This window comes from Semicossyphus pulcher, unplaced genomic scaffold (genome assembly GCF_022749685.1).
Source record: "Semicossyphus pulcher isolate SPU_LCO1_2020_fin unplaced genomic scaffold, fSemPul1.0.p SCAF_11, whole genome shotgun sequence".
In the NCBI taxonomy this organism is placed as follows: Eukaryota; Metazoa; Chordata; class Actinopteri; order Labriformes; family Labridae; genus Semicossyphus; species Semicossyphus pulcher.
This window is the reverse complement of record NW_027211615.1, coordinates 1,229,959-1,290,745: the sequence shown is the minus strand read 5'-3', so window position 1 is coordinate 1,290,745 and position 60,787 is coordinate 1,229,959. Positions and strand designations below refer to the sequence as shown.

The 60,787-nt window shown below is 40.8% G+C and overlaps 2 protein-coding genes across 2 annotated transcripts; both read right to left on the bottom strand.

Annotated features, from left to right (window-relative positions):
• Positions 1 to 28,067: 28,067 nt before the first annotated feature.
• On the bottom strand, positions 28,068 to 42,698 carry LOC138611413 (gastrula zinc finger protein XlCGF57.1-like). The gene is made up of 2 exons (XM_069684507.1): positions 42,493 to 42,698; positions 28,068 to 32,686 (listed from the first exon to the last, which is right to left on the bottom strand). Exons 1-2 carry the CDS (start codon positions 42,659 to 42,661, stop codon positions 30,882 to 30,884), a joined length of 1,974 nt encoding a protein of 657 aa, XP_069540608.1. The 5' UTR covers positions 42,662 to 42,698; the 3' UTR covers positions 28,068 to 30,881.
• Positions 42,699 to 47,205: 4,507 nt separating this feature from the next.
• Positions 47,206 to 56,489, bottom strand: LOC138611421 (zinc finger protein 665-like). The gene is given in 3 exon segments (XM_069684521.1): positions 47,206 to 49,260; positions 49,421 to 50,482; positions 56,222 to 56,489. Coding segments are annotated over 3 exon segments (1,557 nt in total). The 3' UTR covers positions 47,206 to 49,033.
• Between the last annotated feature and the right edge of the window lie 4,298 nt (positions 56,490 to 60,787).

Below are 60,787 nucleotides of genomic sequence, written 5' to 3'. Positions count from 1 at the left end.
ACTCCGGTTGACTTTTCCAACAAAAATGAAACATAATCAAACACAGGATTTTCTTATCAGCGATGTGGTCAGAAAACTGTTGCTCTCCGCCATCTAACCTCCAATAGACAGAACACACACATAATTTAAAGCCACCTGTCAGCGCTCTCAGGATGCAGGATCCAGGAGGAGCGAATAAGTCACACACACACACACACACAAACACCCAGAGATCAGGTAAGTATCAGGTAAATTTCTATCTCCTAAATTATCACACAAAGGTAAGTAACCAGAGTTAAACCAATAATAATAATAATATTCAATCATTTAAATTATAATCATTTAACCCAAATATTATTCTTATAATTGTTCCTTTCTTAATTCAAAACTATCAATCGCATAGAGCCGTTTGCAGCATTTCTGATCAATCTTTCCCACACTCCTCCAAAGTGGGCTCCAGCCGGGGGATTGAACAACCACTTGACTTGACTGGACTTGACAGCAGGGCATCCAGAATCTTTTGGTGGTCAAGCTGTATCAAAGCGGAATCTAGTTCCTTTTGAGCAGCCACAAAATTGGTTCCATGATCTGTTCGGATAGTAAGTACTGGCCCTCTCTGACATAAAAACCTCCGTATGGCGTTGATGCAGGAGTCTGAATCTAGAGAACAGCCTAGCATCTCGACATGCTAGGCTGGTAAATATCACCCCCCAACGTTTCACTTGTGATCAACCTCTTTTAACTTTAATTGGTCCAAAGTAATCAATGCCCACATGAGAGAAGGGTGGAAGATCAGGAGCCACACGATCTTCTGGTAAGTCGGACATTTTCTGCTCACCAACTCTTGCTTGCATACGTCTGCAAAAAACACAAGATTTTATAATTTTCCTGGCAGAAGACAGCCAGTATTTCTGGCCTAGTCTTGAGAGCATGTGGTTCCTTCATGAATGCTCTACCTGCTGATGGATATCACGCAAGACGAACTTGGATACATGTGAATCCCTGGGAAGAATTATTGGATTTTTCAAGCTCACTGGCATAGCTGCTTTGCTTATCTGTCCTCCATCTCTTAGGATGTCTTCAACAACAATCGGATCCAGTTTGCAGATGGAGCTGTCCGTTTGAACTGATTTACCTTTTTTTAAGCTGAAGTTCAGAATCAAAATGGCGCTTTTGTTCATAGAAAATGAATTATTTTTCAGCTTCTTTCAGATCCTCCAGAGTAAATCATGGCTGTCCATCCATCATTTTGCCGTTGGTAATAACCTTGACCTTCTGACTTCGAAGAAGCAGGAGTTTTTTCAGTTTCAACATCCAAGCAATAGCTCTCTGTAATTTTTTCCACGAGGAGTAGTATTCAATCAGGTTGCTAGTTGCATCATGCTCTATTTTCAAGCTATTTACAGTGACGTCCTTTTTTACTTCTGGATCACTAGAAGGGATGTGACCAAGATCTTCTGGCACTAGTGGCCATTCGGGTTCCTCTTTTGACAGGAAGTTAGGGCCATTCAACCATCTTGTGGAATCCCAGAAGGGTTCTATGTGCAGTCCACGTGAGGCATCATCCACTGGAGTGTCCCTGGAACTTTCATGCCTCCATTGCTTTTCCTGAGAGAGGTTATGAATCACTGCAATTCTATTTGCAACATAAGTGTGGATTCGTTTTGTCTGGTTGTGAATGTATTTTAACACTGATGTGCTATCCGTCCAGAAAGTAGAGTTCTCCAGCTGTATATGTAGTTCCCTTTTTAACATCCGATGTATTTTAACTGCAAGCGTTGCAGCTGCAAGCTCAAGCCTAGGAATGGTGAGCTGTTTTAAAGGAGTTACTCTGGATTTCCCAAGTATAAAGGCGATGTGAACATTTTCCTTTCCACATGTCAGCCTGAGGTAGGTTACAGCCCCATATCCAGACTCACTCGCATCACAGAAGTGATGCAGCTCAGCAGTCCTTACAAGTCCAAAGTTCTTAGGCTTAATGCACTTGTGCACCTCGAATCTGCTTAGCTGGTGCAATTCTGCAATCCATCTTTGCCATGGTCTAGACAGTTCATCTGGAATTATGTCATCTCACCCACACTTCTTGATGCAGAGTCTTTGTAGGATTTGCTTGGCTTTAAGGATAAAGGGTGAAAGGAAACCCAGTGGGTCATAAATCGAACTTACTATGGAAAGGATGGCTCGCCGTGTTGGAACTCACTTTCATGGAGACTCTGAAGGTGAAGGTATCTCTTAGGATATTCCATTGAACACCCAGTACTCTTTCAAGGGGTGGTTTCTCCTTGTCTAAGTCAAGCTGTTTGACAAGTTTGGCTCTGTGACTTTCTGAGATAGTTCTAAGAACATCTTGGCTGTTGCTCACCCATTTGGTCAAGGTAAAGCCTCCTTGGGTGCATGCTTCCCTGAGGTCCTTTGTGAGCTCTATAGCCTGTTGTGTAGAGGCCACAGACTTGAGACAGTCATCAACATAAAAGCTGTGCTTAATTGTATCAACAACCTCCCTGCTGAATTTGTCCGAGTTGTCTGTTCTTGTTTGCTGTTGACCCTTTTGACACATTTGAAATACTGTCCAGAGGTCCAATTTTTAATTGTGTTCTTTGTTCCTTTTTCCATGTTTCAACTTCTTGCATGAAATAACTGAAATTCATCATCCTGGGCTCATACCAGTCAACATGGTCATTTTCCTTCTCATCCTCTGACAAAATCACTTGCACCGACTGATGCACCTTTTTAAATTCACCCACAGCATGTTTAAACATTTCCATACATTCATTGACGTGATCAACAGTTCCACCTTCCACAAGCAAGACTGTTATTTCATTAAGTTTCCGTGTGCATGCTCCCATTTTACCTCTGCGTTTTGCAATTAGAGATTTTAGGAGATCCTCGGCCTCAGCTGCTGTCTGAGGTTGGTGCGTCATTTTTTATCCATGTTTTATTTGTTTATTTATTTCCTTTTAATTAGATGATAATTTCGTTCCATAATGCGTTTCTCCGCTAATTTTCTTTGTATTTATTTACACAGAAGTCTTTTAAACACCTTTGGATTCATCATTTAATTTGCTTCCATTCAACACATTTTAATCCATGATCTTGGACTTCGCGCGTAACGTCGCTTGTTTTGCCATATTTCTAGGTGGTGTTTGATCATTTTATTTAGAAGCAGTTTGTCATAAGGGCTAGTATTTGATTTTATAGGGGACGTACATATTTTTTTGTAGTTCATTAAAATACATAAGCCTAATTACACCCTTACACTCAAGGGAAGCTAAGATATTTAATGCTTAATTTCAGTCTTAATATTTAAGTTACTAAAACAACTCAGGGCCCCGCCCATTCTACGATATAGAGGGTAGGGGCACTACATTTATAACAAAGGGGAACCCTCTCGGTCCGGTATTAGCTGTTGAGTATTCTTTGGGTAAGAGTCCCATGGTGGCATTGTTGGTCATCTTCCTAATAATCAGTCAGGCAGAGCTCCTCCTCTAGACCTAACTCGGTTACATTCGGTTAACCAAGTTTCAGTCAAAAACATAAAATCTACGCACCTGTTGATAATAAACACACACTCACGGTCAACAATGACCCTCAATTCTGCCTTTTTAGGGATTTGCTCAGGCTTTTTCCAACCTAAAAGCACAGCTATTTCAACCAAAGCAGTCTTTGCAAATTGAGACAACGTGCAAAAACTCTGCAACAAAAGGATGTCTGTGTTGGGTCGACATACTGGACACGGAAATAGACACCTTATAAGCTAAACTATGTGTCTAAAACATAACCGGAGACAAAAATCTGGTGCAACTCACACAGTGAACCATAGACAGAATAGGCAAATAAAAGGAGCCTCCCCTCCTAAACTGCCTACACAAAATCTAAATAAGTCAACCTTAATCTTCATATGTGTACTGGTGGTGGGTACTGATGCACCTACAGCCTGCTCGCAATGGGGAAGGCTAACTGCCATCAGCCAATGCTAAAGATGGTGCCCCCAAGACAACTGCTTTAAGCCACACGGACAACTTACAAAAATAACAAAAGAGCCCTGAAAAAAACAAACTCAACAATCCCTCTTTATGATGAACTGCTGCTACAGCCTACCTGGAGGACCAAACAAATGCTCCAACCAGAAAGACTGCATTAGGGCCAGATCAGACAGAATGCGTTTTAGCAGCTGGGGGCTTTTTTTATATTTTTCAATGAGAGGGAAGCTTTTTGTGCGCTGCTTTTGCTTTGCTTTGCTTTTGCTTTGCGTTTTTTCAGTGAATGATTCAGGTGGTTGCCTTAACAACAGAAGAAAAAAAAAGCCGCCCCCCAGCTGCTAATACGTGCTCTGTCTGATCGGGTGTTTACCTCCACAAAAAAGGCAGTGCTGTGCGCCTCACCTTTGTCATCGGTGTGTGAATATGTGTGAGAATGGGTGAATGTGACATGTAGTGTAAAAGCAGCTTTGAGTGGTCAGAAGACCAGAAAAGCGTATATAAGTACAGTCCATTTACAATTCCTGTAAGATTGACCATGGGAGCGGTCTAGACCATATAAAGGAGGCAGAGGCAGGAGACGCAGCAAACCTCGACAGTGGGTGCTACCATCCCCCCCCTCTACCAGTGACATATTATATTACTATATTAAAACCCGAGACCAGATAAATACACAGTTGAAAAATACATACATCCCATCTTATAATTAATTTTATCCTAAATTAATCAAAGAAATACTTACTACAGCTAATCAAAAATAAATTAAATATGCTTCCCACCATTTACCATTTCCACTTAGCCTGAGGGACGACCTGCAGGGACTGCTCAGAGGACCTGAGAGACCATGTAGCATTGTAGACAATATAGCATCAACAAAAACTTTTACTTTACTTTACTTACTTTTTTTTGGTCTCGCCACAGCTCGTTTGTAACTTTGCAATAAATAAAGCGATTAGTGGAGAGAGTGAGAAAGTATATCATCTACTTGAGTAACTGTTACGACTAACTACAGAACCCAAGTGCAGAAGCAGAGACTGGAGGCAGAGAGCAGGGTAAGGATGTTTCTTTATTAGGCAAAGTTGAGTCTGAGCTGTAGGGGTCCAGTGCAGAGAGAGCCAGGGGAAGGAATAGAAGACAAGGGAAGCAGGATGTCTGGAGAAGGATGCAGGAGTCAGGCTGGAGGAACTGATGGAAAACGGGAAACAGGAGTTAGGTAAAAAAAAAAAGAGGCTTGAAGGTGACTAACCGCATGAACAGAGTCTACAATCTGCCTAACTGGAGGAGTCAGGAATGCTTGTGATACCTAAAGTCTCTAAGAGTAGTGTGGGAGGTAGAGCCTTCAATTATCAGGCCCCCCTCCTCTGCAACAATCTACCAGTCAAGGTCCGGGAGGCAGACACCCTCTGTTCGTTTAAGAGTAGACTTAAAACTTTCCTCTTTGATAAAGCTTATAGTTAGGGCTGGCTCAGGCTTGGACCAGACCACAGTTATGCTGCTATCGGTTCAGACTGCCGGGGGGATCTGACACACCGAGCTCCTCTCTCTCTCTCTGTCTCTGCGTGTGTGTGTCTCTCTCTCTCTGTCTGTCTTGTCTCCCTCTCTCTCTCTCTCTCTCTCTCTGTGTTTATCTCTCTCTCTCCCTCTCTCTCTCTCTCTCTCTCTCTCTCTCTCTCTCATATTAATGCAGCTCATTAACTCTGTATCTTCTGGTCCCATTAACATTACTAACCACATATCTTCCCGGGAGTTCTTGTGCTCCCTTGTCTTGAAGGTTCCTGAGGATCGTTGCTGCAGACCACCTGCTGCTGTGGACCTGCTCGACTGCAACAACTACTAACATCAGCCTTCCCCATAGTATCATTATTGTTGCTGCTAATGCTCATAGTAGACCTGTTGACTTCAACTGTTACAATTATGATTACCTCAGCCTTTATCATTACTCTGCTTCTCTCGCTAATTTATTTATTTATTTATTTATTTAGCCAATCTTCACCCTAGTCTACCACTATTATTGGCATTGTAACCATAAGTATGTGTCTGTTGTTGTTCATGTAACAAGGACATATGTTGTTGTTGTAACAAGAACATATGTTGTTGCTGCTCTCTTTGCCTGTCTCTATCCTGCATCTCCTTCTATCCCATTTTCAGCCCATCCAGTCGAGGCAGATGGCTGTTCAACATGAGTCTGGTTCTGCTCGAGGTTTCTGCCTGTTAAAAGGAAGTTTTTCTGCCAATGTGCCGAATATTGCTAAGTGCTACTCATGGTGATTCATGTTGGGCCTCTCTTTAAATAACATAACAAAGAGAGTCGGTCTAGACCTGCTCTTTCTGTAAAGTGTCCCAAGATGATTTGGTGCTATACAAATAAAATTTGGTTGATCAGGGCTCTGTGGGGGCCACACCATCACTTCCAGGACTTCTTGTTCTTCTTCACGCTGAATATAGTTCTTAATGACATTGGCTGAATGTTCAGGGTCGTTGTCCTGCTGCAGAATAAATCTGGGGCCAATCATGCGCCTCCCTGATGGTATTGCATGACGGATAAGTATCTGCCTGTATTTCTCAGCATTGAGGTGACATTAATCCTGACCAAATCTCCAAACTTGCAAGGAACCTCCACCATGCTTCGCTGTTGCCTGCACAATCATTACTATACCGCTCTCCAGCCCTTCAGCGAACAAACTGCCTTCTGCTACAGCCAAATATTTCACATTTTGACTCATCAGTCCAGAGCGCCTGCTGCCATTTTTCTGCACCCCAGTTCCTATTTTTTCGTGCATAGTTGAGTCGCTTGGCTTTGTTTCCATGTCGGAAGCTTTTTGGCGGCAACTCTTCCATGAAGACCACCTCTGGCCAGACTTCTCCGGACAGTAGATGGGTGTACCTGGGTCCCACTGGTTTCTGCCAGTTCTGTGCTGATGGCACTGCTGGACATCTTCTGATTTCAAAGGGAAATAAGCTCAATGTGTTTTTCATCTGCTGCACTAAGTTACCTTGACCGACCACTGCGTCTACGATCCTCAACGTCGCCCGTTTCTTTGTGCTTCTTCAAAAGAGCTTGAACAGCACATCTTGAAACCCCAGTGTGCTTTGAAATCTTTGTCTGGGAGAGACCTTGCTGATGCAGTATAACTACCTTGTGTCTTGTTGCTGTGCTCAGTCTTGCCATGGTGTCTGACCTGTGACATGAAACTGTCTTCCACAACCTCACCTTGGTAGCAGAGTTTGGCTGTTCCTCACCCAGTTTTAAGCTGTTCCTGTTTCACTTAATGACTGTGTTTCAACCTACATGTGACACTGATGATCATGAGCTCCTGTTTGGTATAACTGGTTGATCATACACCTGACTATAATCCCACAAAATCCCTGACTGTGTGCTCCTGTAAGTGTTCCTGTAACAATTGATGCTGGTTTGAAAGCAAAGCGTGGTAACACCAAATATTGATTTGATTTAGATTTTTCTTTTGTTCGCTCACTGATCATTTTGTAAATTGATAAAAATAAACAATTATTATTTATATCTTTGAAAGCATTCTTAGTTTACAGCATTTTTTCACACCTGCCTAAAACTTTTGCACAGTACTGTATTGCACTTAGATGTGTGTTTATTTATGTACATTTAGTACATTAGGTGGCATATACACAAAGCAAGCCAATTCACTTTTGTGTACAAAAGGCAGTGGTGAGTAAGAGATCCACAGTTTGTAATGAACCTCAGTGCACCATGATACATGCTATCCAGCATATGAAGACATTGAGCAGAGGCATTCATGTACAATACATCACCATAATCAATGATAGATAAAAAGGTACACTCCACCAGTTTCCGTTTCACATGGAAAGAAAAACAAGACATGTTTTGAAAGTAAAATCCAAAGTTTAGTTTTTTCAGCATTTAGAACAAGTTGCAGCTGGCAAAGCTGGTGTACTCTCTCAAATGCATGCTGAAGATACTTAAAAGCTTTAGCAGGAGTTGGTGCAAAGCAATAAATGACTGTATCATCAGCATAGAAATGAAAGGCTGCATTTGGTGTATTAACTCCAAGAGAATTAATGTAAATGGTGAATAATAGAGGGCCCAAAACCGAACCTTGCGGTACCCCCTTGAGGACTTGCAGCACCCCCGAGGAGGTCAGGTGAGCGTATTGCGTCATTTCCTGTTTTCTCGCTGCTACTGTGTTGTTCTGTGCTGTTTGTAGCTGTTGCTAGAGCTCGAGCTAAATCGATTAATCTGCTGTAATTATCATCACTGCGGTTATTCAGCTGCTGTGTACTTAAACAGACACTAGTTTTCATCAAGCACTCTCGTTGTTGCATTAGCGTCATATCTGCTAAACCCTTAACTTTATACTCGCTCAGCCGTTAGCTTAGCAGCTAGCTTAATCAATTGAAATGGCTTCTCCTTCTCCCTCCTGCTCTCCTGATCTGCCCTGTTTGGTGTGTCAGATGTTTAGCTCTACCTCGACCTCCTTTACGGATAAGGGTACTTGTATGAAATGTAGTATCTTTTGAGCTATGGAGGCGAGGATCACGGAATTAGAGACGCGGCTCTGCACCTTGGAAAACCAAGCATCGCTAGCTGCTGTAGTCAGCAGCAAGCCCCCAGGGCCAGTAGCCGGTGCGGGCCTACCTAGCGTAGTTTCTCCCCCGGCAACTCCCGAGCAGCCGGGATGCAGTGGCTGGGTTACTCTCAGAGGGAAGCATAGCCGCAAGACGAAGCACACGGTTCACCACCAACCACTTCACGTTTCAAACAAGTTTTCCCCACTCAGCGACACACCCGCTGAGAAACCAACTCTGGTTATTGGCAGCTCCATAGTCAGAAACGTGAAGTTAGCGAAGCCAGCGGCCATAGTGAAATGTATTCCTGGGGCCAGAGCGGGCGACATCGAGTCAAATTTAAAACTGCTGACAAAGGATAATCGTAAATTTGATAAGATTGTAATTCATGTCGGCGTTAATGACTCCCGGTTACGCCAATCGGAAGTCACTAAAATTAATGTTGAGTCGGTGTGTGCATTTGCAAAGACGATGTCGGACTCCGTAGTTTTCTCTGGACCCCTGCCCAATCTGACGAGTGATGACATGTATAGCCGCATGTCATCATTCAACCGCTGGCTGTCGAGGTGGTGCCCAGCAAACGATGTGGGCTTCATAGATAACTGGCAGACATTCTGGGGAAAGCCTGGTCTGATCAGAAGAGACGGAAATTCATCCCACTTTGGATGGTGCAGCTCTTTTGTCTCGTAATATGGCTAAGTTTGTTAGTCGTAAAACCTGACAAACCAGAGTTGAGACCAGGAGGCAGAGCTGTAGTCCTACACACTCCTCTGAGCTTCCCTGTGAGCAGTTTCCCAGCCACAATGTTAATGTTATAGAGACTGTGTCTGCCCCCCAACCCAGGCCTTTTATTACAGTTAATTCAAACTCAAATAAAAAAGGAGTAAATCAAAAAAATGTAATAACAATTAAAACAACAACCAAAGTTATGCCAAAAAATATGAGAATTAAATGTGGTCTGTTAAATATCAGATCCCTGTCATCTAAAGCTCTATTAGTGAACGATCTGATATCAGATTATCATATTGATTTACTCTCTTTAACTGAGACTTGGCTGTGTCAGGAAGAATATGTCAGCTTAAATGAATCCACTCCTCCCAGTCATCTTAATACTCATATTCCTCGAGACACTGGTCGAGGTGGTGGAGTGGCAGCTATCTTCAGTTCTAGTCTTCTAATCAACCCTAGACCAAAACTTAGTTTCAGCTCTTTTGAAAGCCTTGTTCTGAGTTTTTCACACCCAGCTTGGAAAACTTTACAGCCTGTTTTATTTGTGATAGTATACCGCCCTCCTGGCGCATACTCTGATTTTCTAACTGAATTCTCAGAGTTTTTATCAGATTTAGTCCTGAGTTCAGATAAAATAATTATTGTAGGGGACTTCAATATTCATGTAGATGTTGATAATGATAGTCTTAGCATGGCATTTATGTCTCTTTTGGACTCTATTGGTTTCACTCAAAGTGTAAACCAGCCTACTCATCGCTTTAACCACACCCTCGACCTTGTTCTAGCTTATGGCCTTGAAACCGAAAACTTAATTGTCTTCCCACAAAATCCTCTTTTATCAGATCACTATTTAGTAACATTCGATGTCCTATTAACCGACTACTCTCCAGTTAACAAAAATGTACTCACAAGATGTTTGTCTGATAGGGCTGTAGCTAAATTTAAGGAAACAATTCCAGCTGCTTTTAATTCTTTACCACATCTGTTTACTACAGAAAGCTCTTATGCTAATGTTAGTCCCTCTCAGCTTGATCAGTTTGTTGATAGTACTGCAGGTTTGCTGAGAAGTACTCTAGACTCGATTAACCCCTTAAAAAAGAAGATTATTAAACGACAGAGGCTAGCTCCATGGTATGACTCAGAAACTCGTAACTTGAAGCAAATGTCGCGTAAATTTGAAAGAATGTGGCGATCCACCAAAACAGAAGAGTCTTGTTTACTCTGGCAAAATAGTCTTAATAAATACAGGAAGGCCCTACGGCATGCTCGAGGTGTCTACTACTCCTCCCTCATAGAAGAAAATAAAAACAATCCCAGGTACCTTTTCAGCACCGAGCCAAGTATTCCTATAGGCCTCAGCAGTGATGATTTCATGAGCTTCTTTAATGACAAAATCCTAAAGATTAGAGACAAAATTTGTAACCTCCTGCCGTTAACTGGTGCAGATGTATCTTTGGAAACTGCTCAAAAACCTGATGTTTACCTTGACTGTTTTTCTCCAATTGACCTTCCTGAGCTAAATTCTCTGATATCTTCGTCTAAACCATCAACCTGTCTTTTAGACCCGATTCCAACCAAGCTGCTTAAGGAAGTCTTTCCCTCAATTAGCACTTCTTTACTAGATATGATCAATATGTCTTTATCGACGGGCTATGTACCCCAGTCTTTTAAACTAGCTGTAATTAAGCCACTTCTTAAAAAGCCTACCCTAGATTCAGGCACCTTAGCTAACTATAGACCTATATCTAACCTTCCTTTTATCTCAAAGATCCTTGAGAAAGCAGTCGCTAATCAATTATGTGACTTGCGAGTTTCAAATGATCTACTTACTTCTTCAGACAGAGGACTTCTCTCTGTACTCGTCCTGTTAGATCTTAGTGCCGCTTTCGACACGATAGACCATCACATCCTGTTACAGAGATTAGAACATTTAATTGGCATTACAGGATCTGCATTAAGTTGGTTTAAATCTTATTTATCAGATCGATCTCAGTTTGTTAATGTTCATGATGTGTCCTCTATGCAAACCAAAGTTAGTCATGGAGTTCCACAAGGTTCTGTGCTTGGACCGATTCTTTTTTCCTTATATATGCTTCCTCTTGGTAATATCATGAGGAAACACTCCATTAATGTTCATTGTTATGCAGATGATACTCAATTATACTTATCAATGAAGCCAGACGAAACCAATCAGCTATCTAAACTAGAAGCATGCCTTAAGGACATAAAGATCTGGATGAATAGAAACTTTCTGCTACTTAATTCAGACAAAACTGAAGTTATTCTGCTCGGCCCAAAACACCTTAGAGATTCTTTCTCTAATGATATAGCTGCCCTTGATGGCATCAGCCTGGCATCCAGCACTACTGTTAGGAATCTGGGAGTTCTATTTGATCAGGATGTGTCCTTCATCTCCCACATAAAACAAATATCAAGGACAGCCTTCTTTCATCTTCTCAACATAGCAAAAATCAGACACATCTTGTCTCAAACGATGCAGAAAAACTAGTCCATGGATTCGTTACTTCCAGGTTGGATTATTGTAACTGGTTACTATCAGGCTGCCCTAATAAGTCCCTAAAAGCTCTGCAGCTGGTACAAAATGCTGCAGCACGTGTGCTGACAAGAACTAGGAAGAGAGATCCCATCTCTCCTGTATGAGCCTCTCTGCACTGGCTTCCTGTAAAATCTAGAATTGAATTTAAAATCCTTCTTCTTACTTACAAAGCTCTTAATGGTCAGGCACCATCATATCTTAAAGAGCTCATAGTGCCATATTACCCCTCTAGAACATTGCGCTCCCAGGATGCAGGCCTGCTTGTGATACCTAAAGTCTCTAAGAGTAGTGTTGGAGGTAGAGCCTTCAATTACCAGGCCCCCCTCCTCTGGAACAATCTACCAGTCAAGGTCCGGGAGGCAGACACCCTCTCTTCTTTTAAGAGTAGACTTAAAACTTTCCTCTTTGATAAAGCTTATAGATAGGGCTGGCTCAGGCTTGGACTAGCCCATAGTTATGCTGCTATAGGTTTAGACTGCCGGGGGATCTGACACACCAAGCTCCTCTCTCTCTCTCTCCCTCTCTCTCTCTCTCTCTCTCTCCCTCTCTCTCTCTCTCCCTCTCTCCCTCTGTCATATTAATGCAGCTCATTAACTCCGTATCTTCTGGTCCCATTAACATTACTAACCACATATCTTCCCGGGAGTTCTTGTGCTCCCTTGTCTTGAAGGTTCCTGGAGATCGTTGCTGCAGACCACCTGCTGCTGTGGACCTGCTCGACTGCAACAACTACTAACATCAGCCTTCCCCATAGTATCATTATTGTTGCTGCTAATGCTAATAGTAGACCTGTTGACTTCAACTGTTACAATTACGATTACCTCAGCCTTTATCATTACTCTGCTTCTCTCGCTAATTTATTTATTTATTTATTTTGCTAATCTTCACCCTAGTCTACCACTATTATTGGCATTGTAACCATAAGTATGTGTCTGTTGTTGTTCATGTAACAAGGACATATGTTGTTGTGGTAACAAGAACATATGTTGTTGTTGCTCTCTTTGCCTGTCTCTATCCTGCATCTCCTTCTATCCCATGCTCGGCCCATCCAGTCGAGGCAGATTGCTGTTCAACATGAGTCTGGTTCTGCTCGAGGTTTCTGCCTGTTAAAAGGAAGTTTTTCTGCCAATGTTCCGAATATTGCTAAGTGCTACTCATGGTGATTCATGTTGGGCCTCTCTTTAAATAACATAACAAAGAGTCGGTCTAGACCTGCTCTTCCTGTAAAGTGTCTCAAGATAACTGTGGTTATGATTTGGCGCTATACAAATAAAATTTGATTGATTGAATTTGATAGTTGACAATCCATCCAACAGCATGTTCAGAAAAAACAATAACAGTAAGACGTGTGGTTAACATATAGTGGTCCACTGTATTAAATGACCTTCATGGCAGCTGTAACAGTGCTATGATTTTTACAGAAACCAGCCTGAAATGAAGACAGTATAGAGTTACGCGTTAACGCACATTCCCTTTAACGCCACTAACTATTTTAACGCGCGTTTTATTATTATGACCCTCCGCCCGCCCCGTAGTTTGGGAAATCAGGAAGCGATGCAGCTTCAATGTTGTGGATAGCATGCAGAAACAAACTTTTAAATGGCAAATTCAGCCTCAAAGCCCTGCTAGATGGCTCTCTGGACAAGACAAAAGTTATTTGTATTTACTATCGTGAAGCAGTGGCCAGAAGTCATAAAAAGTAATGTGGAAATACTGCTGTCGTATCAGGCATCACATTCAGTTTCATGAAGAGTGTAACTATTTTAAAACAGGAAGATATGTCTTGTGTTTTGTTTTAAATGTGTGTTTTTATGTAACTGCTGACATTTTTCTCCTATTAAAGAGCAAATTCATTCTAACAACTGCTGATTAAGTAACAGCTGAATAAATATACAATGTGCTTCAGAAAAGATGTGAACGCATGCAAGAAACAGAAATAATCTGCAAAGAGATAAAATGAACATTAGATAAATGATACATGTTTAGGTCAAAGCAAATCTGAAAAGTTGAGTTACTAGTTTTCATGCTTTTTATTTTGGACGTTTATTATAGTGTAGTTTTGGTTAATTTCCATGGTCAGTAACTAACTATGACTTATCTTTACCAGCTGTTTCTACAACTACACTGGATGAAGGTATCCTTACCAGGTGACTCTACAACTACGTATGAAGGTTTGTATATACAAACACTTGTTTAATTGTAGTATGGAATGTGGGGCAAAAATTAGATTCACTGTTCACTCATGGGCCAGACAAAAAGTTGGTTATATATATTTTATTTGTGTAATTCACCCTGACGGTATGATAAAAAATATCACGGTTTCAAAGTCGAGGTCTATTGCATACACTGATGATCCACAACATTAAAATCACCTGCCTAATGGGTTGTTTTAGTGTTTAATGTAATGATTGACTTACCTGAGAATGCCTCTTATGTGTTTTAATACTACTATCTTTAAAAAAATGTTTTTAAGTTATCTCTTTGTAATAAGATGTAAATTCATTGTTTGCATGCCTAAATTCAACATAACTTTTGGGGCTTTTTGTCTTGTTTTCCTACTACAGAATCAACATGTCTGTCAGACTTCGAGTCATACTGCAAGAAGAAATTCTCAAGCTTTCCTTACCCCTGGAATCCCTGAGACTGTGGGGGAATTGAAGAATATTTTACAAGAGACATTTGCAATTGAACAAGATTTTAATATTCAGTTTCAGGACCAAGATTTTGATGGTCAGTTTTTTAGTCTCCTTGAAACTAAGGACATAAAGGACAAAGACACTATCAAGGTGGTTCTTATTGAACCAGTGATCACACTAACATTTGAGGATTCTTTGAATGCTAAAGGACTCCAAGAGAGCATTGATAGCAGTTGTGCAGAGTCATCGGAAGATGCCTGTTCCACAGCATCCACCATAATTCTGTCTTCTCCAGAGAGCACCTCCTCCCTTTGTTCTGAGTCCTGGCCAGCTCAGTTTGAGATACCTACCTTCTCCTTTGACACTGAACTCATTCTACAAGCTGCAAATGAAGCTTACAAAAAGGACGGAACCTTACTCAACAATCCTGCAGTAAAATCCAACATTCTGGACAAACTAGCAGATAGCATCTTTGTCTACACTGCCTATCCTTCACAAGCACAAAGGGAGCAGGTTGCTGAGGCCCTGGTTGCGAGGCACCCATGTTTGAAGGACCCAGTATCCTTCAATGGTTTATATAGTTGGCACAACAGCTTGAAGTATAAGCTTGGCAATTACAGAGCAAAGGTGAGACACCTCGGACTACCAGAGCTAAATGTAAACTCCTGAAAGAGAAAATCGGCTGCAGACTCCAGCCCTCCAGGTAGAAACTTGAAAAAGGCGAAGAAATCTGAGGTAAACTACCTCCCACCTCATCCTCAAGGGGAAACTGATGCAACACTTGAGAAGGAGCGAGTGGAGCTTCTCTATGAGTACAAGAAGAGAGACAATAACAAACTCATAAATGAGAAGATGGCACAAACCTTCTCACTGCGTCGAAATGATGTAATCCCCAACAAACCACCTGTGATTGACTTGAAAGCTCGATGGCCTGCCTTGTTTGAGTTTTCCCAGGTATGTTGAACATTTTAATCATGTCTTCTCCAATACAGGGTGTTGTGTGGCAAAGTTTCAAAGTGAATATCGCTATTTTGAATTAATCATTATTTCCTTGTTTGACAGTATCACTGCCATTATCCTGTAACCCATGTGACACTTTCTGAAGTGAAAGTCACACATCTTCCTGTTTTTTAAGATTCAACAGGGGATGAGCAATATATTTACCTGATGAGGCTGCCAGAATGAAAGCTATTCTTACCTGATTACCTGTGGAAAAAATTAGCAGTATTCTTGCACTTCCGGTGCAGCATCCCTTATCACTTAAATGTCGATTTCAGTGTAGTCTTTGGATTACATTTTCTGTGTCTTATTCTGTTTCTCTTGCCCATGTGTGTCTGTAATTCTTTTCTCCCCGTTATCTCATTATGTTTCTACATCTCCATGTTTCTCTCTTGGTCTCTCTCAGATCGAGGAGGAATTCCGCAGGATCACACTAAAGCCACTGCAGTTCACATTCCTGGGCAAGTTGGACCAATACATACCCAAGCTGTTGAGCCTGTACAGAAGGAAGGGTGGAGCCGTTGGGAAGAAACTTGATGAGATCCTTGACATGTTAAATGAGGCATGTATTTACAACAGTGTAGTAGTAGTTAGTTGTATGTAGTTGCTTTCTGTTGTCTGTAATCTCATATTTTATATTAATCTCATACCAATGAGTAATCTCATTTCATATTTTTGTAGGACAGCAACATTGAGTCCCGAAGAGAAGTTGTGATCAGAGGCCTCACTCTCTACCTTTGTGAAAACACTGGAGAGTTAATCAAGGACTACCAGGTAAAGAAAATATAACTCTGATTCAAAGTCCTGTCAATATGAGACAAGTTTGTGCAAAAATAGCTGTTTGCTGATGATAATTTGACAAGATTTTTTAGTAGATTTTTTATAATGTGCCTATGTAGAAATTAATGGGATTTGATTTGATTCATTTAATTGTATCAAAATGCCTTACACATGAAGGACACAAAGTACAATCGAGGATAAAAAACACTAAGTCCAAGACTTATTTCCATTGTGGTCTTCATAATATTTTAGCGTCTAATTATTAAAAATGCTGCAGTGAAACATGGAAAATCATCACAGATATCTAGAGACTACTTGTACTCTATGTACAGGAATATCCTGGGGTTTGCTGATAACTGCTGCTAACAATTGGATTTGATTATTTTATGGAATTTAGAAGATTGGAATCTATTGGAATGATTTTGCTTTGCTATATGATTATTAAAAACGCTGTAGTGAAAGAACAAGAAAGTAATGAAGCTAACAGAACCAAATATATGATACTTTTTATATAAAGCTGCATTGCTTTATTGAATGAGCGAAAGATGATTTCTCCAACAATAGGTCTTAAATGGCATTTAATTGAACTCTGTGATACCTGTAGACACCCTTGCTAAGCTACAATACTACTCAAAACTACCACAACAATCTGATCCTCTGTTTGGAGAGGGAACAAAGAGTTATGCATCCTTCACATTACTATGAAATAAATATGTTTTATTCTCTCTGGTGTATTTCACAGGTTTTCGATGACGACGATGCTGCAACTGTCCAGGAAGCCATTACTACATTTGTCCTTGGCATCTTTGTGGTCAGCAAAGCCAGGGATGGTCTCCCCAAGCAAGCTGGAATAGCCATCGAGGGAGCAGAAGTCCTTTTTGGTATCCCAGATGTGGCACATGCTTGCACCTATCTGATGGGCCTTATCTATGCCTTGGAACTAAGGTACCCTAATAAACTGAAATACACATTTGAGGTTTTTCAGAAGATCTTTCTAGAACTGGAGGATGCGAACAAAAAAATGTCCTCCAAAGTCCATGATCTCAAGGTCTGTTTGCATGCTTAAAAGCCATACAGATGGCGTTGAAGGTGTAGGATTTGAGTGAGCTCACTCTTATCAAGTTTTACAGTTAGTTTTACACTGCACATTCTGAGGTTCTCCCAATGCACTCTCTCAGGTTACACTACTCGTTTTTTTTTAATTCTATGATGCTGGAAAATATTTAATTTGATTGAATTTGATGATGCTGGCGCATGCTTTATTTTGTTATGTATTGTGAATTCTATCTGTTCTCTGCACTTTAAATGGCACACATAATTCAGCTCCAGCTCAAGTAAAGCATTTAAAGTAACCTGAACTCTATTTTTCAAGCAGCTTTTCATGTACTGCCACAAGAGGCAGAGAAACCATGCAGAACTGGAAATTTCTTTACTACATTTTAAAATTTTTAGAGCTGCTGGATTTTGGTTTGTTTTTTTGCCTATCAATGTATCTGAATGTAGCTGTGAATTTGAATGTAGCTGTTTTGACAGCTAGGATTTCATTTCGTTATGGTGTTCTGACCTCTAAGAAAGACTGTCAGTGGGGTTCTGATAGCATGTCTCGTGCTGACAGCAATTATCCCTTCAGTGTTTATGACTCTGTGGAATGGAGTTCATATTTTATTGTCAAATAAATTTGTTTATTTGAGCTAAACGACTTCCAAGTCTTGTTTTGGGTTAAGATGCATAATTATACCCGAGATTGTTTGACTCATGTGGGTGTTGTTCATAGTATACAGTGTGATAAATCAATTTGTAGTTTGGTCCATACAATGTAAGAAAATGGTGAAAAATCAATCACTGTTTCCCAAAGCCGCAACCTAATATGTCTTGTTTTGTCCTGATCAACAGTCCACAATTTAAAACATTCACATCAGAGAATCTGGGATTTTTCTTCTTGAAAAAATGACTCAAAGAAAATTATCAAAATTGTTGACGATTAATTTAGTTGTTAGCAACTAATTGATTAATCAACTAATCGTTGCAGCTCCTGTCTATTTACCAGTATGGTCAACACTTGGCTCCACGGCAGCATATCTTAACATGTGATAAGAGGATTGTCATTTCCAACACATAGATGAAACATACTTAACTTTTTAAGTAGACCAAGCATGATACAAAATATTGTGCCTGATCTACTTAAAAAAGGTAAGGCAACTTTTTGCATCAGATTATTATGTAGATAATACAAGGCTAGTCTTTTTATAGGCTACTTAATTTCTTGAATGTAAGAAATGAGTTTTGGAAGTAAAATCTACTTCATTTAGTAAGTAAAGTCTATTTAATTTAGTAAGTAAAGTCTACTTAACTTTGCAAGTAAAGTCAATTTTAATTTTGCAAGTAAAGTCAACTTAGCTTAATTAAATAGACTTAACTTATAAAATTAAGTTCACTCATTTGCAAAACTAAGTTGACTTTACTTGAAAAATTAAGTTGACTTTACTTGATAAATTAATATTGATTTTACTTGCAAAACTCATTTCTTACACACAAGAAATTAAGTAGCCTATACAAAGACTAGCCTTGCTTTATCTACATAATAATCTGATGCAAAAAGTTGCCTTACCTTTTTTAAGTAGATCAAGCTCAATATTTTTATCAGTGTAACGATCGATCGTTTACGTCATTAATAACGTCCCTCGTGCACACGCGGCTCACGTTCTGTGAGAACTAAATTGCGAGAGAAAATATTTAACTTTTGTGACCTAGCAGACAGAGAGACAGACAGAAAGAGGGGGCGGGGCCAGAAGCTGTGCAGAGAGCAGAGGTGCAGGTGTGTTGTGATCAGATTAAAGTAGTTTGTGAATTAAAACGTGAATTAAGGTGAAGCAGAGAGAACAATTAAACTGTGGAAGTAAGAAATAAGCATCTAGAAAGAGGTTAATCCAGACTGAGTAAGTCTACATGTGATGTGCTTCTCACTGAAATCATTGATATATGTTTTTTCAGCATGAAGTACCTTTGAGGTTATTCTGTAGAATATTCCGGACAGTATTTGTCATTGTTTTGGAATGTTGCAATAATAATAAACACACATTTGCATAAAGGAAGCATATTTGTCCATTCCCATGTTGATAAGAGGATTAAAAACTTTAAAATTTACAACAGGTAAAAAATATGCGATTAATTTGCAATTAATCACAAGTTAACTATGGACAACAATGCGATTAATCGCGATTAAATATTTTAATCGATTGACATTTATAACTAAAGATTAAAGCACCTTGGCCAAGACAGAGAGTTTCGAGATTGGTCTATAATTGTTTAAAATCACTGGATGACCACCCTTCCAACAGAGGAATAACAAAGGCAGCTTTCCAGTCCTTCGGGATTTTATTGAATGATGAGGAATGATGAATGATGATAAAAATGTGGCATTATGGGTCAGCTATAAATTCTGCTGCCAATTTTAAAAAGATGGGCTCTTATTTATCTGGACCAGCTGTTTTTTCAGATTCAGTCCTTTTAGAGCTTTAAAGACCTCAGTCGTGGTAAAGGGGCTAAATTTAAGGCCTGTGCATTGCCAGTGGCCCTATCAGCAGTTGGAGGTTTTCTAGGAGAGTTATTTGAGTTGAATAAGAGACCAGAAGAAATACAATTATTATTAAAACAATTTGACATTTCAATCTTATTAGTTACCCTGTGATCATAAATGAGTATACTGGGTGGGAGATTAGTTGAGTTACAGCTAGCAAATAATGATTTGATTGTTTTCCAGAATTTCTTTGGATTTTTTAGGCTTTCTGTAGTCATAGATAAGTAAATGTCTGCTTTTGCTTTATGAGGGAGAGAGGTAAATTTATTTCTCAATTGTCTAAACAGAAGCCAGTCAGCCTCCTTTCCTGACTTGCGTGCTCTGGCCCATGCCGAGTTTCGTTCAAGTATTTCTGATTGCTCAGATGTAAACCAAGGATTGTCGCACCCCTTAATTCTATATTTACAAAAGGGGGCATGTTTGTTTACAATAACAATGAGGCTTTCATGACAATAATTCCAGGCTAATTCAACATCATCAAACAGGGAAATTCTATCCCAGTTAAAATGATATAGATCATGCAGGAAGGCCTGCTCATCAGAAATCTTCATATTAAGTTTTTCAACAAAAAGTGGCTTACTTTTAGGGATCTTTGTATCTCGCACTCAACTGCTATGGCACGATGATCACTCACATGAGACATCAGATGCAACAAATTTAAAAGGTATATTTGTTAAAACTAAGTCAATAAGGGTCGATTTTTCTTAACATTTGAGGTTGGGTCTTGTAGGGAATTTAATTAATTGTGTGAGATATAGGGAATCCCACTGTGCTTTCAATGCATCGGATGCAGGCATGAGCAAGTCCCAGTTCAAATCACCAACCAACATTATTTCATTGTATTTCAGTTGTGACAGCAGCTTCACAAGAGTGGACAGTGAATTACTAGGAGCAGATGAGGGTCTACAGCATCCCACCAGCATAATATGGTGACCTCTAGATAATTCTACATCAAGAGCTAACAACTCCAGTTCTTTACTTACAGACACAGTTAACACTAATTTAATGCCAAAATTTTGCTTGACATAAATAGCAACTCCACCGCCTTTTCTTTGACGATCAGTACGAAAGACATTGTACCCATTAATGCAGATATCCTTATCATGGACAAATTGTGTAAGCCAAGTTTCGGATAAAACAACAATATCAGCATTAGTGGAGTTAATCCAGATCTTTATCATGTCCAGTTTAGATAGTAAACTCCTTATATTGAAATGAATAATTCCAAGGCCAGATCTAGATTTAAAATCTGCAGGTGTATAGCATTGTGAAGGCGGGTCAGGGCCTGGATTAGTCTCAACATTCCCCGAAAGCAACAGTAATAATATAACTAAAAATGTGTGCTTGCTGCTACAGTTTTTGTATCATTCACCAAGCATGAAGATCACGTGCTTTTGACAGTAGGAGAGGATGTAGAAATAGAGTATTTCTCTCGCAAAACAGGACGACAATAGGAAAGAAGGGATTCCTCAGCAACCATTTGGAAATGTCCAAAGTCAACAACATAACAAAGAGTCGGTCTAGACCTGCTCTTTATGTAAAGTGTCTCAAGATAACTTTAGGTATGATTTGGCGCTATACAAATAAATATAAATATAACCTAAACCCTCAACTGAGGTAAGGTTGAATACTTGCTTCTGTAGTATTCATTACGGGAAAAAGTTAAATTGGTATGGTTTGCTGTGAGCCCTCCCCAGCAGAGCACATCCTGAGAGGGCACTGCAAAGGGGTTGCCAGACCCATGGGGCACTCCCATTTGTCCCACAGTAAGCTAAAAAAAAGTCATTACAATGACTAACGTCATTGTTTAATTTACTAGATAAGTAAATAAATTAAGTCAATAGGTAGCACGGACAGAAAGCCAGCAGATTGTGAGTTAAAGTCAGTGGATCAGAAATCCAGATCCGGTTTTCCATGTCTCACTCCAGCTGTCAAGCTGAGAGGTACAAGATTCCAAGTTCAGGTCAGCGAAACTGAAATCCAGGTCAGGTTTTCCGTATCTCAATGCCTGCCTTAGAGTTGAGAGAGACGTCACGATGTAAAGAGGAAAACTTGGTGATCTGAGATAACTTGGACAAGTAGAAAATAAGATAATAACGGGCTCAGTGGCTCAAGACGAGCTAGTAGCAGTTCTCTGTTTTCACACGGAGCAGAAGATCCACTGTCAATCCACTAATGAGGAGAGGCACATCCGACACTCAGAGCGATATCACACAGAGTAGGAGACCGGTCTGTGCACTCTCCGTCCAAAGCTGCACCCACTACAGCCCAATCATGAAGAAGAGAAGCCCAGGAGACTCAAGGCAAGCCGACAGCAACTCGAATGCCTGACCCGCAGCACACTGGACACATCAGCTGAGTCCACCAGGTAGAGGCTGCCCGCATCAATTTTCAGTGACACAAGGCATACAATTTACCATGAGTCCATTAAGGGAAAGTCAGTGGTCGAAATTAAAAGTTCAAGTAAAAATCTACTTCCAGCACACAAAGACGATCACAAAACTGATACAGCTGTCAATTCAGCCGTGGAATCGCACACAGAGACAGACGAGAGTTGCTCACACACAAAGACGTGCTGCCATCTTGGTTCATCCAGCCCCCACCTTCTGTATATGATGTGTACATTTTGTTAGATTATCATTGTATCATTGACGTTGTTTTAGAGGGAATAAGTTGTACTGCTTTTTTTCCATATTGAAAAAAGAAAATCCAAAATCAAATATTCCAAAAGAAAAAGTAGATATATTAGTTTCTTTCTACAACAGGTTTTTATTTACATTATATCTAACAATGATTCTATTGCTGGTTAAACAATATTTTGGCCGGTCAATAAAAAACATCACATACCTTCTGGCTCCGAATGGGCCTTTGGGGGTAAGTCTTTTTCCTTATTTGACAGATATCTATGCATTTTCCTTTTATTTCTGATCATTTGGTAAAATGTCTATCATGCTTTCGTAAATTTACAAGAGTAAATGAAACCCCAATTTACAAAACTGGTTTAGAAAAATTAAATACATAGAACATTTAAAGAGGGGGATTAAACTGAGTTAAAGGTAGAGGGGTGTGGAGTTTGGAGAAGGCAGGGCAGTGGTGGCAAAGTACATTAACTTAAGTACTACAATTTACATTTGTTGCAACTTCCTATTTCTACTCAGCAACATTTCAGAGGATAATATTTACTTTTTACTACATTGATAAAATGAGTAACTAGAAACTTTACAAATTAAGATTTTTACTAGGGCTGTCAATCTAGTAAAATATTTAATCACGATTAATCGCATGGTTGTCCATAGTGAACTCATGATTAATCGCACATTTTTTACGTGTTGTAAATGTACCTTAAAGAGATATTTATAGAGTCAGGTCGGGACAATTTCCGGAGTTGCCCTTTCACAGTTAAAGCACACAACAGGAGATTGTCGTGTGAGATGCCTTCTCTGCCCTATGGAAATACTCTGGGTCTGAACAGTCCGTAGCAGTTGTAACTCAGCACTTTAAACTTTCCATCAGAAATAAAACGACTTTTATTTTATGAGAAATCACAGGTTTTCATTCTCAATTCTTGGCGCTGGCAATTTTCCTTTGGCACTGGCTTTAAACCTCTTTGGGGGGGGCCAACAATTTCTGGATGCGGGAAAAACCCTGGACCTTTAAATATTTCTTGTTTTTATTATGACATTATTTGAAGTAGTACATACATTATAAGATTAAGATAATTCTTTATAAAACCCTTTATTGATCCCCAGAGGGAAAGTCGGGAATGTCAGATTTGTGTTTCTCCTCTATTAAAGTCTCGCTGTGAGTGTGTAGGATTATTGAAAATGTTTATTGTTTTATTTTTAGGCTCTATGCTGTTTGTGTATTTACCACCAACCACAAAGTTCTGTAAAAGTTTTTGCTCATTTTAACTAATTACCAGCAATGGGTCATTGTCTTTCAGATCATCATGAAACTACGTGTCTATAAAAACCCTCTTTTCCTTAGCTCAGAGAAACAGCCTGTCTTCAGGTAAAGGTGAGTGACGAACATACAAGAAAAAAGTGCTGTCTGTCTATCTATCGTTCGTATACAACATAGTGTAGCGCCATCAGACATATTATAATCATCACACCACAGCCACTAAACGTCTTTAAGTCATGTAAACAAAGTATTTTCTCAGCAGGAGCTAGCTGTGGCTAACACGTTCTGTGCGTCTATGAACATTAGCTAAAGGCTCGGCTCCCTAAACATTAGCAGAAATTTCCAGCAGTGAAAGAAAACCAACCTGCTCTCCGCAGCTTTATTTCAGGTGTTAAAATCCATCCAGCAGTTTTCTTTGGCGGTGGAGCTCCTCTTCGTATCCGCATGTTGATGTTTGTCCTGCCTCGTCTCTGATAAACGCAGCGAGCAGCCGCCATCTGAATAAATCTTTAAGATCCTGAAACCCGGACATTTTCCACACATCCAAGAGTCACAGAAGGAAAAGAAAACTAAACGCTGACGTCTTTCCTACGAGTACTCTGCTCCTGTAGGACGCTAGCACATCCATACATGCTAACTGTGCTCTGCCGGAGAGAGCCTTCGAGACCCGGAAACAAAGAAGAAAGATCGAAGTAAAGATGGAAAGTTGGCTTTGGAAAAAGCTCAAATTGTCAAAAATACAATATACTCATGCATTATGTTCATATCACAATGTGTCAAAGTATGACCTTATGTGAAAGTTCACTTGATCTTATGATTGGGTAAGTATTCAAAAGAAGAAGCCTTTCTGTAGCAGAAAGGTACTGCAACTGTATTTCTCTACAACCAGACGCATGGGCAGGAACATCTTAACCTATGAACTTTTCTGAACTTATAAAACAGGATATGACACTGTATGCTTTGCCCGTCATAGAAGTACACTGCTAAACCTATATTCTTTATCAGTCTCGTTCAGATTCCCTGTGACTGTGTGGCGCTGCCTTTGCTGATTGCAAATGCATTATTGCTAGCGCAAAGCTAACCGGCGATTAGCATGCTAGCGCACAGGTAACCGTGATGCTGTCGGTGTTAGCTCGGCGGGGTGGCCGTGTTCTCGCACAGGAGAGAGAGTGAGCTTCTGGTGACGAAGAGCCCGGGAGGAGGGGCCCAGTTTGAATGTGTCGTTGACAAAATACAAGGAAAAATCATTATTTTTTATCATTAAAATTATTATACCTTAACTTAAAGCTAAAGAGTTTTTCACTGGTGGTGAAACAGACTGAAATTAATTTTTATGTCTCTATATGACCTACAAAAGCCAACCAGGCCACCAGGTCAAGATGTATTATTTCTATAAAGTTATTTTTAATGCCTGAAACCCCTGACAGGGTAGATGTCAGACGAAGCGATTAACTGCACTCTGCCTTTATTTACATTTTCGGGGGCAAAAATTTAAAGTGAGAGATACATATGACTGTTACAGAAAGCAGGATACGATTTTTTGTTAAAAATCACCACTTAAGCATGTACAGGAAAAAACTGCAAAAAGTTAAGAGGTACAGCTTTGTCAACGGGGGTCACCAAAATCAACACAATCGTAATAAACTAAAGTTAATTAGCTTAACAAAGCTGTAACAAATAGTGAGCTAAAGTATCAAAATTCTATCACCATTATCTGGCTAAGATTCTTTGATGATTGATTTGACTTCTATGTACCTGAAAAAGTGTAGGCCCCAGGTTCCCTCAAAAAAACATCCCGGGATTTTTTGACAGAGGGCCAAATTCAAGATGGCCGCCGGCTCCATCTGAGAAAATTAACTTTTGTAACCATAGCACCTAGAATCATCTATGAAGACACTTTCTCATATAAGTTGACCAAGAGGATTCCCATTCTGGAATCAGTTTGACATTATGACACCATTTTAACTCAGAAATCCAGGATCAAAAACCATCAAAGACACCTTCTTCGGTACATTCTACTTTGTAAACTATATTTGATCACTTGCTCTGGTAGATCATAATATTAACTTTAAAATGGTATATAATACACCAAGATTTAAACAAATGGGGTGGGCTATTGTCGTGGTTACTGTCCCCTCAAGAAAGTAGTTGTTACTCATCACACTCCTATAATCCAGAGGTAAAAGTAAGTATCAACATTTTTATTTTCATCATTATATGTTGCTATTTTCTTCACATTCCTACCTAGTTAGGTAAAAAATATATATAATTGAATCACATTTCATCTTTAATTATGTTTGTAAGTAGGGAAGCACCGATACCGATACCAGTATCGGGTGGTATCGGAGCTCAAGTACTGGTACTCAGTACTCCTAAAACTACAACGAGTAGCAGCCGAATACCACTTTACGGCTTGACGTTAGCCTCCCGTGAGTTAAGCAGGTAGGCGGAGAAGGAGCACTTTTCAGATAAAGGCTTAGTCCTCACAGACAAAACTAACATGTCCACATACAGCCAAACTGAAGCTAACAGAGTGTAACATAAACAATAAGGCAAACTAACTTACATATTCATGGATGCACACACGATAAAAAGAGTCCGTGGTGATTACTGATGTCTCCGTAGTAAGTACAGTAAAAAAGTCTGGCTATGTCTCCCTCATAGACTGTATAAATAATGGACGTAGTCTGGAGCTGGAGCTCAGACTTCTTGCACAGCCATAAAGTTCCATAAATCCCACAGAGAGATTATTTGTCCAAACTTTGAACGAAAAAATCCTCAAAAGGATCCAACAACACAAACAGGTGGAGTTAAGCTCAGTGTCTGTGTGTCTGTGTTGACGTCTAGCAGACAGCAATCAAGTGATCCGGCCCCTATGATTTAAGGCTTAATATGAATAAAACGAGTGTGTTATAAAAAAATTCACCCCCCGTACAGTTATCATGAACAATAAAATAAGCTATTTATAACAAAACCGTTTTCTGTACCAGGCTGTAAACATGTTTATTTCTGCTGTAAAAATTGGCATTTTCCCACCTGCTGTAATGTTATTTCTTGTTTTCTGGAGCCAGCCTCAAGTGGCCACTCGAGGAACTGCAGTTTTTTGCACTTCCGCATTGGCTTCATTTTTCAACACTGGAGGTTGCCGCTTGGTCTCCCTCACTGCAGTGTTTCGGGGGGATGCGCTGTGTAGTGTTGCGTTCAGGTGCACTCAGAAATGGGAGTGTTCGTCACGTGACCTTTTTTACACTATATGTGGTATGTTGTGTTATACAGAAATCCACTGAATGTGTTACAGGTTACACAAAAGTAAAATGTGTGGCAGTGTCTTGTTTGTTTGTGTAGTAAAACAAAGTTTTGTGTTAAAATGTCAGCAACAGTTGCATCATTCTGTCGATTTACTTTGTTACAGTCAGAAAGTAAGAAGCATGATGAAAATGAAACATGCTTTTAAAGTCCTTATGAGAACTGTAATGATATTATTAAGTACTCATATCGGTACTTGGTATAGGCAAGTACCCAAATGTAAGTACTTGTACTTGGTCTGAAAAAAAGTGGTATCAGTGCATCCCTATTTGTAAGTATAGGCTAAAATTGGCTAGCTTTAAATTGCTACCAGTTGCTAACTTTAGTGGTAACACATACATATGCGCACACACACACACACACACACACACACACACACACAGACACACACACACACACACAGACACACACACACACACACACACACACACACACACACACACACACACACACACACACACACACACAATAGGACCATCAAGCAAGCTGAGCCTCCCATCCAGGGAATAGGACAAGGCTGTTTCTTTATTAGGCAAAGTTGAGTCTGAGCTGTAGGGGTCCAGTGCAGAAAGAGCCAGGGGAAGGAGCAGAAGACAGGGGAAGGAGGATGTCTGGAGAAGAATGCAGGAGTCAGGCTGGAGCAGCTGCTGGAACGGGAAACAGGTGTTGGGTAAAAAAAAAGGCTTGAAGGTGACTAACCGCATGAGTCTACGATGTAGCGATGTGACAAGAGTCAGGAGTGGATATTTATTGGAAGGCCCATTGTGATACTTGGCTGCTGACAGCTTGCAACTGCAGGCGAGGAAGGAGAGGAGGCCATGACAGTTGTTTTAAATTGAGTGTCTAAAGACTCTTAAGGGGCAGGGGTTCGGGGGAATCTGCTGCAGACCTACCACAGTCAGATTAGGTCAAGACTGCATCCTGCAGTCTAAAGACTTTAATCTTCAAAACACCTGAATATATTTGTGTTTTCCATTTTTGTTATTGTATCACAAAAGTACAGAGTAACACAATAACTCAACACAAGCTAGACACATTGTCGAAGTAGCATTCACTTCTTTTTTATTGTTTCATGTTAACTGGATTAGAACAAAGTAATGACATAATGTGTAGTTACAAACATAAACATTTATTCATTAATACAAAACCAACCAACATTGTATTAGGGAGTACCATCATTTATTACCCCCAAGCCCAAAAAAATCTACTGGTGTAAGGATGATTACTTTGATATCAATCATCAGTGTGATGCAACCGGACAGTGTAATGTTACTTAATGTGAGTATATTGTCTGTTTTTTTAAACCCCGTATTGGCTGATACTCAACACTCGGTATCAGTGTCTCAGCTGCAAACATCGCACCCTCAGGCCCTCGTCCTCATATCAGGAGACTTTAATCATGCATTCCTGTCTGCCACTGTCCCTACATTCACCCAGTATGTTGACTGCCACACAAGAGACGACAAAACTTTATGCAAATCTGTGTGCAAACCCCAAGGATGCATACAGCTCTTCACCCCTTCACCCACTGGGCCGCTCAGATCACAACCTGGTCAGACTGCAGCCCAATTACATACCTCTGGTGAGGGAACAACCCCTCACCACAAGGTATGTGAAGAAGTGGTCTAAGGAGAAACTGAGGCGCTGCAGGACTGCTCTGACACCACTCACTGGGAAGTGCTGTGTGGGCCACACGAGGAGGATATTAACAGTGTGACTGACTGTGTAACAAACTAGTTCTGTGTAGACAACACTGTGCCCACCAGGAAAGTACTGTGTTTCTACAACAACAAAATCTGTGTTGCTCCTGAAATAATGGCCCTGCTGATAGAAAAAGAAGAGGGTTTTCAGATCTGGGGACAGAGAGGAGCTGAGGAGGGTGCAGAAGGAACTGACAAAGAAAAAAAAGGGAAGGCAAGGCCAACTACAGAACTAAGATGGAGAACCAATTGCATCAAACCAACACAAGGGAGGTTTGGCAAGGCCTAAACATTTTTTCCCACAACAACAAAGGTCAAGGAAGGGGCCCTGAAGCAGGAATATGGGAGAGGATAAATTTGACTGAATCTGTTAATTAACAGATTTGATTCTGGTCCAACTCCCTCCCCTACCCTCCAGAACACAGACCAGTCAGCATCCCAGACACTCCATACAGTATATGCCCACTGCCACCCTGCTCAACTCCCTTCTCCTCCTCCGCCCCCGGGCTCTCCATCACAGCTGACCAGCTGAAAAGTAAGCTGAGACAGGTAAAGGCAAAATGGTTGCAGGTGCTTACGGCTCGAGGCTCATGCAGGACTGTGTAGACTAGCTCTGTTCAGTGCTCCTGTACATCTTTATCCTGAGCCGGAGTCTGGAGAGGATCCCATCACTGTGGAAAACTTCCTGTGTGGTTCCAGTCCTCAAGACTACACACCCCAGGGAGCCCAACCTCTTCTGACCTGTGGCCCTCACTTTCACATGATGAAGACCATTTCGAGGATCATCCTGAACAACTTCCACCCCTGATGCGCTCAAATTTGGATCCTCTGAAGTATGTTTACCAACTGGACATTGGGGTTGATGACGCAGTCGTCTACCTGCTTCTCAGATCACTGACACATCTGGCGAAAACCGGCAGCACTGTGAGTATCATGTTTTTTGACTTAAGTGCCTTCAACACAATCCAGCCTTCACTGGTCAGGGTGATGCTAGAAAGAGCAGGAGTAGAGTGTCAACTGGATGCATGGACAATCAACTACTTCATCAACAGAATACAGTATGTGAGGCTTAATGACTGTGTGACGTGGTGGTCTGCAGCACAGAGGCCCCACAGGGGACAGTGCTCTCCCCCTTTCTCTTCACCCTGTGTCATCTAACCTCAATTACAACTGTTGGAGCTGTCAGCTCCAGAAATCCTCTGAAGATACAGCCATCAGATGTGTATCTGATGAAAACGAACAGGAGTACAGGGAGGCCATCCCTTACTTTGTCGACTTGTGTGAGCTTAACCATTTTCATCTCAATGCCAACAACAGAAAGGTCATGGTGATTGACTTCTGCAGGAACACACCCAAGAATGCACCAATAAACATCCAGGGATTGGACATAGAGATGGTGGAAACAACACAGTGTTCTTGTACAAGAAGGGTTAAATTCATATGTGCCTGCTGTGGGGACTGAAGTCCTTTGGATTGAGCAGACCTCTGTTCAGGACATTTTGTGACACTGTTCTGTCTGGACTCCAAACAGGAGGTGGGTGAGAAGGAAAATGTTATCAAAACTGACATCCATCAGCTGCTCGTTCAACAGCAGACTGCTTCACCCACCCTGCAAGAAGCAGTCATTCATCCAATCACATTATAACAGCAAGTTATTAAGGGAAGTATACAGTATGCAGTACAGTACGAAGTATATAGATCTATATGTATGTGTATGTATATATATTACTCTGTGTAAAAGTGTTCTGTATTTTCATACTGTACTATATTCATGTCAAATATTACAATAGTACTGGGTGGTAAGACTTCAAATCTGTATCACTGTATTTTTTTATATTCTTGTGGTTTCATGGTAAAACGCAATATTTTTTTTTTCCATGTCTGGGTCTTTTAGGTTTATAGTATCAGTATTATATAGTAGTATTACAAAATAAAAAGGTACTCTACTCAAAACACGATTCTAGCTCTGTTTGCTATATTGTTAATGTAAGGGAACACATAAATATGTTTTCATGTACATATAAACATGAACAATTATGCTTAATATTATTTGGGACTTTAAAGTATTTTTTCTATTTTACAAAACAAAAATCTCCTCCTACTTTTACCACACTCGGTTCAGCGACTACAAATAGACTTGTGGGCTGCAGCTGAGTGGTTTCTCACCAGTGTTGCATCTCATATCACTGACAGAATCTTTTTCACACATTTCTCAGAGTTTGAACCTGACTGATGTTCTCTGGTCCCCTTCCAACAATCCTCCCTGTCTTCAGTCTCAGGTTCAGAAGAGTCTTCAGTCTTGACCTCAGTCTCAGGTTGTAAATGTCTCTCTGGATCTGAGTTCCTGACTGGTTCTGCTCCTCCACAGTCCTCTCCATCAGCTCCTGTTTCTGCCTCTCTTTTCTCCCCAGTTTGGTTTTGATGAAGCTCTGAAGCCTGAACACCAACACATGTGTGGTTTTTCAATCTGTGGTTGTAAATACTGCAGCTGAAGGGTTTCTCCCCTCTGTGATGTGCCATGTGACGTGTCAGTTCACGTTTTCTTTTAAATCTCTTAGCACATTCAGAGCAGCTGAAGGGTTTCTCTTCTGTGTGAACTAACATGTGTTTGCTCAGATATCCTTTTAGGGGAAATCCTTTGCCACACTCAGAGCAGCTAAAGGGTTTCTCTCCCATGTGAACTAGCATGTGCCTTGTCAGACTTTGTTTGCAGTTAAAACTTTTACCGCACTCAGAGCAGCTGAAGAGCTTTTCTCCTGTGTGAACTAATATATGTCTGGTCAGATTTCCTTTTAGGTGAAATCTTTTACCACACTCGGAGCAGCTGAAGGGTGTCCCTCCAGTGTGAATTCTCATGTGTACGCTCAGATGCTGTGTTAGTTTGAATGTTTTACCACACTCAGAGCAGCTGAAGGGTTTCTCTCCTGTGTGAATTCTCATGTGTGTAGTCAGTGGCCCAGATAGGTTAAATCTTTTACCACACTCAGAGCAGCTGAAGGGTTTCTCTCCTGTGTGAACTAACATATGTCTGCTCAGATCTTGTTTACAGTTAAAACTTTTACGGCACTCAGAGCAGCTGAAGGGTTTCTCTCCTGTGTGAACTAACTTATGTCTGGTCAGACTTTGTTTCCAGGTAAAACGTTTACCACACTCAGAGCAGCTGAAGGGTTTCACTCCCATATGAGTAATCATGTGTGTGGTGAGATTTCCTTTTTGGTTAAATCTTTTACCGCACTCAGAGCAGCTGAAGGGTTTTTCTCCAGTGTGAATTATCATGTGCGCGCTGAGATGCCCCGTTAGTTTAAATCTTTTACCACACTCAGAGCAGCTGAAGGGTTTCTCTCCTGTGTGAATTCTCATGTGCAAGCTCAGTTGCCCATATTGGTTAAAACATTTACCACACTCAGTGCAGCTGAAGGGTTTCTCTCCCGAGTGAATTCTCATGTGTGCGGTCAGATTCCCTTTCTCTTTGAATGTTTTACCACACTCAGAGCAGCTATGTGATTTCTTATTATTCTTTGGACTCTTATGTTTAAAGTTCACAGAGTTTAAACCTGACTGATGCTCTCTGGTCTCCTTCCAATCATCATCACTGTCTTCAGTCTCAGGTTCAGAAGAGTCTTCAGTCTTGACCTCAGTCTCTGGTTGTAAATGTCTCTCTGGATCTGAGTTCCTGGCTGGTTCTGCTCCTCCACAGTCCTCTCCATCAGCTCCTGTTTCCATCTGTTCAGTTTGTCTCTGATGAAGCTGTGAGGACTGAGGTTTCTCTTCATCATCTTCACTCTTCACAGTGACAATAGTGAAGGGGAACTTGGTGGTATCAGCCTCCTCCAGTCCTTGAAGCTGCTCTCCCTCCTGACTGATCCAGAGTTCCTCCTGTTCCTCTTTAATGTGGGGGGGCTTAGTGTCCTCCTGGTCCAGACTGGGGCTCCACTCCTGCTGCTCAGGGGGAAGCTCTTTACTCACCAACAGCTGCTGGACGTCTGCAGGACAAAGTAAACAAAAGTGAATCAGATTTGATGGAAAACCACCACCATGTTTAAGCAAATCAAAAATACTTGATTGTTGAAGAAAGAAAGACATTTTGTCTTTATAGCTGGTGACTGTAGTACAGTCAGAGATATTGATAGGTTTCTCAATGTAGTGTGTCGCCAGAACCCACGAGTGGGGATTTGAGTGCGTTCCGGGGGAATCAAATGGGTCCCGAATAAAATGTTTGGCTCTTGAGAAATTGTAGTGTTAAACTTGTGTTTGTTAATTATAACCATATACAATACGAACATCAGATATATTGATCAAAATGTATCTAAAATTAAAAAAATAAAATTGCAAATGTCCAAAGTTCATCAGAAAACAAAATTCAAATAAAATAGTGTTTTTGGAGCATCGTCAGTGCTGATCTTTACACATGAACAAAACACTCTCATCGCCCTGAAACAGTATACAAATAAACTGTTACCAAAATAAAAATAAATATCTTCTCGTCTGATCATCTACTTAATCAAAAGTGATTAATAGTGATCAGAAAATGAACACATTGGAAAGTCTGGTGATACTAATGAAATGATGCAGATATTTTTGTGAGGCATTCTAAACCGTCGTAATGTAAATCAAGTCAATAGAATTTGTCAATGATTACTTGTACTTAGTGAGCAGTAACGGGTAACAGGAAATTATAGGCCTACCAGTTCACTGAAGTGTGCTTTCATGAACTTATTAACAATATTATAATTTGAGACTTTTAACTCTATTGTCTACAAACAAACCCCCAACCTACTTTTACCAGCAACTCTGTCACCAGCATGAAAAAGTAGAGAGAGAACAGGTGGACTGATGAGTTTCTTTTACAAATAGACTTGTGTGCTGCAGTTGTGTTAATTATGTCATCTACCATTTGTAACGTTTTATCAGCACATGTGGAAACGAAAGTTCACTGTATCCTCCTTCCTGTTGGCACAGACAACCTCCACCCTGTGTGCGCTGCAGGTGTAGCAGCCAAATGTAAACAGTGAGCGGCTTCAAGACCTGTCTGCTTACATATATGGGGACAGATTTCTTGGCTAAGCATGTCTACACATGAGAAGAATTTGCCTCCGGTCTGCAGTTCTCCCTATGTAAGGACCAAAATACACAATAAGGCAATAAGACAGTAGTGCGGTGATAAGGAGTGCAGAGGATGAAAGATAAATATAACAGCTATGCCTATACATATTGTCAGGAGATTACCGGGGGGCGCTACCCAACCGGGCCTGAAGTGTATGCAGCCTCACTGTCACTTATAAACAACCTCAATTGTCAAGGGAGAATGCTGGAAGGGTCATATACTTGCAAGGGAGAGATTGTGGTCCTTCTTTGAGAAACAGTCGTTATTTCAGAAGCCGGTTTCCCAGTGGTCAGAAAAACCCGCCAACACCCGGCTTTTTTGCTTAATGGGAAAGGTTACAATTAGCATTCAGACCTGGGTCAAATGACTCCGCAGTACACCTGGGTAATTTTCGCCTTTGCGCCAATGGGCAATAATGGGAACACACAACCCATGTCGACACACTAATCTCCATCCCCTTTTCGGTGCAATGCTATGACACGCATTGAAGTTCCGGTCGCGCAAATACAGCAGAACAACATACAACGCCGAATTTGTCATTTGTTTCGTGCAAGATACACTTCTGATCCAAGGGGAAGAAGAAATAAAGTGACTGGTTTCTGGCACAGTTAGAGACACTACGTTACATAAATGTATATCGCATATGCTAATGGAAAGAGGCATTAAGCGCACCCCGCGGCAAATGATAAACAAACTGAAGGCACTGAAGAAAAAGTATCTTGCCATCAACTACCAGAGGAACTGAAGTGGGAAGGGCTGTGTGTATTGGCCATTTTATGAGCTCTGCAAAAGCATATATGGCAACTCCGCACTCACCAACCAACCGTGCGGTTAACCAATTCCTTGGCACCTACTTCCTCAGAATTGTTGTTGTTGTTGTCTTGTTCTCCCTACTCGGCTGTGAAAGAAGAATCTGAAGTCGATCGGGACCCCCAAGGCGAAGCAAGGGCCGTGTCTACACCAGGCCTGGAAGCAGAGAAAAGTCAGGCGGCCTGACCGAGGCTGGGCCAGCTGAGTAAGGTGGGCCGGAGACCACCAGGACACAGCCTTTTCAAACAAGCGATATGTGAAAGCAGTTTTTTGCTTTTTTTGTTTAAAAGGATGCCAAACATGCCCGTTCTTTGTGTAGCTCATTTAATCGAGGACAGTATAATTGCCTGTTATGTTGTGATATTTAACATTGCACCATCTTGGTTTTACAAAATAATTCACCTTCTTGTTTGAAGAAGAGAGTGAGCTGCAGCAGTAAAGAGAGGTTTAAACAAAAGCATTGGTAGGAAAAGCCCAAGAGGTCTGTGCAAGCTTTTCCATTGTTGGAAGTTGTAGTTAAAGCCACGGTTTTGCGTGCTTATGAATTGGTTCCCGAGGAATACTGCCAGAAATTTCCCACATGTGAAATTTCTGCCAGCTAAACATATGTAGAGTTTGCACGGGAGAAAACAGTTTTCCTAGATAAATGGTGTACAGCGAGCAAAGTGAGAGATTTCACTCAGCTCTGTGAGCTTGTCCTGTTGGAGAAGTTTAAAGCATGTCTCCCCGAAAGGATCGTGGTTTATTTAAATGAGCAGAAAGTTGAGTCATTAGCCAAAGCTGCTATGCTCGTTGATGAGTTTGTGTTGACGCACCATGCTGCTTTTTCCCCTGTGCGTCTTGAACATATTCCTGTTCTTAATGTCGGAAAAAGTAAAAAAAATCTGCCCAGAAACCCACAGTGTCCCAATACAGTTCCTTCTGACAGGCGTGAATGCTTGTACTGCCACGAGACAGGACATCTTATCGCTGATTGTCCAGCGGAAATAGCATAATCACAGGTCCATAGTCACAGCATAATCCAGAGAGCCCCAAAGTGTAGGTTTTGTTCAACTCACACCTCAGTCTTCTGCCAGCCCAGACAAACCTGAAACAGATGAGCTGGGTGAGTGTTTACAAACCCTTCATTTCAAAAGGTTCTGTCTCTCTGATGGAAAGTGAGAAAGATCAGGTGTCAATAACAATTTTGCGTGATACGGGAGCTAACCAGTCCCTTATGTGGCAGAGTGTTTTGCCTTTGTCAGACAAGTCATTCTTCGGTTCATATGCCCTTGTGTACAGTGGCCAACAAGGGCAATCGTGCTGCAAAGGCCAAGAGATTGACTGCAAATTCAGACATGATGTTAATCCAAAAATATGCAAAAGCCCAAAACAAATGCAGAGACGGAAACACGCTAAAAATGAAAAAAGGCCAAAACAAAAGCATTAACATCAAACGTGCTGCACAGAAACAATGCAAACCAAGAAAACACATGCAAAAGAAACGGCCTGATCACCAGATAGCTTTGCTAAAGTAACCACTGCTAACTGTAGCTTCTGTTAGGCGTGCAGCTCGCAGTACTTTATGATGACGCCGTCGGTATCGAGCTCCAAATACAGAAAAGTGTGTTAACTCCTCTAAGTGGCACAGGGGAGTTCAGAAGTTCAGGGTTATCTGGCCCGCAGATGAAGCCACGGCCACTGCAGAAAAGTCAATAACCGGAATTTTTTTTAACATTATGATCGCCTGTTACAACTTGAACGTTCTGAGCTGCAGGCAATATGACGGACCTTACGTGTGCATCCGCATTACATTCCCAGACGTAGACCATGTGCGTCATGTTTACTTCTGAGCTAGCCTGCGTGTAAGCATGGCTGAGCATGACCGACCGAAGAAGTATACAATCCGACCGGCACCCCCTCCATACCATCAATCAATCAATCAAATTTATTTGTATAGCGCCAAATCATAACCAGGGTTATCTCGAGACACTTTACAGAAAGAGCAGGTCTAGACCGACTCTTTGTTAAGTTATTTAAAGAGAGGCCCAACATGAATCCACCATGAGTAGCACTTAGCAATTCGGCACATTGGCAGAAAAACTTCCTTTTAACAGGCAGAAACCTCGAGCAGAACCAGACTCATGTTGAACAGCCATCTGCCTCGACTGGATGGGCCAAAAATGGGATAGAAGGAGATGCAGGATAGAGACAGGCAAAGAGAGCAACAACAACATGTGTTTTTGTTACAACAACAACATATGTCCTTGTTACATGAACAACAACAGACACATACTTATGGTTACAATGCCAATAATAGTGGTAGACTAGGGTGAAGATTGGCTAAATAAATAAATAAATAAATAAATTAGCGAGAGAAGCAGAGTAATGATAAAGGCTGAGGTAATCGTAATTGTAACAGTTGAAGTCAACAGGTCTACTATTAGCATTAGCAGCAACAATAATGATACTATGGGGAAGGCTGATGTTAGTAGTTGTTGCAGTCGAGCAGGTCCACAGCAGCAGGTGGTCTGCAGCAACGATCTTAAAAGTTAGCGTATGGAGGCATTTTGGAAAAAGGGACCTGGACAAGAGCCACACTGTGTGCAAGGTGTGTTGGACTCAACTGAAATATTTCGGGAACACAACAAACATGAGAAACCATATTTCACGTTTCTACCCGGAGTTGGAGGAGAAACTGACCGGTTGTAGTTGCCAACTCTGAGAAGGCAAAGCGCATCACCAAGTCTTTCATGGTTTTCATTGCAAAGGATTTGCGCCTCTATTCAGTCGTTGAGAACAAGGTTTTCGTGCTATGGTCCACACACTGGAGCGGAGGTATAGCATCCCATCTCGACGTTTTTTACTGAGACAGCTATACCAACACTCTACAACAAAGCTAAAGCTAACGTCTTAGAGTTACTGAAGAGAGTGGGTAGGATTGCTGTAACTTGCACTTGGACTCACTGTAACTGCTCACATTATCACAGATGACTGGCAGTTAGCGTCTCATGTGCTCCAAACGAGAGTTATGTGTGGGAGCCACACAGGTGCAAATGTGGCTGAGCTTTTGCAGAAAATAGCTGAAGAATGACATCTTACTACCGAAGATGTGGTTTTAGTCACTGATAACGCCTCCAACATGGTCGTTGCTGCTCAACTGGGCGGACACCTTCATGCTAAATCTGGCTTCTCAGAGAGCTCTCAAGTTGACCACTGTATCAAGGCTACTGGGGAGGGTCAGACGTATTACCACGTTTTTCCACTGCAGCACCAATGTAAAACACCAGCTTGATGGAAAAGCAGAAGCTACTGGGTCTGCAATGTCATAAACTAAAAACAGACATCAGCTGCAGGTGGAACAGTGCCTGCGAGATGGTTGACAGGTTTTTGGAGCAGCAGCCTGCGATCTGTGCCACTCTGTTGTCTCCTCAGGTGATGAGAAGTGACACTGACCTCTGCACTCTCAGTGAAGGAGATGTCTCCAATGCAGAGGATGTTGTTAAGGCCCTAAAAACCCTGAAAGATGCCACTGCTCATGTCAGAGGACAGAACCCCCAGAGTGTGTTTGATTGCTCCACTGCATGCTCAACTCATCCAGGACACAAAGGACAGCATCATTGGTCCGGGAGATAAAACAGGCCATCAACGGGGACCTCAGCAAGAGGTACACCAGTTAGTAAGAGAGAATGACCCTCCACACAGCCTCTGCTCTTGACCCACGATTCAAAGGACTGCCTTTCCTGTCTGAGGAAGAGAAAGTGGAGACGTGGAGTGATTGCTGAGGCTGCATCACTAGAGGTAACTCTGCCCTTTTATTGTATGAAAAATGTGTGGAAAAACAAGTAAAATGTAATTCTGGGCTTAATACATTTAATTAACATGTAGTATCTATGATACTGAATAGAAACAGTACATTTTTGTCTGAGTAATATAATTAATAATTTAGTTCAAATGTGATTTACATTAAAGATTTTGAAATGTGTTGTTTAGAAATGTATGGCTGCTATGTTTACCTGTTCTTGCTGTGGTTATCTACAGCAAGAGGTGAGAGTGGACGAGGAGGAAACCCCAGAGCACAACACAGTGAGAGAAGACAACATCTCAACCACCGAAGAGCAACACCAAAGCCCTCCTGCTCCCCAAAGAAGGGCTTCATCTGCTATGCAAGAGAATCTGCTGGGGCAGACCTTCACACATGCCAGAGTTCAGCAGACAAAGTCAGCCTACGCCAGAGCTGAGGAGGAAGTAGCCAAATACTGTAGTGTTTCACCACTCTCTGTCTCTCTCTCTCTCTCTCTCTCTCTCTGTCTCTGAAGACCCTATCAGTTGGTGGGGCAAGAATGAGGTGACATTTCCTCTGATTTCCAAGTTGGCCAAGAGATACTTGTGCATTTCAGTTACCACTGTCTCTGCAGAGAGAGTCTTTTCTACTGCAGGTGATATCAGTACTGCGCAGCTGAGCACACTAATACCAGAGCATGTAGACCAGCTCCTGTTCTTACAAAAGAACTTGCACATTCCAGCATCCACCAGTTAAGCACCTTTGCTATGTTGAACTTCCATCATGCATTGTCATGATTTAACTGTGGCCTATCATTTTACTTTATTATTCACTGTTTTACACATAACGCATTATGACAGCTGGTAATGAATTATTTCTCTATATATTTATTTATTTTATGAAAGCTGTTTTGATTTTGATATACAGCAAAAAGCTTTTTTTTTTGTCTCTGGGATTCTATGCTCATTGCACTTAACAGGAGGATTTTGGTTCAAGAGAAGTTTTTAATTTGTATTTGTTAATGAGACCAGCTTTTATGTTATTAAATGCTGCCACTAGATGAGCTCCTTTTCCCTTACACATTCAAGAGTTCAACAGTTAAGCACCTTTGCTATGTTGCACTTCCATCATGTGTTGTCATGATTTAATGTTATTGTTTTGCATATTTTACAGAAAGAAATACTTTTATATGAGAGCTGATGCAGAATTCTATATATTTTCATATGTAAATGGTTAGATTTTGGTATGCAGCAAATGCTCATTGTCCATAACAGGAGCATTTAGGTTGAGGAGATACTTTTTTTTTTATTTCTTTGTGAATGCTGCTAGGCACACTTTGTTTGTTTTTTGTTAATTCTTTGCAACACTGGTAAACATGGGCAAACCTTACATTTCATATCTCTTCCTTTTGTTATGGTTGTTATGGTTAATAAAAGATAAATTGATTGGTTCATTTTAATTAAGGATCATTACAAATACTATAATTGCTACTTTTAATAATTGTTTTAAAAGTAGCAAATAGTTAATGTTAAAAAAGTGATTTATACTAATTACATTTTTTTTGATGCATCGAGCTGTTTATCATCGAATCAGAGCCCTTTGAATCGGAATCGAATCAAGTCGTGAGGTACCAAGAGATTCCCACCCTACGGCCAGGCCACTACAACGGCCGGGCACCTGGCATGCCTGACATGTCCCCACCAAACCCCCGCTCAGGCCTCGAGAGATGGGCACAAACTGATGCCTCACTAACCTGGCATTCCGACCATGTCTTAAATCAGCCCCAATAGAAACAATAAAATGACAAAGGAATTTAAAAGCAACATAAGATGGAAAAGTAAGAATAGAGTGGAATAAACATTTTGTTTCTTAGAAAGACGATTAATAGCCGATAAGAAGAAGAGGAAGAGGAAGAAGACGAAGACGACATCACATAAAAGCAAGTCTATAAAAGTGAGTTTTAAGAAGAGATTTAAAAGATGTCACTGATTTTGTGAGCCTTATCTCCTCAGGCAGGTTGTTCCAAAGCCGAGGAGCCCTGACGGCCCTTTGATTTTAAGCCTCGACTTTGGAATGACCAGAAGGCCCCCACCTGAGGATCTAAGGCTGCGGGCTGGCTCATATGGTGTCAACAACTCTGTGATATACAGTGGGGAGAACAAGTATTTGATACACTGTCGATTTTGCAGGTTTCCCACTTACAAAGCATGTAGAGGTCTGTAATTTTTTTCATCGGTACACTTCAACTGTGAGAGACGGTATGTAAAACAGAAATCCAGAAAATCACATTGTATGATTTTTAAGTAATTAATTTGCATTTTATTGCATGACATAAGTATTTGATACATCAGAAAAGCAGAACTTCATATTTGGTAAAGAAACCTTTGTTTGCAATTACAGAGATCAGACGTTTCCTGTAGTTCTTGACCAGGTTTGCACACACTGCAGCAGGGATTTTGGCCCACTCCTCCATACAGATCTTCTCCTGATCCTTCAGGTTTCGGGGCTGTCGCTGGGCAACACAGACTTTCAGCTTCCTCCAAAGATTTTCTATTGGGTTCAGGTCTGGAGACTGGCTAGGCCACTCCAGGACCTTGAGATGCTTCTTACGGAGCCACTCCTTAGTTGCCCTGGCTGTGTGTTTCGGGTCGTTGTCATGCTGGAAGACCCAGCCACGACCCATCTTCACTGCTCTTATTGAGGGAAGGAGGTTGTTGGCCAAGATCTCACGATACATGGCCCCATCCATCCTCCCTTCAATACGGTGCAGTCGTCCTGTCCCCTTTGCAGAAAAGCATCCCCAGAGAATGATGTTTCCACCTCCATGCTTCACAGTTGGGATGGTGTTCTTGGGGTTGTACTCATCCTTCTTCTTCCTCCAAACATGGCAAGTGGAGTTTATACCAAAAAGCTCTATTTTGGTCTCATCAGACCACATGACTGTGCAGATTTTGCAGACATTTTTAATATTGCCACAATTTAAGTAAGAAAATTATAGATGAAATGAAACATTAATCTCTCATTTGAAGTTTAGATAATTCCACTTTTTAACCGGATGTACCCTTTAGGCCAATGTGTGTTCCCAATAAGCCCACTTCATGATTTACTTATAAATAAATAAATATGTATTTAAAAAAATAAATGTAACAATACAAACTTGATCTTCCAAATCTGTTATCTCTTACCTCTCAGGCGCTTTTTTCATTTCGTCTCTACTCCTATCCATTACTATTGTTAACTTATTATTGCAGCTTGACAGTGTATAAATGTCTGTGGGCACAATTGTTGGTGCCACAGGTAGTTATGGCTGAGGAAAATTGCTTTTTTTTCCATATTGAAATCAAAAAATCAAAAAGAAAATATTCCAAAAGAAAATGTAGATATGTTAGTTTCTTTTTACCACTGTATTGTATCTAACAACGTTTCTATGGCCGGTTAAAAAATATTTTGGCCAGTCAATAAAAAACATCCCATACCTTAAAATGTTTCTAGTTTTTTCTGTGAGAATGGATGAAGTAGTAAAGAGATTATTAGATTAAGATAATCCTTTATAAAATCCTTTATTGATCCCCAGAGGGGAAATTTACGAATGTCAGATTTGTGTTTCTCCTTTAATAAAGTCATGCTTTGAGTGTGTAGGATTATTTAAGATTTTGGGCTCTATGCTGTTTGTGTATTTACTACCAACCAGAAAGTTCTGTAAAAGGTTTTGCTCATTTTAGGCAATAACTTCGGAGCCCCTAAAGTCCCAAAAGTTACGGGAATAAGTTATTATCTTGTGCGCTCAAGATAAAATGTTTCACCCTTTGGAACGTCAGGAGCTCCGTAAATTACCATAATGTTGGCTAGTTTATTCTACAGCAATGCATCATGGTCTATAAGATCATCATATGACTGTCCTGTGAGAACTTGGTGTCTTTATAAAATACTTTAAACATGTAATAATCACGACACCACAGCCACTGAAGAGTCTTTAAGTCATGTAAACAAAGTATTTTCTTAGCAGGAGCTAGCTGCGGCTAACACGCTCTGTTTCTATGAACGTTAGCTTAAAGCTCGGCTACCTGAAACATTAGCAGGAAACACGTTTCCAGCAGTGAAAGAAAACCAACCTGCTCTCCGCAGCTTTATTTCAGGTGTTAAAATCACATCCAGCAGTTTTCTTTGGCGGTGGAGCTCCTCTTCGTATCCGCATGTTGATGTTTGTCCTGCCTCGTCTCTGATAACCGCAGCGAGCAGCCGCCGTCTGAATAAATCTTTAAGATCCTGAAACCCGGACATTTTCCACACATCCAAGAGTCACAGAAGGAAAAGAAAACTAATCGCTGACGTCTCTACGATCACTATGCTCCTGTAGGACGCTAGCACATCCATACATGCTAACTGTGCTCTGCCGGAGAGAGCCTTCGAGACCCGGAAACAAAAACATTACTTCCGGTACACTCATCTGGCTTCAGAATAAGATCGAAGTACAGATGGAAAGTTGGTTTTAGAAAAAAATTCTTACTTGCCAAACCACATTAACAGTTGTAATGGAATACAATATACTCATGTATTGTGTTAATATAACAATGTGTTTTTATTGTGTGTATTGTGTGTTTAATTTATGATCTTATGTGAAAGTTCTTAAATACTTAATGGATGGTAATGAAATACTCAAAAGAAGAAGTCTTTCTGTAGCAGAAAGGTGCTGTTTTTCTCAACAACCAGATGCATGGGCAGGAAACATCTGAACTTACGAAACTGCATGATTTGTCCATCATAGAAGTACACTGCTAAAGCTATACCCTCTATCAGTCACATTCAGATTCCTTGTGACTGTGTGTTGCTGATCGCTGCAGTGTAACAATAAAGCAGTCTTTGGCAATGAAACTCTTAGATCTCAGGTGGCGAACAAAAAATTAACTCATATGAAAATATATATTAAACACATTAAACATGTAAAAAGGAAAAAAATCATACGCATATCAATGTGAAACTGTAGCTGCTACAATACTGAATATATAATACGAAGTTGAATATAATCATGTGTGATTTTTTGCCATATCTGACACAATGCGGGTGTTTAGACCTGGTATTAACATGTGGTTTTCGTGATCACATCACAAATGGACAGGTGTGAACACACCCAGGACCAATTAGACAATAGATAATATAAAACATACATCCTAAAATAAAATAAGTACACATGACTTAAAAATAATTTTATATACAGTATATCACATGAAAATTAACTCAATAAACTGAAGTTGATTCGCTTAAATTAAATTTACTCAACTCAAGTCAAAATACAGAGAGCCCCATTTACTTGCCGTTGTCGTGGTTACTGTCCCCTCAAGAAAGTAACTTTTTTTCATTATAGGTTGCTATTTTTGTAACATTCTATCCTAGTTAGATGAAAAAAATAAAATTGAATCACATTTCCTAATCTTTAATTATGTTTGTAAGTAAAGGCTAATATAATATACTAGCTTGAAAATGCTACCAGTTGCTAACTTCAGCAGTCACAGAAACAAACATACATAAGCACACACAGACACACCTTATGAGACCATCAAGCTCGATAAGCATACCATCCGTCCTAAGCTCACTACGTTGTCGTCAAGTATAGAGCCTCAGTGCAAGCAGATCTTGTATTCATCATAGATCTTGTATATAGACGGCGGAATGCACACAGTCTAAAGCGCATGGAGCTTAGTGACTTAGGGCGTGTCTGACGCATTTTTGCTCGTTACATGGCGCACAATCGGAGCGGAAACTGAGGCGCAAGACACAAAGAGGTTGGCTTAAGTTCAGAGTGTCAGCTGTCATTCCCTTTGAGCCCGGTGCACCTGCAAGCAAGCGTGTTGTTATTTACACGGCAGATTTCCATCATTCTTCTTATATAAACCGGACCCCGTCCAGCATATTCAACTTATTTCTTCTCACTGTGTCCTTGAACACACAGATAAAACACAGGTCACTGTATGATACATGTTGAAGTACGGATTGATGTTAAAGCCACTGAAGCGATCCCACAGCCCAACAGAAACAAAAATGAAGAGAGACCTGTGTACGGTTACTCCCGAGGCACAGCATTAATTATTTGAGTCTCCAGACAGACAGGATATTATGTTTATTAAAGTTCTGTGTGCTGACCATCAAAGAAAGGTCGGCTTCAAATGTTTATTTACTTATTGTTGCTGCTGGATCACATGGCTTTGTTGTCTCCTGCGTGCGTAATTGGCACTAGACAGTGTTTTAATATCTGTGGGCACGATTGTCGGTGCCACAGGGAGTTATGTTTGAGTTTGGTGATGTATGTACCTCTTAGTTCCGTGTGTGTGTGTGTGTATGAGTGTGTGTCTGTTTTGGCGTGCATTAGATAGAGCTTGCGTCAGAATGAGCGTGCATGATGGAAAGCTTGGTGTCAGTCTCAGTAGTTTTTGGCCCCCCTGAGGAGAAGCAGATGTGTGTGGAGGCAGTGGTGAGCTTGTCCAGGTCTTCCTGCACTTCTCAGCAGATCAGTAACAACTAGAAAGCAGTAACATAATTGAAGGAGAAGGGAAACCAAAGCTTCCAGTCTGTCCCTTAAACAGCAACAGTATTTGCAAATAAACTGCTTTTTCCTTATGAGTAGAAGCGCTGCTGTGCGTCCCCGTGGGTCCCCATGCCCATAATGCGCCCTCTCAATAGCAGAGACAGGCTGCGCCATAGACTTTAGACTTTAGACCAGTTTTTGTTGGTCAAAGGTGCAGTCGCCTTCTGCGTCCTCAAGATAGCAATGCGCCAAGATCTTGTAGTGTGTGTTATAGTGTTGTAATGTGTGTTCTTCTTCTTTTGGCTGTAGTGTGCGTGTGCGCTTTATTTAGCAGAAATGGGTGGGGAAAAAAATAACGCTATTATAATTTCCACGAAGCACATGCCTTTCACCTTCCTAGTAGGAGACCATCCTATAAGCAGTATACTGTATCGTGCAAATAAACGAGCCGGCTGATCATCTTCTGACAATTTTCTTGACAATGTGCGCATCGGTAAGCAAACTCTTTCTAAGTGTGAGAAAGAGAGAATGGGTCTAACCTTAGAGATCAGTCTGAGCTGATGGAAACAAGACTGCAGAGAGACTAGAGTCAAAAATCACGTTAAGGCTTCTGGCCTCTTCTTTAACATAGTACAAAATGTACAGGATGGAACCGAAACAGTGAAACGTTTTACTTCATTGTCAAGTCAAATTTCTATAGCACATTTAAAACAACGTGAGCTGACCAAAGTGCTGTACAGACAGTGGCAGTGAGTAATGATAAAGGCTGAGGTAATCGTAATTGTAACAGTTGATGTCAACAGGTCTACTATTAGCATTAGCAGCAACAATAATGATACTATGGGGAAGGCTGATGTTAGTAGTTGTTGCAGTCGAGCAGGTCCACAGCAGCAGGTGGTCTGCAGCAACGATCCCCAGGAACCTTCAGGACAAGGGAGCACAAGAACTCCCGGGAAGATATGTGGTTAGTAATGTTAATGGGACCAGAAGATACAGAGTTAATGAGCTGCATTAATATGACAGAGAGAGAGAGAGAGAGAGAGTGGGAGAGAGGGAGAGAGAGAGAGAGAGAGAGAGACAGAGAGAGAGAGAGAGGCAGAGAGGGAGAGAGGGAGAGAGACAGAGAAACAGAGAGAGAGAGAGAGAGAGAGAGAGAGAGAGAGAGAGAGAGAAGCTTGGTGTGTCAGATCCCCTCGGCAGTCTAAACCTATAGCAGCATAACTATGGGCTAGTCCAAGCCTGAGCCAGCCCTAGCTATAAGCTTTATCAAAGAGGAAAGTTTTAAGTCTACTCTTAAAAGAAGAGAGGGTGTCTGCCTCCCGGACCTTGACAGGTAGATTGTTCCAGAGGAGGGGGGCCTGGTAATTGAAGGCTCTACCTCCAACACTACTCTTAGAGACTTTAGGTACCACAAGCAGGCCTGCATCCTGGGAGCGCAATGTTCTAGAGGGGTAATATGGCACTATGAGCTCTTTAAGATATGATGGTGCCTGACCATTAAGAGCTTTGTAAGTAAGAAGAAGGATTTTAAATTCTATTCTAGATTTTACAGGAAGCCAGTGCAGAGAGGCTAATACAGGAGAGATGAAACTGTTCAGTTTCAAAACTCAGAACAGAAACTGGGTTAAGAAATACAGCCACTTCTAGGAGGAGACATTGCGTGCCAGGAGAGAGCAAACCTGTCATACTGCACAGCTTATCCTACCAACAGTCAAGTTTCAAACAAATGTAAGCACCTAGGTTTATGTAGGCGATCTGAGGGAGGAGCCAAATTAAGTTAACATTTTCCAGGACAACATAAATTATTTCCAGGATATTCGGTCATTTTACTCAATTTCCAGGTGTTTCCAGGACTGGAAAACTAATCTCTAAATTTTCAGGTTTTCCAGGACGCGTGGGAACCATTGATAGAACATGCGTTATTTGCACGTCAAAATAAATAGTGGCGTTAAAAGGAATGTGCGTTACTAACACCTTAACTTTGACAGCCCTAATATATATGCATATGTATGTATATATGACTGTATTTTCATACTAAACAATATTCATCTCAAATATTTAAAAAATAGCGAAATCATATTAACCATGTGTGTATCAAAATAAACTACAATTTTATGTGCCTTCTTACTAGCCCAATCAACACACCTCCGTAAGTGATGAAAGTATAAGTATGTATGCATGTATGTATGTGTATATATACAGTACAGTGCAAAAGTTTTAGGCGAGTGAAAATAATGCTGTAAACTAAGAATGCTTTCAAAAATATAAACAATACTTTATTTGTATCACTTTACAAAATGATCAGTGAGCGAACGAAAGAAACATCTAAATCAAATCAATATTTGGTGTTACCACGCTTTGCTTTCAAACCAGCATCAATTGTTACAGGAACACTTACAGGAGCACACAGTCAGGGATTTTATAGGATTATAGTCAGGTGTATGATCAACCAGTTATACCAAACAGGTGCTAATCATCATCAGTGTCACATGTAGGTTGAAACACAGTCATTAAGTGAAACAGAAACAGCTTAAAACTGGGTGAGGAACAGACAAACTCTGCTACCAAGGTGAGGTTGTGGAAGACAGTTTCATGTCACAGGTCAGACACCATGGCAAGACTGAGCACAGCAACAAGACACAAGGTAGTTATACTGCATCAGCAAGGTCTCTCCCAGACAAAGATTTCAAAGCACACTGGGGTTTCAAGATGTGCTGTTCAAGCTCTTTTGAAGAAGCACAAAGAAACGGGCGACGTTGAGGATCGTAGACGCAGTGGTCGGCCAAGGTAACTTAGTGCAGCAGATGAAAAACACATTGAGCTTATTTCCCTTCGAAATCAGAAGAAAAAAACCAAAAAGCCTCCGACATGGAAACAAGGCCAAGAGACTCAACTATGCACGAAAACATAGGAACATAGGTGCAGAAAAATAGCAGCAGGTGCTCTGGACTGATGAGTCCAAATTTACAGAAGTTTACAGCATTTTTTCACACCTGCCTAAAACTTTTGCAGAGTATATACAGTACTGTATAAACTAAGAATGCTTTCAAAAATCAAAGTGTTAATAGTTTATTTTCATCAGTTAACAAAATGCAGTGAATGAACAGAAGAGAAATCTAAATCTAATCAGTATTTGGTGTGACCACCCTTTGCCTTTCAAAACAGCATCAATTCTTCTCGGTACACTTGCACACAGTTTCTGAAGGAACTCGGCTGGTAGGTTGTTCCAAACATCTTGGAGAACTAACCACAGATCTTCTGTGGATGTAGGCTTCCTCAGATCCTTCTGTCTCTTCATGTAATCCCAGACAGACTCCATGATGTTGAGATCAGGGCTCTGTGGGGGCCATACCATCACTTCCAGGACTTCTTGTTCTTCTTCACGCTGAATATAGTTCTTAATGACATTGGCTGTATGTTCGGGGTCGTTGTCCTGCTGCAGAATAAACTTGGGGCCAATCATGCGCCTCCCTGATGGTATTGCATGACGGATAAGTATCTGCCTGTATTTCTCAGCATTGAGGCGACATTAATCCCAAACTTGCAAGGAACCTCCACCATGCTTCACTGCTGCCTGCAGACACTCATTATTGTAGTGCTCTCCAGCCCTTCAGCAAACAAACTGCCTTCTGCTACAGCCAAATATATATATTTCACATTTGGACTCATCAGTCCAGAGCGCCTGCTGCCATTTTTCTGCACCCCAGTTCCTATGTTTCTGTGCATAGTTGAGTCGCTTGGCCTTGTTTCCATGTCGGAGGTATGGCTTTTTGGCTGCAAGTCTTCCATAAAGAAAATATTTTCATTGTTGTTATTTTCTCACTATAATTATCACTCTTTAACCTTTCCCATCCCCTGTTTTTTTGAGTTGGTGTAACAGATAAATTCCCCCCAACTGGGGATTTAAAAAGATTATCCTATCGGGAAGGAAAAATAAGATTTCAAGATATTTTAACACTGTAAACCAAACTAAACTTTTGTCACAAACTCGGCCCTTTGTATTTAAATGTTTTACTGCAAACATCACTTAATTGTTTCTCTCCTGTGTGAGTAACTCATGCTGAATGTATGACCACTCTGAGCAGCTGAGGGGTTTCTCACAAGTGTTGAATCTCATATCACTGACAGAATCTTCAACATTTCTCAGAGTTTAAACCTGACTGATGTTCTCTGGTATCCGTCGAATCATCATCACTGTCTTCAGTCTCAGGTTCAGAAGAGTCTTCAGTCTTGACCTCAGTCTCTGGTTGTAAATGTCTCTCTGGATCTGAGTTCCTGGCTGGTTCTGCTCCTCCACAGTCCTCTCCATCAGCTCCTGTTTCTGCCTCTCTTTTCATCCCAGTTTGGTTTTGATGAAGCTCTGAAGCCTGAACGCCAACACACATGTGGTTTTTTAATCTGTTTGTTTATTCAGGGTTTCACTCCCATATGAACACTCATGTGTGTGGTCAGATTTCCTTTTTGGTTAAATCTTTTACCACACTCAGAGCAGCTGAACGGTTTCACTCCCATATGAATACTCATGTGTGTGGTCAGATTTCCTTTTTGGTTAAATCTTTTACCGCACTCAGAGCAGCTGAACGGTTTCTCTCCCGTGTGAACTGACTTATGTGTGTTCAGACTTTGTTTACAGTAAAAACGTTTACCACATTCAAAGCAGCTAAAGGGTTTCACTCCCATGTGAACACTCATGTGTGTGGTCAGATTTCCTTTTAGATTAAATCTTTTACCACACTCAGAGCAGCTGAAGGGTTTCTCTCCCATATGAACACTCATGTGTGTGGTCAGATTTCCTTTTAGATTAAATCTTTTACCACACTCAGAGCAGCTGAAGGGTTTCTCTCCTGTGTGAATTCTCATGTGTGTGGTCAGATTTCCTTTTTGCTTAAATCTTTTACCACACTCAGAACAGCTGAAGGGTTTCTCTCCTGTGTGAACTGACATATGTGTGTTCAGATTTTGTTTACAGTTAAACCTTTTACCGCAGTCAGTGCAGCTGAAGGGTTTCTCTCCCGTGTGAATTCTCGTGTGTCTGGTCAGTTTCCCTTTCTTTTCGAATGTTTTACCACACTCAGAGCAGCTATGTGATTTCTTTTTATTCTTTGGTCTCTTATCTTTAAAGTTCACAGAGTTTAAACCTGACTGATGTTCTCTGGTCTCCTTCCAATCATCATCACTGTCTTCAGTCTCAGGTTCAGAAGAGTCTTCAGTCTTGACCTCAGTCTCTGGTTGTAAATGTCTCTCTGGATCCGAGTTCCTGGCTGGTTCTGCTCCTCCACAGTCCTCTCCATCAGCTCCTGTTTCCATCTGTTCAGTTTGTCTCTGATGAAGCTGTGAGGACTGAGGTTTCTCTTCATCATCTTCACTCTTCACAGTAACAATAGTAAAGTGGAACTTGGTGGTATCAGCCTCCTCCAGTCCTTGAAGCTGCTCTTCCTCTTGACTGATCCAGAGTTCCTCCTGTTCCTCTTTAATGTGGGGGGGCTCAGTGTCCTCCTGGTCCAGACTGGGGCTCCACTCCTGCTGCTCAGGTTGAAGCTCTTCTTTACTCACCAACAGCTGCTGGACGTCTGCAGGACACAGTGAACACAAATAAAACAGATTTTAAACAACACCACTACGAAATGTTTAAGTAAATCTAAAAATCTTTAGGATCGTTGAAGAAAAATAGAAATCTTGTCTTTATAGCTGGTGACTGTTGTCAGCTGTACGTAGGATAATCTCATAAATTGGCCAAATGAGAATATGAACCTCCTGCTTGTTGCTGGGTCACTTATCTCTTTGCAGGGTTGGCAGCGGATAACACCCATTTACATACGGTACTGTGCAAAAGTTGTACAGTTGTAAACTAAGAATGTTTTCAAAAATCAAAGTGTTAATAGTTTATTTTCATCAGTTAACAAAATGCAGTGAATGAACAGAAGAGAAATCTAAATCTAATCAGTATTTGGTGTGACCACCCTTTGCCTTCTAAACAGCATCAATTCTTCTCGGTACACTTGCACACAGTTTCTGAAGGAACTCGGCTGGTAGGTTGTTCCAAACATCTTGGAGAACTAACCACAGATCTTCTGTGGATGTAGGCTTCCTCAGATCCTTCTGTCTCTTCATGTAATCCCAGACAGACTCCATGATTTTGAGATCAGGGCTCTGTGGGGGCCATACCATCACTTCCAGGACTTCTTGTTCTTCTTCACGCTGAATATAGTTCTTAATGACATTGGCTGAATGTTCAGGGTCGTTGTCCTGCTGCAGAATAAATCTGGGGCCAATCATGCGCCTCCCTGATGGTATTGCATGAAGGATAAGTATCTGCCTGTATTTCTCAGCATTGAGGCGACATTAATCCTGACCAAATGTCCAACTCCATTTGCAGAAATGCAGCCCCAAACATGCAAGGAATCAGTCCAGAGCGCCTGCTGCCATTTTTCTGCACCTATGTTCCTATGTTTTTGTGCATAGTTGAGTCGCTTGGCCTTGTTTCCATGTCGGAGGCTTTTTGGCTGCAACTCTTCCATAAAGACCACCTCTGGCCAGACTTCTCCGGACAGTAGATGGGTGTACCTGGGTCCCACTGGTTTCTGCCAGTTCTGTGCTGATGGCACTGCTGGACATCTTCTGATTACAAAGGGAAATAAGCTCAATGTGTTTTTCATCTGATGCACTAAGTTACCTTGGCCGACCACTGCGTCTACGATCCTCAACGTCGCCCGTTTCTTTGTGCTTCTTCAGAAGAGCTTGAACAGCACATCTTGAAACCCCAGTGTGCTTTGAAATCTTTGTCTGGGAGAGACCTTGCTGATGCAGTATAACTACCTTGTGTCTTGTTGCTGTGCTCAGTCTTGCCATGGTGTCTGACCTGTGACATGAAACTGTCTTCCACAACCTCACCTTGGTAGCAGAGTTTGGCTGTTCCTCACCCAGTTTTAAGCTGTTTCTGTTTCACTTAATGACTGTGTTTCAACTTACATGTGACACTGATGATCATTAGCACCTGTTTGGTATAACTGGTTGATCATACACCTGACTATAATCCTACAAAATCCCTGACTGTGTGCAAGTGTTCCTATAAGAATTGATGCTGGTTTGAAAGCAAAGCGTGGTAACACCAAATATTGATTTGATTTAAATTTTTCTTTTGTTCGCTCACTGATCATTTTGTAAATTGATAAAAATAAACTCTAACAACGTTTCTTCATTTCCTGTCTCTCTTCACTTGTCCTATCTAACAAAGGCAAAAAGCCAGAAAAATAATCTTAAAAAAAAATGTATAAATAAAACCCTTTCTTGGAAATTCAGGAATGTCATGTTTGTGTTTCTCCTCCATTAAAGTCTCGCTGTGAGTGTGTAGGATTATTGAAGATTTTGGGCTCTATGCTGTTTGTGTATTTACCACCAACCACAACGTTCTATTTAAGGTTTTGCTCATTTTTAACTAATTACCATAAAGTTGGCTATGTAGTGTAGTAGAAAGTCCCTAGTTATGTACAAGTCCATCGAATCTGTATAAAAATTATACTTACTTTCCCATTGATTTTCACAAATACTATGAAGCGCCATCAGACATATCATAATCATTACACCACAGCCACTAAACAGTCTTTGATTAATTTTCTTCCTGTAGTTAAAGTCACAGACATGGAGAGTAAAGTAGGTCAACACTTCCTGTATGCTTTTTCAAAGTAAAAGCCCTATCTAGAATTCTGACTCCCATTGTTTGTACACAATGCTTTTATTTTGTGTATCGCTGGAGTAACTAAACCCCCAAGAGTAACTAAACCCCCATACCACTTTTTTCAGCTGAAAACCTATGTACATGGGTATTTAGTAGTGTTGTCGATCAATTCAGGTTCATATCTTGACATTTGAGTGCAAAGTGTTTGAATTCTGCAAATTGTGTTAGAGTTATACAAAGTGACTGCCCTCTACAGGTTGAAACCCGGCTACTGCAATTGAATTATTTTATTGGCTGATCATAGCCGCTTGTGACGTATGTGGTCGCTGGTTTCGTCACCAAACCATATAAAACATCCGTCACCCAATTCAGCAAACTGTGGGGTGTAAAGTGGATAGAGAGAATTGCGCGGATTGATTGTAACAGAAAGAGTTTGTACTGTTAGCATAGCTTATTTTAGTGTTAATTTTAGAATTGTGAGTTTATAGTATTAAGTAAGTTAGTTAGCGGTTTAGGCAGTAGTTACTTAGGTTGTTAGATTTTTCCAATTTTAGCTAGCTCGTAACTTCAGCTGTAGGTTACTTTAGCTCGTAGTAGTTTTTTTTTTAGGGAACTTAGCTAGTTAGCTTTAGTTAGTGTTAGTGTTTGTATTAGTGTTAGTATTTGTTAGATAGCGGCCGGAGTGGATCGGCAGTGTTACTTCGTGTTATGTTGGCAAAGTTAGGCTAACGTTACCATAACTGATAGCTAACGCTGCTGTGATGTCACGTTACAGCGGTGTCTATAAGTGCCCCTTTTTCCGTTGCCTAACGTTATCTAGCTGTCCAATAAGGTCTGTCGATAGGCTGATAAAGTGATGAATATTGCAATAATTCTTTCAGAAGAATTGCTAATATTCTTGGTTGGTAACATTAGCCTATACCATTATTCAGCGCTGTGTATCTCTGTTTATGTGAAGTGGTTGGTTAGAATGTCATTTTTGACTACTACGATTGAACGTTTAACAGCTACAAACAAGACGAAATAGTAGTTGAGATAAACTATCATAGTGAAATAGCGTTATGTTCTGTTGCAGCCTAAACTGAGCAGAGAGATCGGGTGCCAGACGGAACCAGTCAGCACCAAACATGCTTCTGGACAGGTGAACATGAAGCCTAACAGGAGAAGCAAAGGTGAGCCATAATGGGCAGCATTGCATATGATATGCTTCTCCACATTTCTCTCATTTAAACTATGTCATTAAAATCATAATGATCTTATCAGATTTATCGAACCGATGTGTATTAAATGTAACAATATTGATAATATTGATCAAACTGTCAAGACTGCACGTCCTTTTCAATTGATCAGATTTTTGTAGATGTGACAGTTTTGGACCTTAGCCAGTTGATTGGTTGCAATAAGCCTACATTTAATAGAACTTCAGCTGGTGCGACCACATTTTACTTTGTGTTGCTAGCTGCTGCTCATTGGACATAAAGTTAGATGTAAAGTCCTCTCTCTGTGCACAGCTACTCAGGCCCAAACTCACTAACAGGAGTGTGTCGTGTGACACGGACACTCTCATGGCTGTTCCTGAGGCTCTGGCAATCCCTGAGGTTCCAAGGGCAAGCTCCACCCCAGTCAAAAGACCAAGGTGTGAGGTGTCAGCTGATGACTCAAGCTATCAGCTAGATGGCACCAACACCACCATTACAAGGTAAAGGATTTTGTTCACAATACTACTGCTGTTTCTGCTATGGTTTACAGTTTCAGCCACTGTTATGAGTTTTTTATTTAGAAATGATGTTACTGTTGTTGCATCATTATATGCTATTATATAGGACTGTGCTGTATCAATAGTGTAAAATTACAGTTCATAGACTTGATAACATGCAGTTTTGCATGTTCTCGAGACTACTGAGGATAGTTTCCTGGTGTTTGCATCCAATAAAGTTGACTTTATAGACATTTATATTGAATCGAGTCCATCAACAGTAAGGGCAATAAATATTACATAACACAGTTGTTACCCTTCAAATACTACTGAGATATAATATGATTGAATTGCAACAGTTAATACAATAGATTTTACATTTTCATTTTCAAAATAACCCAACAGAAAAATTTTAACAGGATAGGAGGATAAACCTTCTACTTTTGGCTCATGTCTGGTTCATTTACTCAACTGTTTGTTAAAAGCTAAAGTTAAAATATTCACTCTAATAATGTATAATTAAAACAATGTTATCCGTCTTTCCATTTTTCTCTTCTTCATAGTATCTCAAATGAATTACCAACTCATACAATGACCAAGTACATTGTCTATGAAGAGAATATAATGGAGCTGTTCAGAACATGTCCGATTTGCACCCGGAGCTGTGATAGCTCCAAAACAGTTCTTGGGACACTCCTGCATGTGAGGCAGAGTTGTGCTCACTGTGAGAGAACTGTGAACTACATATTATGAATACAAATCTAAATACTATTCCCTGTTTAAACGGACTTTGATTTCCTAAAACTGACCTATTGCGCTCTGGTTCCTGCATCTCCCCGTAGAGCTGCCTGTATGTCCCATACACAGCCTGCAGCACATAGGGGTTGAGGGCCACTGGTTCGAAACCTGGGTGAGCAGTCACACAGGCTGCACCCCCAATCCGCTCACACCTATGCATCACCTGCATGGAATGAAAGGCATCATTTTTGTGGTGGTGTCTTCCACAGATGAATGTGTAAATACATGTGTGTAAATGACTTGCCTGCTGTATTCAATACACACGGGCTTATAATGCAGTGTAATGTTGTGTGTTCATAGACTTTGCAGTCGTGTCAGGTCGCAATACAAGGTCAAAGATATGTTGTTTTATGGCTCTTGGTGAGCTGTTACCTTTGCCACCTCCTTCAGAGCTAAGTGCAGTGACCACATGAGCACCTGTTGTAAATAGAAAATAAATCTAAGTGGCTTTCCATGAAATATGCGTATTGTAAAGTGCAGTTTTTTTTAAACTTTATTTGTAACTTTTCCTGGAAGTTATTTGATAGATAAAGTCACTCACAGGCTCCTTATTTCAGTTCTTGCTGAACATTCTTTGAAATAAAATCGTAGTCATAAGTCTCCTGCAGGCCATAAGTTAGTAAAAAAGAATGATAAATAACATGTTATGAACGTAATTCGGGTGCGATCTCTCCCTCGCTCGCTCTCTGTCTCATACTGTTGTTTTGTATATGTTGTATATGTTCATATGTTAATTAAGGTCCCGTTTTTAATGTAAACAAGATCGTTTTCTGGTAAGACCCACGGAAACCTTTGCAACAAAGACCCGAAACTACTCCTGGATGTGGCAAACAGCCAGGTAAAGTGAAGAATGACTGTATATTTCTATACATTATAGAATTATTATTTACAGAAGCACAGATGCCTCTTCATTCGTTCCTGTATATAATAAATCTAAACGACATTTATAGAGCGAACATATTCAAATTGTTTATGGTCTTTATTAAGGTAAAACTCATGATCAGCCCAGCTGTGTGAACTTACTTCACGGCACCACGCAGCCGTCACGAACAAGCCACGCTTCATGTGTGAATTACGGCTAATAACACGCTCTGTGCGTCTATGAACGTTAGCTAAAGGCTCGGCTCCCTGAAACAATAGCAGAAAACCAACCTGCTCTCCGCAGCTTTATTTCAGGTGTTAAAATCACATCCAGCAGTTTTCTTTGGCGGTGGAGCTCCTCTTCGTATCCGGATGTTGTTGTTTGTCCTGCCTCGTCTCTGATAACCGCAGCGAGCAGCCGCCGTCTGAATAAATCTTTAAGATCCTGAAACCCGGACATTTTCCACACATCCAAGAGTCACATAGGGAAAGAAAACTAAACGCTGACGTCTTTTCTACGATTACTCTGCTCCTGTAGCACGCTAGCACCCCCATACATGCTAACTGTGCTCTGCCGGAGAGAACCTTCGAGACCCGGAAACAAAACACTTCTTCTTCTTCTTCTTTCGTTTACTGGCGGATCGCAAAAAACGTTCAGGTGCATACCGCCACCTACTGTACAAGAGTGTGTAGCGTCATATCCCCGCCTTTAAATTCTACCCATCAATTGTGTCTCTCTCAGAAAGCTGAATGATGCTTTCCTAACATCTCGGATCTTTTCTCTTTCCCCTTCTGTTCCTAAAATTCCAGCCAGACTCCATTCCTTCTGCGCTGCTCTGACTTTCCCCTGAAGCCTCTCTCTCTCTGATGCATATTTTACACAGTGTATTATTATATGTTCCACGTTTTCTTTTACACCACATCTCTCACACTTGTCAGTATTCTTTTTTACCCTATTACATTCATTATGTCATTTAGCCCGGTATGGCCAACTCTAAGCCTCATCATGATGATCTCCTCTCTTCTGTTCCTTTCTTTAAAGATTTTTGTTATGACTGATTTTTGTATGCTGTGATATTTTCTTCCTTTTTGATCATCTTACCACCTTTTCTGCCAAATTTCAATGCCTATTGCCTTTATTATTGTTTTACCCTCTCCTTTTCCATAAGGTATTGTGACTGTTATATCCTTTTCCCTTTTTGCTAGGTTATCAGCCACCTCATTTCCCTTCACCCCTGTGTGAGCATCAATTCCATTCTTTTTGGCCCATTCATTTCCTTTCCACCCAAACTGTTAAGATTCGCCAGTTCCTTGTGTTTTCCCTGTTTTTTTTCCCTCCCTTGTGTGTGTTGTCTGTCTTGTCCGTGTTTTCAGTCTGGGCGTGGTTGACCTACTTTCACTCCACTCTCACACCTGCAGTTCATTCTCATCAAGCCATTCTCCACCTGCTGCAGTACTTAAGCCTGGTCAAGCTCTCTACTCTTTGCCAGTTCGTTCCGTCTTCTTCAAGTGGTAACTCGACACGGCCGATGCAGATTCGAAGTGAAACTACTGACTCTGTAAACCTGTTTTTGACCTTGTTTTTTCCCTCGCCGCAGATACCTGTCACACCAGCCTCCGTCCTTCCGCGCCCAGCCTCACCTGTTCTCCGTTCTGAGCCCAAGGAGTTTTGTTTTGTGCCACAGTTATTCTACTGCTTGTGACTTAAGTTCTTATTAAACCGGGTTACCTGTATTCTACCTCCTGTGTGTGTCTGCTTTGGGATCCAGTTCTACGATTAAGCTTAACACAAACCCTCTCCTCTTGAAAGTGGAATATTCCCAGCAGCTTTGAATTACATGTGCAGCTGGATTTTTCCCCCTACTTCCTTTAAGCTTGATCCAGTAAGCTAAAGCAACCCTTTCCCTTCGTAGCTCCAGAGGTGTCTCTCCTGCTTCTATTAACAGAGCATTAACAGGGGTTGTTTTCATAGCACCTGTGCATACACGTAATGCTCTGTACTGTAATCTGTCCATTTTATTTAATGATTTTTGTGCTGCTGCACCATAAATTATACATCCATAATCAAGTGTCGACCTCATGAGTGCCCTGTACATGTCAAGTAAAGCCTGTTTGTCTGCTCCCCAGTCACATCCGACCACAGCTTTCAACAAGTTAATGACTTTTTTATATTTTGTTTCCATGTGCTCAAATTTTTTTTTCCATGTATATTTACTGTCTAGCCATAGGCCTAGATACTTAAATTCAGCCACCATCTCTAAGGGCTGACCATGCATTGTTAGCTTCTGCACCTCAATCTTTCTCTTATTTGTGATCATCATATAGCAGGACTTATTTACCGACATCTTAAAACCCCATCTGTAAGACCATTCCTCTACTTTCTCAACTGCTCTCTTCATTTTTTCCGTCACATGCGGACCATTTCTCCCCCTCATCCAGATGGGGGAGAGAAAACTCATAATCCTATTATACATCCTCCCATTAATACCCATTTGATTTAACTTAATCAGTAGACCTTCCCTCCACATTGAATCATATGCTTTTTCTACGTCGAAAAATACAATTACCATTGTCTCTTTCATCTTTAGTGCCTTTTCAATATCATTACTTACCCTAACTAACGCGTCCACAGTGGATTGGTTCTTTCTAAATCCACACTGAATATCATTTAGTAATTCTCTCTGTTCCAATACATATGAAAGTCTGTGAACTAGAATTTTCTCCATCCATTTACACATGTGTGACGTGAGAGCTATTGGTCTGTAGCTACTAGGGTTAGTGCGGTCTTTCCCTGGCTTATTAAATGGCAGTATAATCGCCCTTTTCCAACTATTCGGAACCACCCCATCTCTCCAAATTTTATTAGAGAATTTCAATATTATACTTAATGACACTTCCGGGAGCTGCCGGAACATGGCATAACAGAGCTGATCTTCCCCTGGGGCTGTGTACCCAGTGCCTTTTAGCACTACTTCAAGTTCTTTCATTGTTAATTCCATGTCAAGTGTTGTTGTGAAGCTTTCTTTCTTCTTCCTTACGTCTCCATATTCATGAAGAATTCTCTCCTTTTCCTGCCTATGCTTAGCATCCAGGTGTTCACCGCTATGCACAGCCGCAAGTGTCTCACCTATCACATCCGCCTTTTCTTTGTTTGTTATAACCAACCTCTGACCACTGACCATCGCTGGGATTTTAACGGATCTTCTTTTCCCACTCATTTTCTTAAACATTTCCCAAACGTTTTGTAATTTTATTTCTCTTCCAATAGATGAACAATAGTTTCTCCATGTTTTCTTTTTTGCCTCTTTTATTATCCTACGGGCCACCGCCCTTTTCCTTTTGTAATCTATAAGGTTCTCTTTTGACATGTTCTTTCTTAACATTCTAAGAGCCTTGTTTCTATCTTTAATTGCTCTGCTGCATTTATCATCCCACCACGGAACTACTTTAACCTCACCTTTTGTTGGTCTTTTTGGAATGCAAAGATTTGCAGCATTTAAGATATGCTCAGTAACTTAACTAGCACATTCCTCTATGTTTCCTTCAAGTGTTACCATGTGTGCAGTCTCTTTACAATACAACCTAAAATTTCCCCAATCAGCTTTACTAAAGCACCATCTTGTGACTGCATATCCTTCTTGCTTATATACATTATCATTTATTTTGGTAATAACTGGGAAGTGATCACTCCCTAGTGTAGTATCATCCTTAACACACCATTCACACTTGTTCACCATTTTATCTGACACCAGAGTAAGATCTAGTATTGATACTGTTCCTCTATTTACATTCATTCTGGTTCCTTTTCCATCATTAATACAAACCAGATACCTCTCGTCCATCATTTCCTCAACTATGCTCCCATTATTGTCTGTAAGATTACTGCCCCATAAACTGTTATGTGCATTGAAATCCCCATACCATATTTCTTTTTTATGTACTGTACCTGCTATCTCTTTAAACATGTCACTGGATAAGTTCCTGCATGGATTATAGAAGTTTATTATCTTCATATGTCTTTCTTTCCTTGAGCTACAGAGTTCCACTACAATACACTCTATTTCTTTAGGCGAGGTGATCTCTCTGTAGGCCAACCCCTCTTTGATAAATGTGGCACATCCTCCTCCACTATGGTTATCATCCCTGTCATGTCTAACTGCACTGAATCCAGGGATTCTAAAATCTGTCTGTGGTCTCAACCACTTTTCCACATTTTCCATATTCGTGCTGCCCTCCACATCAGGCACACCGTAGTTTCCCTTTGCATTCTTTAGCAATATGTCCCATTCTTTGACAAACAAAACACCTGATTGGTTTGGGTATATATTCTCTCACGTGGTAATTCATGTACCCAATCTGTACTGATTTTGGGATGCTGTTCTCAAACTGCAGTACCACTGACATTGACTCTTTGAGTACCATCCCTTTTGCTCTTAATCCTGGTAGCATCAGTCACTTTCCCTCCTTTGACTTCTTTTTTAATGTCATCCATATTCCTGAGATTACTACTCTCAACCTGTTTGTGATTTTCAGGGACAGGATCTCAAGGCGCAGCCGGGGGGAGGAGGGTTTCCAGTTTGGGGACCTCAGGATTTCATCTCTGCTTTTTGCAGATGATGTTGTACTGTTGGCTTCATCAAGCTGGGACCTCCGGGTGGGGAGTGAGTCTTTGTCTCAAGTGAAGGAGTTTAAGTATCTCGGGGTCTTGTTCACGAGTGAGGGTAAAACGGATCGTGAGATTGACGGCGGATCGGTGCAGCATCAGCAGTAATGCAGGCGTTGTACTGGACCGTTGTGGTGAAGAGGGAGCTGAGCCTGAAGGCAAAGCTTTTGATTTACCAGTCGATCTACGTTCCA

What these genes read in the sequence shown, in the direction of transcription:
- LOC138611413 (XM_069684507.1), bottom strand. Translation starts at nt 42,661, where the DNA reads ATGTCCGGGTTTCAGGATCTTAAAGATTTATTCAGACGGCGGCTGCTC. An exon ending in AATAAAGCTGCGGAGAGCAG is followed by an intron (nt 32,687 to 42,492) that starts GTTGGTTTTCTT and finishes TTTGTCCTGCAG; the next exon opens with ACGTCCAGCAGCTGTTGGTG.